This window comes from Pezoporus flaviventris, unplaced genomic scaffold (genome assembly GCF_033815535.1).
Source record: "Pezoporus flaviventris isolate CSIRO_AGI_PZ_B2104156 unplaced genomic scaffold, CSIRO_AGI_Pfla_v1 ptg000022l, whole genome shotgun sequence".
NCBI lineage: Eukaryota > Metazoa > Chordata > Aves > Psittaciformes > Psittacidae > Pezoporus > Pezoporus flaviventris.
In genome coordinates, this window is record NW_026892570.1 from 2,169,918 (window position 1) to 2,242,006 (window position 72,089).

Genomic DNA, 72,089 nt, shown 5'->3' on the forward strand with positions numbered 1-72,089 from the left:
ACAATACTCAGCAATAGCCAAAACATTGATGTGTTGTCAATAATATTTCAGTTACAAATTCAGAACACAAAACCATACAGCCTCCTACTAAAAGAAATTAACTTCACCTGAAATAGACAGAGTACAGTAGGGAAGAAAGGCTAATGAATTAAGGATAACAACACTCTTCTGGTGAACCTTCTTAACTTCAGTAGTTTGCAACTTAAGGACTTCCTCAGATGGTAGCCTTAGGCATTTGATTGGCTAGCTTGTGTTATTATTCAATTTTAACTAGAATTTTAAAAATCCACAAAATAAAACCTACTAATCTCTTTTGAATGTATGTAAAGTACAGGCATACATTCTGTATGACAGTGTTACTGTAACTTCAATTCACACGTTTCATCTCCACTGGAATGGTTCTGTCCAGGGAATTACACATGGAAATAAGATTTCAAGCCACATACTGCATGCCCTGCCACCCCCCCCCCCCCAAAAAAAAAAAGTAAAGAAAAAAAAATTATTTGCACTTCAAAGACAGTCTGCATGCATGCCACCAACTTGGGCTATCACACCTGAGGTTACCAGACCTTTCCAGACCTTTGGAAATCTTGGAGGCGTGGTCAGAATTCTCATATTCTACATAAAAGAGTTCAAGAAAACTCAGAAAAATAAAGCAAGCCCATAAAGCTGGTGAAGCATGCACATTTTCCCAAACACTTGGTAATCGGAACCACGGCTCTTACAACCTTTCTGACCACATGCTTATATCTCCCCCCGTAAATATTTGCATTTCTTTTCCCTTTGATCATTTATCATATTCTGGGAAGCCCATATTTTCTGCATTGATTTTCTCTACCATATTTCTCACTGTTTTGTCTGTCCTCACACATCCTACCAGTTCAGCAAACCTGTGTACTCTGCCTCTTGCACACTCAGCATGAAAACACGTTTCATCAGTGCCCACATGACTTTAGATACCCCTCAAAAAAATCTATACACAGATCAATCCCTTCCTATCACACTATAAAAACTGCATCCACAACAATTTGAATGGAAATTTTGCATAAAACTATCAAATAGTTCCATAAAGCCATTTTGCATATTCTATCTTGGGTATTAGGACAGTAACATATCATGCAAGCGTACGATCTGACATAATTTCAGGCATTTAAAGAAGCAATAATTTTGATATATATTATTCTCTCCCTCTGCAACAACTTGCACTTCAGTTCTAGTAACATTTACTTTCATTTGTATTGCAAGAAAAATGAAGGTTGCATCACATTTGTTAAAATTCAATCCCTTGCTTATAACTTCAGCGAATTTTACTAGTTAAGAGTAAAATTTTCATGCTTTTCTCTCCTTAAGGCTATGTTAAATTTATTTAGATGTATCAGTGGAAACAGCTCAACCATTTCCCAGAAAGAGGTCAGTGAAAAAAAAAAAAAAAAAATTCGTGAAACTACCTACATAAGTAGATGGGGTTTTTAACACTGCTTACCACTTTATGATTTTCATTCTGCAGAGGATGAGCAGGCAATCCAAAAGTTATATCTGATGTCTTGATAAACAGATCTGAAAAAGCATTTGGGAAACAGAGGAATCTTATTTTTCCAAGCTTTAAGTGAGATATGTATTCTAATTCTTTGCAAGGTCTAGCTTTCCTTGACATTCCCTAGTCACTTAAACCATACACTTTGGCAGTCTGTTACTTACTAGCATGCAAGTTGTATGAAAACTACACTTCTATTTACCAAGGATAATACTATCCAGTTTGCAGTATCTTCTGGTACAACCAAAACAGAACTAAGTCGTCTACACACAGAGCTATACCATCCAGGATGAGTAGACCACATCTATATTCGATTGCTCTATCTTCCATGAGTTTCCCAGAAGTGTTATACCTTTATGCCAAAGGTCAATCACAGGAACTTCAGGTATCAGCATGTCCCCAGCTTACACACACTAATGATTCAAGTTCACACTGTATCTCTAGCTACTTATGTTAAGAATGCAAACAGTAAAATGTAGGAATATCTCCTTGTGTAAGGCAAATCCAAGGCTGAGATGTGAACAATGAGTATTACATGGGCTTTAGCCTTTCTCGTTTACCTTGGTCCCCTAAAACTAGTGAAGAGAAATTATTAGCCAAATCAAACTACAAAACCCACATCACTGCTCTGGTAGCCTAAAGGGCTCACAACATGTACTTGCTCTCTGACAATATTAAACTTTCTTTTTTAATTCCCCAGACAGATGGTTGCACAATCAAGGAAGAATTACTATTCAGAAAAAATTATTTTAGGCAATTTATTTGAGACCTCACAATCCTCTATTTTACATATTACTAGTAGATAGGAGAGACCAGCTCCACAACCCACATGCTTCTCCCTTCTCACTGTGGGGATTCAGCTGTCTCTTACTGAAGGTAATTATGCTGTAATTAAGAAACCCTTAGCTGAGCAGATGTTTGATGAAGTTGGTTGTGGTGGACTCAGCCCCAACAACACCTGACTTACTTACCCAGACAGCAGAAAAACAGCTTGGACAAAGATTATCACAAGTGCACAGCCCAGGGTTTTCTCAGAATAAACTTGAGTTATACAATACAGAAGTCATGCTCTATCCTGTACTTAGAAGCATAGTTTATGTTGAATCTGTAAGGTGGGGAGGAGGGGGGAGAAGAGAGGGGAAATGAAAAAATGATCAGATAAAATTAAATTATACATAGAGTTTAGATTTTCTGTATTCCAGTTAATGCTGACTTGCAGCAACTTTCAAAGGGCTAGAAAAGCTGTACCTTATTGCACATGCTTAGAAAAATAATCCTCAAGAACAATGTAGGAAAAATTGTCTCCCAGGTGACAGAACAGGAAGTTCTCTTTAAAAAAAAAAAAAAGGAAAAAGGAAGTTTAAAGTTCTTGCTTTGAAGTCAGATGTAGTTTACCTTCTCATGGTAAATAGGCAACAGATTCATCTCCACAGCTCAAGTAGGTTCTGCATGTACTTCTTGTGGATAATTTCCTGAACCATGAGCAGAATAGGCCTTGAAACAGTGGTCCCAAGATAACCATTAAAAAAGGAATAGCACATATCTGACATCAACATTTCCTGCTACTTAAAAGAGGCTGAAGCAAATATTCAAGCTAGATTTCCAGCCAATTTTTGGCAGACAGCTACATTTTAGATGCTGGACTCTGAATACTCCAGAGATAGTACAACCACCTCAATTTCAAACGTTTCTCCTGAATGTTTTGCCTGACAACTATTTGGTTGCTAGGGAGAAACTCTCCTTAGATACTACTAGCCTATTATTTGCTAAATTTTGAGGAGGTAAACTGAGTGACAATAACAAGCCTGTAGACATTATCTAATAGATCCTACTGACCCCAGTAGTCACAGGCAGTCAATGAGAAGTGAGTTGCCCAAATGTCTGTCACGTCTTCTCTAGGTGTAATCAGTAGCTTTCAAGCCTGGACTGAATTCCAGATTAGTGGTTTAAATTCTTAGGCTTTATATTTATTAAACTCATTTGAAAGGCAACCCTTCTCCGTTGACATGCTTGTGGAATTACTAAGACCACAGTCTGAGCTGGAACTTAGTAATATATGAGTAGACACCGCTGGTAAGACTTTCAGCTTCAAAAAAATCTACTTTCTTACTTGTTCAGAACAACCCTTTATCTGTCTCTGAGGCACACTGAAAGTAACTGCTGAACTGGAGATGCAAGAATGTGGCTGGAGATGCATGTTATTACTGAATTAGTTGGAAATGTGAAGGCTAACCTACTGTATCTAATACTCCTGGATTAACTTCTATCTGATTGAGTTTCACTCATCTTCTCTAGGACAGCCAATTCAACGCAGTGAGATTAATTATTCTGGAAGGCTGATAATGGTTAAACCTGCTCTTGCAGGCTAATCTAGATCAGCATTCCATATGCCCTGTGCAATTATTCCACTATCGTCTTGTAAAGACTCTTTTTAGGTCACGTAAACATTTGCTTACCTGAAACAACTTTCACAATCAATTCCTAAAATACATTATCAATTAGGATTTTGTTCTTTACACAAGGGGGTTAAGATCTCTTCATTTACAAAAAAAACTGTATTTGCCAATAATTCACATTTCAGTTCTACCACAACACACAGCAACATTTATATGAATTATAAACAACTCATTCAGTCATATATTTTAATATATGTTAAAACTTAATTAGCCTCTTATGTCAACCCAATTATGTATTTTTAAATGTCTGCTTTTCTTATTTGCTGTAAGTAAGCTTTTAAACACAAAATATACTAAGCAGCATTTCATCTGAATTGTATCAAAGTTATTGAAGCATGAGGTCTACATAACCAGTGAAGCAGAAGACCATGCTATTACATGGATAAATGCTCCAGAGTTACTGAAGCAACACAAAAACAATCATAGAAACATGCCTTTGAAACCTCATAAGCAACTCATTTTGGAAAAAAAAGTTTCTGTATGTGTACATACACATGAATACACACACACACATAAACACAAGTCATCTGACATCAAAACTCCAAAACGGATATACCTGGCTTTGATTAAAAAAAAAATAAATAAATCCACTCACCTCCTCCCCCAAAACAACAGGAAAGTCAGAAGTCAAAGCTATCTACCTATGAGACTTAAAAAAAAATAAAATTCCTTCCCTATGGTTTATTGTTCTTTTTCACATGTTCAAACAAAGGAGAATGAACAGTTCACAACCCATTTTAACTCAGTAAACGCCGTCACCTCACAGTAGCTTCAGCACCCACCATCTTACAAACTCCTATGGGGCTCCAAGGGGTTTATGCTTGTGACATAATGCAACTCATACTCAGGTGATCTGGGATTAGACCCTACCTCCTGGCCTGCATTCTAGATAGCCAAACATATGCCTATGTATGTAGGGCCTGGGGGCACTTTCTCCTCAGGGTGACTAGAGAGGTACTTCAATCCAGATGCTCCAGCTCCCAACCCTCCAGCAGCTGCAGCCACCACCAAGTCTATAAGGGAGGGGTTCAACGGCAGGGCTGGGGCTTTTCCAGAGAGTGGACATGAACAACTGGCCTTGAACTCCTTCGTTTAAAACAAATAAACAAATGAAACAAAAACAAACAAACAAAAAAAAAAGGCAAAAAGGCCACTGTAAATCTATGTGAGTTTATACAAAGCACTACAGCTGAGTCCTGCAGAGCTGCACCCTGCTCTCCATGCAACGTGTGGGAGCACAAAGCAGCACCAACACCCAGAGCAAGGCAAGGCTGAATACCATAGAGAAGCTGTCAGAACATGAAATTTTAGTCTTCTTCACGCAGCGATGCAGGAGAGCACACTTAGCAGCCTGCAGCCTTGATATCCTCTCAAAAATAGGTGCTGTTATAGGCTGCCCATATAAATAGCACTCTCCCAAGGCCTCCATTTACCTGCTTTGTGCTTTCTGCCCCCATCTTTCCCCAGCCCTCCGAGCTTACTCCACTTCACAAACATGAATTTCCACACCGCCCTCACCATGGGCTTGCTAGCCTGCAGCAGGAAAACATTTGCTCTCTCACCACGGTGTGGGAGGGGTTTGGCTCAAATAAGACACCGCAGGGCCGGGCTGCTTCACCTCACCTACCAGCTCCCAGGGTGTCCCAGCCTTCTCAGCCACAGCTTACCAGCACTGGCTGGTGCCTTGCAGGGCTGGGACTTCATAGGAGGTCGGCAGCAGCTGGTTGGGGCAGGTCCCTTTTCTGCAGTGTTTGTGCAGCACCTGCGAGGTTTTGATTCAAGCCTCTCCCCATGAACCCTGGGGCAGCAAACTCTGCAGCCTAGCCCAGGCCTCAGTGACAGGGGCACTGGCTGTGGGGGTGATGGCAGGCCAGCTCCCACCTCAGCCCCCAGCCTCCACAGTGAAGGCAAAGGCTACCGCAGCACCAGGCCAGTGTCTTTGATCCAGGCTCACCACTTCGTAAGTAGTTTTTTCCCCTGTTTGCAAGTGTTTTCCATGGCATACAGTAAGGCTAGCATGGAGCTCATCTGTTTCCAACTGCAAACATTTGTTCATTACCCCAGGCTGATCAGCAGGATAAAGAACAAACATTTCTGCACTGATGAAGTGGGGCAATGAATAAATACCTTGGGACTAGCCAGTCTTTAACATTTACAGTTGTTTTAGTTAACTGCAGTTAATTGTTAATTTATGTATGCCACTACCCAACCAAAAATTCTAATCAGCATAGTCCCAAAGTGAAAGCCTTCTATTTCTTATATTTTAATTATTTACTTACTAAAATTAACAAATTCAGACTGTCAATATATTTGTCTGAAGAGACTCTTTAGAGAAGTAATCTCTAGGACAAGAAACCATAGCATACATTCGTTAATCTGTGCATGGTTGTCAGAGGAGCTAGAATGGGGGTTTTTTTCCTTCATTCAAAGCCCATAATGAAACACTTTTCATTACAGAAAACTTCCCTAAGCAATTTGTTTTCATAATAACAGAAAAGACAAATGAAAGCAGTCAAAGAATGAAACTAATCCAAGCATTTTTGCGAGGCAGCAACTACCACCCATAGCCAGGGACATACCTGCTGCAGCACTAACGGCAACATGAGAACAGCCAAACCAATGTACCGCAAGAAAAATGCGCTACAAGACAGGGTGGGGCAGCAAGATTTTTGAACGTGAAGTTTAGCCAGGGGGTAATTTTTACAAGCAAGTAATAAAACCGCTCAGGAGGGCTGTTTTACTTAAAACGGTCCTGATTTTAACTAACCTGTTATGAATTTTCTGCTATACTCACCTGCGTTTTGGCTGCATGTATTTCCGACGTGGGGGGTTTTTTGCTTCTTTGCAACTGGAGCCTAACCAGAAGGATTAAGCGAGAAGTGTTTGATCAGACGTTGCTGCCCTCTAGTGACTACACAAAACAGTCTGTTGTAAGAGTATCTGCTGAGAGGTTTCTGTGCTCTCAAGATAAAAGTATGTTGGGTGTCATTAAACTATAATCTAATTTTATGAGAGAAATCTTAGTTAATCTTAGCCTTAAAGTGTCGTTCGAATAAACAGAGAACTTGAATGTAAATAAATAAATATTTCTGTAAATTGAATGTTTAATGCAATAAATGATCACAGATTACAGTGTCCAATATTTTGTGTTGCATTAAAATACTGCATGACAAGTAACTCAGAAAAGTTGTACCTACAAACAGGAAATCTGTATTACATGACAACTAGCTTAGTGAACAAATGGGTCTAATTTATCTAAGAAACATTTTATGTATGTGATAGTGCTGTGGGGTTTTCACATGAAACAGCGTCAGACATTTCAACAGACAACAGGATGAATCATAAATTGCACCACTGTCTTCATTCTTCATTCCATATATTATGCATGTGCAGAGTTGCCTGAAATTTCAGTAGGAGTAAATGAGTAGTGTGAGATTTGTTAAAAATTCAAATGTTTTTTGTTGGGGGGGTCATATAAAATCTGTATTTTACAGTAGACAAGTTTTTTTAGTTCCAGATTTCCAGTGTTTTGTGACTCTGTTTTTTGTTAAAATGATAGATGTTAACTCTCATGGGACCTTGCTCATATAGCAAACTGCTGAAAATCACACCCTTTGATGCATTTTCTTAATGTGCAAATCCCAAATCTCGTTGTTCCACCAGCATAAATACCAGTTAAGTGGACTAAATTATAACAAACTGAAACATCACAGTAAACCAGTGCAAACCTTGGTTTTCATCTTTATTGTAACAAGCTGGTGGAGAACATCTGAATCCTACAGACATAATCTTCCAGTTAGACTTCACAATCATTTGTAACAATATAATCAAATTACCACAGCTAGCAACATAATAATGTGACTAGTGCAGGTTTATTGGTGGGAAAGGGGTTTTGAAAGAGTTAATGCATCATGTAATCAGTCTTGAGAAGCTTAACCATTGGTTTTTAAACGAGAGTATGAGATGGTTGCTTTATGAAATTATTGCTGATTTCTCAAATTAAACATCCTTAAACTCCTATTTCCTCCCAATAAAAAAAAAAGCTATAGCCACTCAAGTATAGTTACAAATTAGAAAAAGGAATACTCTGTTCAAAAATTACTGTTCATGGTGTTGTCATCTGGTTTAAGCCATTACCTAGGCCTACGTTTGATGCTATTAGGACATTAAATTCAGCCTCTGACCAAATGAGATTAGAAGATAAATAGATGGTGTATTTATGTAAACCACAATATTTCCTTTTCCAAGTTCTTAGGCTTTATTTAAGCAGCATGCACAATAGATGGTCCAGGGAAGATTCTTCTGGACCTCACTTCCATTTCCCTTTGCTAAAACCCAAGATGAATGTGCAAAGCAAGTAGGAAAGGAATCAGACATGTTGTGAAGAGTGAACACAATAAGAGCACATACCCAGGCCTAACAGATCAAAGTCAGTCCTGAGTCCATAATGTTGTTTTGGTAGTGCAAACTTCTTTTCTGTAGCTAGCTTCAGTAATATTCTCTTTTGAGCCAGATTAATACTGAAAAGAAAGGTCATCTTGTTCATCCACCTTTACAGTCTTTCCGTTTGCCAGTGCTTGGTTTCTCATGCACTTACGCTCTGACTAGGAGGACACATCCCAGTTTTTGGTTAACCCAAGACTACAGTGCTCCGGGTGAATGTAGCAAAACTGTTTCTTCTGTCATTAAGAACCTTTTATCTCTGTAATGAGCCTGGCAGAATGGAGGGCACTAAATACTGAGCAGCTATCTAACTAATAATCAACCCCTGGGACACATGTGTACTCGTTTAGATCCCTGCACTGCACTTTTCTACTCCACTCCTAAGGTCTTATCTGAAAATAATCAGTGATAAAAACAACTACTCACATTTTCTTGTCAGAAATCAGACAAATGCCAACCACTCTCAAAGTGTCTACCACATGGGCTCTTCTTTATTAAGTTGGCAAAGAAACTATCACATGATTATCTGAGAAACTTCTCCCTGAGACAGAGCAGAAACAGGCCCAGGAGTGTCAGAAGGCAGAGCCCTTGAACACAGTGAGGCAGAAAAGGATGGAAGTTTGCAAAATAATAGCTATGGGTGAAAGAAAAATAGAAGACATGAATAATTGGAAGTAGGTGAATGTGAGGAGTGTAGAAAAGCATGGAAAGAGGATAGTGAGAGAATGGGATGAAGAGGTAGGTAGAGACACAGAACAAAGTTAAAAATAAAAAGACTAAAATAAAAACTAGAAAACTCCATGACCTGGAAGAACAGTAAGCCTGGCCAAAACTGCAGGTCAACGTTTTCCGTTCAAATATTCAGTTAATTTTTTTGGATATATGACTTTACTTCAAAAAAAAAAAAAATTTAAATGTCTTGATATATACTCAGTTGTTTAAATCTCAAATTCAAGATAAGTTAGAAAAAGATGGGGTTTAATAAGATATTATGACTTAACAAAATGTTTACAGAACTTGACAAAAAAGAACAAAACAAAACAAAAAACGAGATTAAACCTGTTTATACCTCTGCTTATACCTCTTTCATTGAAAGTTATGTAGGCACTTACTTGCTTCACTGGTTGGGTTTTAAAACTCCCCATCTAGTTTCAAATGTATTCTTTGGAAGTATAATTTTACCACTTCTATTCAACAGAATCCTACCAGTACCTAATCACCATAGATATTTCATACTCACGTCACCTGTTTGTTCCAGTCACTGAAAGTGTCATATTCTATTTTGAATCAGTTAAAAGCCTGATGTAGGAAAGCCACTATACACAAGCATGCATATCCTCCCCAGTACAACTCTTCCTTTAACATGCAGAAAAGCTCTCTCTCTTTTACACACTCAAAATGATCTATGTATGTCCCCGATTTTGGAAGGACAGATTTTATATCCATCTGTCCTGGGTTCAGCAGTAGCAATCATGTTTTTTTTTTTTTCCTTTGTGTCAGCTGGTGCAGTGCTGTGTTTTGACTTCCAGCCTGAGAACAGTGTTGGTGAAGTCGATGTTTTCAGTTGTTGTTAAGTGATGTTTACCCTGACCAAGGACTTTGTGAGGCTCATGCTCTGCCAGGGAGGAGGGGAAACTGGGAGGAAGCAGAGACCGGGGGCGCCTGACCCGGGCTAGCCGGGGAGGTATTCCATACCACAGCACGTCATGCCCGGGGTGGGGGGTGACTGGGAGTTCCCCGGAAGGACACGGGCTTCCAGGTGGAACTCGTCTTCTTGGCCGGTGGTATCGTATTCTCTTCCCTTGTTATTTTCCCTTATCATTGTTGTAGTTGATAGTTGCGGTGGTGATTTGTGTACATTGGTTGCTGGACTGTTCTTGTCTCAACCCGTGGGAGTTGCACTTTTTTCGATCCTCCTCCCCGTTCCTTCCGGGAGTGGGGAAGGGGAGAACCCCGGTGAGGGGGGGGGGACACGGACCTCGATTGTTGTCAGCTCGGCACCACTCACTGGGAGTGAGTGAACAAGTTACCTGACTGGGTTTAAACCACGACAGTTCTTTTTGGAAAAAATATGGAACGCTTCACGAATTTGCATGTCATCCTTGCGCAGGGGCCATGCTAATCTTCTCTGTATCGTTCCAATTTTAGTATATGTGCTTCACTGCTCCAGTTATTCATGTTCCTCTTCAAAAAGCACAGCTATTCTGTGAGAGCTGTAGCACACAAATGCTCCATGAAGTCTTTAGGAAAGACACCATTTATTCCTTGGGACTACGTTGCAAACTAAATCATTCATGAAAAGTTTGAAAGAGGGTCATTCTGAGGCACTTCTGTACTCAAACGTTGATGCACATTCCCAAGCAGTTACAGAATAGAACGAAAAAAACCTCATAGTACCTTTGGCCGGCGAAGTGGTTGGATCACCATCCCTGGAGATTTTTAAAAGACACGTAGATGTGGTGTTTAGGGATATGATTTAGTGGTGGACTTGGCAGTGTTAGGTTTTTGGTTGGACTCAGTCTTAAAGGTCTCTTCCAAGCTAAATGATTCTATGACTCTATGTACAAGGTAGTCTAAAGCACTTTGCAGTAAAACACAAAAACTACTCTGTGAGTTTTGGAAAAAAAATAGTTGCCAATTAAAAAAAGCGTGATCAGCAGATCAAAGGAGATGATCCTACCCCTCTACTCTGCTTTCATGAGACCTCACTTGAGTATTGTGTACAGTTCTGGTATCCTCAACATTAAAAGGACATGAAACTGTTGGAACAAGTCCAGACGAGGGCCACGATGATGACCAGGGGACTGGAGCACCTCCCGTATGAAGACAGGCTGAGAAAGTTGGGGCTGTTCAGCCTGGAGAAGAGAAGGCTTCATGGAGACCTCATAGCAGCCTTCCAGTATCTGAAGGGGGTCTATAGGGATGCTGGGGATGGACTATTCATTAGAGACTGTAGTAGTGATAGGACAAGGGGTAACATGTGCAAACTTAAACAGGGGAAGTTTAGGTTAGACATAAGGACGAAGTTCTTTACTGTGATGGTGGTGAGGCACTGGAATGGGTTGTCCAAGGAAGTTGTGAATGCTCCATCCCTGGCAGTGTTCAAGGACAGGTTGGATGAAGTCTTGGGTGACACAGTTTAGTGTGAGGTGTCCCTGCCCACGGCAGGGGGGTTGGAACTAGATGATCTTAAGGTCCTTTCCAACCCTAACTATTCTATGATTCCATGATTCTGTATGTGCTTAGCAAGATAGAACCTTGGATTCAGAGGACATTTACACTAATGGGAAAAGATGACAAGAACACTGATGTCACTGCTACCTCTTATGAAACCACTATGAAAGCTCCTGTGATCTGCGATTTTAATTTTTTAAATTTTTAGGTGAAAGACAGCAGTTATTGTTTCATATACATATATGCACGTATAATACATGTAGTTCCATGTGTGTATATAGCAGAAAAATAAAGGTATATATACTCTAATGTGCATGTTTATGTCTATGTAGGCATGTATATGTATATACCTCCCTAAACCTTATTTTCCAGAATTGGAATACTGCTGTGCAAAAAGGGGTTACTCATCAATGCTTAATGTTACACTATCACTCATCTTTGGTTAATTCAGATGACTTCAAAGTAAATGTGGAAAATTGTATGTATTTTTCTGTATTTGCTGAAACTTCTTAGAGTAAAACTTATTTCATCTATACATATTTGTTCAGATTTCCACCACTTTAATCTAGGATACAGGTCAAGAAAGGAAAGAATTACAGAGTTGGCAAGGGCTGTGTATGGTTCAGTTAGGATGTTTGTGGCCACAACTCTGGTTAGAGGCAGGGTTAATGTTACACATAGTTTAAATACAGGACCATCTGCTCTCACAGTCCTGGTTTTAGATTGACATCTTTCACACAGTTGTTCCATTATTTGATCTATTCAATACATAGAGGTTAAGTAAGTTTGTTTAGTGGAATCAATCCAAATCTCAGGCACTTTGACTTATACAATGATAAAGAGAATTTTTCTAATAAATGTACTGCAAAATGCCTGAAGGCTTTCTCTGACACTCCAATAACAGATACCTCTGGCAAGATATATCTGGGACATCAGAATGATTCCCTAAGAACTACAAAAGGAAACACTTTGCAGGAATGGATACAGACTAAAGTGGAAAGCTACTTTTCGAGAATAAAAAAAAAAAAAGAGCCATGAGGCAGGCAGTATTCTGTTCTAAATTTGGCCTTCGCATTTTTTTTTTTTTATTCTGTTTTCCTTTCTCTTAAATGCTTCCATTGCTGTTGTATTCTGGTGCAAACACTTTTTTTTTGGAAATTCACAGCTGAACTAGGGAGCAGAAAATCCAAGCAACTCATAAGGAGGATTTTCCCCATACTTTTAAAAAGTCTGTCTTTGAATTCTTTTTTTCTTTTCCTATTTTTAAATCAGATCAAAAAGAGACCTTTTGCAAAAGGTAAGCAATAGCAAGTTCTTAGAAAGTCAGTTGTTATTTGCACAGTCTTAGAAAAGTGTAAGTAGAACACATCAGGTAAGTATTTTCAGTTGCAAGCAGTAAGATCAACTTATGTTGGTGCACCTCTCATTTTCCTTGGATTACAACACTAGCTTATGAATTAGAATTCCCCACTGACCACAGTATCAGTAAAAAGATATAACTTCTTAATGTAGGACTATAAAAACGGTTTCTGATTATATGCTGATAGTGTCAGATACCAGAAAATTGTTTCAGTTTCAACAACAGTTTATTTTGTGCAAATTATAAATAAGGCCACATGAAGAACAGGTTACAGAAATAGGGAGTAAAATACCTAAAGAGGTAAATTGATTTGAAAATTAAATTTTATGTCTTAATAATTTTGTGTTTTAAAGGAATTCAGGCTTTGAAAAGAGCATTTTTGCAGTGACACACACCCCAACCCCACCCCATCACTCCAGGCTTATTAATCTGTGGCAGAAAGAAGCCTTAGCTCTAGATCTGGTCACTAATGAAGCCAGGTGCAAGCTTAGAACAGGACTTGCTCTCACACAATGACCGCTGTCCCAGACCACACTTTTTCTGTTGCTCTAACTCCAGCTAAATTGGAGGTTTTATGCCTGAGAACATAATGCCTTTATGGACTTCAGAGTAGCTACAAAACCCAGCTAAAGCAAATCTAAAGTTCCTTGAGAACTGTGTAGGAGAAGGTTAAGGTTTCACTCCAAGCATAGAAACAGCAAAAGATGCAGAGTGTACTGCTAGCTAATGTCACTCTGAACTCATCAAGGAGCTCAAGGTATCAAAGCAAGGACAGATGTCAGCAGTACCCAGGAAAGCAGCAGCTGTTCTGGAGCCTAAGAATATACACCACAGCAGTTCTGCCAGTAAATCTAAGGACTTAACTTCAAAATCTATGGTACCTCTTTTCAGGCTGTCCTCAGCTCTTCTTATTAAAAGAGTATATTTAGTATGTTGAGACTACTTCGAATATATTTGTACTTACAAAGAATATATTTGTAGGAAGGTATCAGACAACAAAGTGCTTTTAAAAGTTTCTGTTGGATCAACATGGGTGCCTGGGCTAAAAGAATTGTGAATGGAGTGAGGGCCACAAGTAGTGTTCTTCAGGGCTCAGTTTCAATTACCTGGACAAGGGGATCAAGTGGGCCTTCAGTCAGTTTGCAGACAACACTAGCCTGGGTGTGTTGATCTGCTGGAGAGTAGGAAGGCTTTGTGGGGGATCTGGACAGGCTGGATCAATAGGCTGTGGCCAGTTGCACGAGATTCAACAAGGGAAAGTGCCAGATACACTCTTGGGCCACAACAACCCCATGCAACGCTATAGGCTGCGGGAAGAGTGGCAGGAAAGCTGCCTGGTAGAAAAGGACCTGGGGGTGTTGGTCAACAGCCAGCTGAGTATCAGCCAGCATTTGTTGATTTATGCTGATTCTGTGATTCTACAATAACATTTAAAGTTGCCAATTCTACCTGAAACAGCTTTTAATTTGGATTTGGGGGAAGTTTTTTCTTTGACATATGGACCCCTATATATTTTCAATAGAAAAATGAGGTCTACAGCCTTATGTAGAGCATATTTGCAATAGGCTTACTCCTTTTGGCTGTTTTGGTGAGGTTTTTTTATTTCTTACCTTACCAACATCAGATATTAGTGGTTAGACAGAGTGGATAAAGCATCTCTGTAAACAGATACAGCAGCAGAATTTCAAGACCTATTAAGGACACAGAGTGGGAGACATCTCTCAGTTCAGATGTAAGCTGATGACTGTTCATTAAGCCTAAGAATTTGGAGGCAGTCAGGGATACCAGTGGTTGCACCACTCTTGCATGGCTTTGGCCACAGAAATTTGTGAACCATGATGACATTAAGCTGACAGGTCACAGACACTACGCTGGACTGCTGCTGAGCACTGACAAAAAGAAAATACACTGAAGAAAAATGGCTATTGAAGCATATTTTATTATGTGCATATTATATTTATACGTAATTATAGCAAGTTCTAACACAGAAAATGCGTACTTCTTTTTAAACATATGTATGTAAAAAATTACAGTGAGTACAGTGATCTGTAGTTTTGAGGAGGAATAAACTGCATGAATACCAGTTTTAAACAGTATAAAGTTTCAAAAGTTTTCAAAATTCAGATATTCATACAACATACAGACTTTTATTAAAAGTTGGCACATGAAATTGGCACTGAATTTTTTCAGTATACTAGTATGAAGATACATTTCTATTTTAAATACTTTATATTCAGCGGGAAACCTTCACAGCTTGGGTTTAATTGTTACTCAGCCACGTAATGACTAATTTCTTATAAACCCAGCTATCTATAGCCATTCTTAAAAAGCAGAAAGGCCTTCTTTTTAGAGTAACACATCTGAAGCTACATTCCAAATATCCCCAGCTATCTATAGCCATTCTTAAAAAGCAGAAAGGCCTTCTTTTCACAAACTGAGTAACACATCTGAACCTACATTCCACATATCCAAGTCAAATTTTCTTTTACCACAGGAGCAGTTTTCCCACAAACCATATAAAATTAATGATGATGAACATTGATGCTACTAGTCCTACGGATACCAGTAAAAAGGATTAGGCCTGATAGTAATACAATAGGTGAGAAACACTAAAATAATGGGAGCTGTAAAAAGAATCTCAAAATCATAAGTAAACCAGACAGGGTCAGAGGGAAATCTGGCAGGAGTAACGGTAAAGGGCATTTGAACTGCACATGCGATAATTGGTCCATTTCTTTAATTACCTAATACAGCAAGAAACATCTTGGAAGTAGGTTTCTTTGTTATATAATAAAGTGCCTTGACTATGTGAATATACATCCCCCTTTGGTTTATGAATTAAGGTTCTTTCACTGATTTTTTTTTTCCTAAAAAGTTAGCTACTACCGTTGTACAGCAGTTGATTAGACAAAAAAAAAAAAAAAAAGAAAAAAGAAAGCCTCTTTAAAAGGATCTATATATGAACAGATTGTCTGCAGTAGCATAGAACCTATCAGCTTAATTAGGGATCTGCATGGATGCACATCTACATGATACTCCTGCAGGAGTGGCCCATAGATATTTTCCTTGGAATACATTTTAACAGACCACACAGATTTAAAACTGTAATTTATTTTTCTTAATATAATAGAAAAATTTTTAGTCAATAAAGTTACACAGAAAAATACTTCAACCATGTTAGACCATAGCTATACTTCTAAGAACGATAAACAGAAGCAGCAACTTGTTTTGTTAAGCCACTATTGTATGTTAAACAGGCACAAAGTGGTTACTAGAACTCAGGGGATCAAAACACTTTCCGGGCTTCTCACAGAAATTACTGCCTTAGAATTGTGTACTATGCCACAATTGAAAAGTATCAAAACCAATACAGGGTAAAATAACATTTCTGTGTTAACTGAATAATTTATTTGCAGATCATGTGGAAAAACAAGGCCTCTCCTTTTCAAATAAATACATGTATTAAGGGAACGCATACATTAACTTAAAAAAAAAACCAAAAAACAACTGTGCAATTAAATGCATAGTTGTTACGTACTAGACAAGAAAACATTCAAAGTACAACAGTGCAACCATGTCAGAGCACATAGCTGATGTTTGCCATTTTACATTTTAAGTAGGAGACAAGGTAAACCTCCAAAACAACACAAAACTTTAATTCACTATTCCATGTATAAATAGGTGCTTCAATTTCTTTTTTTTTTTTTCCTCCAAGTTCCTTTGCTTTAACATGAATTCTACACAGTATTATGTGAATATTCAGACTTAATGGAACTGATCATCATAGGATTTCTAAAACCAGTTCCAACACACCTATAACTATATCCCCATTTGGTAGTGCTTTTGTAGTAATTAAGACACTGACCATAAAACTTCACAAATGCAAAACTCTGTTAGCAGTTTCCAGCCTTGAATCTTATTTATAAAAAACAACACTGTTTCAGAATAAAATTGCTTTACATAACACACGAAAACTAGAGAGCTTAAAAAAGGGAGATTCAGTTTATATAATTTGGCCAAATAACATAAAAGAGATTTTGGTCATTAAAATAAATTTAGAAAGTACCCAAAATAGCAATGGCCAAATCCTCCAGAGAGAGAAAAAACAGGTGTGATGACAGGTCCCTGAACTCACATCCTTCAACCAGGCTCTCTACATGCATGGACATTCACATGGCACTCTCTATATGGTAAGAACCTTAGGTATGAAACTGAATTACTGCACACACACACACGCTGCCAATTCTGGGATGTTGGGATGTGCCAATTCTAGATACCCCTAGCAACATCTGCAAGAGGTACCTCACAGCATCACTATGCTGGTGAAGACAAGGCCAAGTAGGATCTAACACCCTACAAATACTGAAAGGGGACTCACCAAAGATCACAGCCAAACCCTTCATGGTAGCAGGAGAAGATATGAGGGGAAATGGCTACAAATTTGTGGCCACTTGGGAAACCAAAATTGGACATGGGGAGAAATTTTTATGCAGAAGTGGAGTGCAAGCATGGGAACAGGCTGCAAGAATGGTGGTAGTCTTTCGGGATTTTCACAGCCTGGCCAGCCGATCCAACAACTAACCTGATCTAAGGCTGGCAACAGTGCCTGGGTGCACTGAACCCAGAAATCCTTCTGGGATTCCAGAAATCCTTCTAACAACTTTACATGATTTTGTGAATTCAGCCAAAATGTTTTACTCATGCAGGTGTGTCAACAAGGTTTAGACTCATATATTTCACCTCATCTACTACAGGCTAAGACCACAGAGCTGTGGTTCAGGGGACACACATAGAATGCTGAGCCTTAGTCTAAACTCCACAAGTTAATCAAAGTTAATGATGAAGAAGCAATATTTCGGAATGCAGATAACAGCTTATAATCACGATCTTTTCCTTCTTTTTTTCTCTGAAAAAATGCAAATGCCTACGTGTAAGCTTACCCTTCAGAAACGAAGTGCTGGATCATCTCCCACTCTACTACTGCATGAAAAACTACCTGCAAATAAAGCTTACATGAATTCTACTCCCATTTCACTCCTGTGAACAGAGAGAGAAGCTTTTACACACAAAAAAAAACCAACAAAAAAACAACCCACAGAAAAGGCCCTTATCAATGCACTCAGTGAAGTGTGTTTTTCTCCTCAGAGAAGCTAATTACGGCTGTAATTTTGTTGCTTAAATAATACAAGGTAAACAACAAAACAAATCAACAAAAGTAAACAACAGATACATGACCAGGCATATTCCTGATACACCTGTGTCTCCTTCAATCTCTGCCACCTGCTCTAAGTAACTCTCAGGATTACAGTGAGGCATCTTGTACTGCTGGGTGGGAGGATGCTACAATCCTAAAGTCTCCTGCATGGAAGAAGGTAGTGTGTAAAGATTTCCTTAGTAATAAGGAATTACCTTAGTAATACAAAAAGGAAAACAAACATGTTTTCTCTTCTAGGGTTGAAGTACAATACAGTGAAATAAAATGCCTTATTCCTTTTGTCATTAGATTTCTCTGTCTTGTTAAGAACAATCTTTCAGCTTGTTACCTGAGGATTAACTGCTCTGATTTAGAGGTTTGAAAGGATGCCTAATTACACTGCTCCTCCTACTTTAAAACTGTTCGGTTGGTTTGTTTTGTTTTTTTTTAATTCTGAACCATCCTGTTTCTGAGAACTCCACATTTTATAAAACTGGTAATGCAGCACAGGCTATACACCATTCAGCTATAGTGCTGATAAAATGCAGTAACAGCTGCTTGTCATATGGGTTTTCAATCACTCCATAAAACTTTATCCAAAGTTTATTTCCCAAGCTAGGTGTCAGCTTGGAGATGTTTTATTAATATACACAATAAAAACAGAAACAACTTACTGGCTCTGAAGGAGCCCTTTCCCAGTCCAACAAAAATTTGTGAAAGATGAGACGAACTGGATCATGATTGTTAACTACAGAGAGACCTACAATTTTTACTACACTACAGGATTGTTGGGAACTGTTATAAGCAATAATAACTTGGCTTTTAGAGCTACTGAGACCTAAAGCTACCACCCACTCGTGAGTTTCTCAGAGTTTTCCTTAAATCAGAAAAAAAGAGTTCTAATTAAGGTAAGTGGTCGCTGTTCATTTCAGGTATTTCTCTTAATGAAGATTTTAAACAGATCTCTGTGCATGTGCAGCAATTCTTTCACCTGCAAGTTTAACACTTAAAAAAATGCATCAAGAATATCCACTAAAAGAGACTCCTCTGTACTACTATGATTTCTCAATTAGGGTCTGAATGGAAGATAGGACAAACAAGGGAAAAATTACAACCCGCATCTCTCTGTAATACTAATAATGATCTAATCTAAACAAACAGGCAGGTGTTGGATAATTAATTCATCTCGGTAATCCTACATATCACAAGTATAATAGTCTCTCTGGAATTTTGAATGGTAATAGACCATGCAAATGTTCCTTTCACTTCTGAGCTGTGTAGGATCAGATGTGAAGTCTACTTCTCAGTTCTGAATCAAACCCCACCTCCCAAATTAAATAAATTCTAACTCACTAGATTTTGCAAAATTTCACCAGAACCCCATGCGCTTGCCACTGTCTCAACCTGACAGAGACCATTCTGCTTCGTGCCCTGAACTTAGGGCTTACCTGGATCTAGACAAACTTTCGATGTTTTGCGGTTTTCCTGGGAAAGGTTTCATCAGCATATAACTTAAGACATCCAAAAAACTACATAAGCAGGCACGAACAAAAAGATTAAAAAAATTGAAGGTGTAATATTTTTCTTTTCCTGTGATATATGATATTACAATATTCTGTGCATAAGAAATCTTGAGCCCTTAGAGAAATAAGCAGGTAAAGATGATAAAATACATTACAATATTATATGCAGTGACAACCATAGCATTGATTTGACTTACGCTACTTAAAAAAAGTGAAACCAAAGCCTATGGGACAAAGCAAGTGCACAGATACGAATGGACAGAAGAGTCTGGATTTTTAACATGACGTACAATTTCTAAATACACAAATGGATAGTCCACAATAAAAAGAATACATTATTGAAATCCTTCATTAACTTTTTTTTTGTTTTTTTAGCATACAAGTTATTTAGGTCAGGAAAAGCATCTATCAGTTAAACATTGCAACAGTTTTTCTTGAGCGCTAATTTTTTGACAGGTGTCACAGCCAGGCTGGTTACTGACTTCGTATCATCTTGATTACCACTTCGTTTTCGCACTTCACTGTAAAGAAACCCCAAAACCAAAAAAATGCATTCAATTAATACATTTTCATTCATGCTCACTGTTCTGTTTCCCCCAGTATATATTACAGAGCTCAACATCATCGATTGCATCGTCAAAACGCTGGGGTTTAGTGCACAGAATCAACATGTCTCCTTGGGAATCATAGCAGTATTTCTATACAAATCATAGCTAGTGCTAGAAATATAGTAATTTCTGATGCAAAATAACTCTCCTTATATTAGTAGAATAAATTCATAAAGTAGCTCTAAGAACACTGTATTATTCAGCATAATGGTAATGAAATGTTAATTTCAAAATGATGTGCTTCTTTCAAAGAATACAGATTCCGAGTACTTAAGAAATTGCAGACCATCATTCCAGACCAAAGTTCTGGGTAATGTCTAAACAATATGAGCATCAATGTGCTTTATGAAGAAAATTTTTATTTTTGAGATCCTGAAGAGAGAGGTGCCAAGTGGCAAAACATTTTTTTATCCTTGAAACAGTTAAACAAAGGTATCATGTTTAAACATTAGAGATACTTTTCCAGCTATGATTAATGTTATAGAACTGTCCTATATATGTTCTCTAATCTTTTAATCCACAGCTGCATTCACGGCCAGGTTCTTTGTAACATGACTTTTAACAAATTGGCCACTAAATTCGCACTGACATTGACAGACAAATAAATTATATTATAATCAAGACTTGTTTGAAAAGGTAGTAGAAGTGTAATGTTTGGCTCACACATTATCACAGAAATACCTGGTTGCTAAATGGATCACAAATGCTATCTTTTACATAATTTAGAGAAAGGGATATCAAAGAATATACATGGGATTAGAATGGTCAGTAATAAAACTGAGTATATATGTGAAAGAATTATGAATTAATTATACATAATTATACGTACTTAATTTAGGAAAGAATTAAGAAAGTAAATTCACTAGGTTTTAAAACTGTGAGCTCCTTAATTGAGCTGTAATTTAAATATTAATTATCAAGACATCTTTGTAACATTTGCAAGCAGAAATGTTACTTGATTAAACTGAGAAAAAATCCTACCTTGTAGTTACCTATAAAGATTAAATATGTTATTAATTTTTAAATTCTGTTTGTTGAATTTTATGTTGGTACAGGTACAATTTTGGATGTACATGTGCAATGTGCATGATGTGTAATTTGATAATAATACACAAATGTAGAGTTCACAATAAAAAGAATACAAAGAAAAATATAAAAAAATACAAAGAATCTTTGTATGTGTATTCACATATCACGTCCATTTCATTAAATATACTCAAGATTTTTTTATTCAAAAATAGAAATATAGCTACTTACCGAGCAAGATGAAGAACTGCTTCTACAACATTAGATCCATCTTTAGCACTTGTTTCACAGAATAGTGCATTATAAGTCTGTAAGTAAAAATAAACGTTGAACTAACTAATCTGAAATGGTTTCCATGTGAATATATATATTCAATTACAAACAGTTTCCTCAACAACACACAAAGAAAGATGACATACATTTAAATGAACAGGACTTTTATCTCACTCTTCATTCTCCAATATGTTCACATTAGTACTGTGAAAAAACCAGTAATTACTTTCTAATTGTATTTTTTTTATATTCAGTATATTCTGAATTAACAAACTGAATAAAAAACACATCATAGGAATAATGTCCAAATTAAATCTTGTCCACAAGACTGCAAAATAGGAAGAGAGTTGCTAAAACAGGTTACTGAATCCAGCTTGTTAGCTACCTATAAACTACAGTATGTGGTATTCTAAGTTAACCAGAAATATCATTCAGACATGACACTTGCCTTTGTATAATCAATCAATTGCTCAACCACTCAGAAATTCAAGACATTAAAACTTCTATATTTTTTTCTGCAAAATAGGTGATATCCGCATCCCTTATCCCCCACATAAATACATGCACAAAACTTGTCCAGACTTCTATTTATAGCAGAGAGTTCCTTATTTCTTTCTGCAGACATCACAGGAATACCAGACAGTCTCTTGAAGATGAAAATATTCCTCTCAAAAGCTGGACAGACACGAGCTAGGTGAAAGCCTTGTATGCTCACTAGTGTGCTTTGTATTTGCACTGGTGATTTCTCTTTGGCAGCAGCAAACATCAGTCTCCTAGTCCATCTACTTTTCACCATAAAGGTTGAGAAAACTATCCCAGGCAAAAATTAAGTGCAGCTCAGTGAAAACTGAGCTGAGATTTAGCCCAGTGAACAAATAGGATAGTTTTCATGAAAAATATCTATGAATCCTAATTACTCCATTTGAACAAACAAGCAGAAAATTACTTCTGTTTACTAGTTTCTCAGATGGTTCTCAGATTCAAGTTTTGAAGACCATTTTATATTAAAGAGGTAGACTTGGACCTTACCATGGCCAGCTTTTCTCCATAATTTACAGAAACACATTTTTGTCCTTGTTCTGTAACAGTTTGACGGAGATCCGCTTTGTTACCCACCATCATAATTGGAATATTCTCATGAGTTGCATCCTGTAAAAGGATTTTATTTCCTTATTGCTAGAACACTCAGAAAACAAAAAAAGTAACTGGCATCATCATGTCATATTGATTTTCTTCCCACAAAAATAATTTTCCTCACTATCACAAAAAATGACAGATAATGAGAGTAATGCTGAGAATCATGAGCTAATTCATATTTAACATCAGCCTGCAAAGATGGGCTTCCCAACAAGACATTTTGTATGTTAAGTTATCCTAATGGAAATGGTTACAATACCCAAATGCTGTATTAACAAAATTACTATGGGGAAAGTGTCAAACTCCTGCAGTATGATTAAAAGAAATGCCTTTCAGAAGACGAATTAAAGATCTTGCTTAATTCTTTCACTCTTCTTAAATGCTTCTGGTATGAGAGAAAAATGCTCTATGTTACATGCAAATTTGTATTCAAATAAACAAACAAGAAGTAATAGTAGAAAGAAATACTCAAAATTTCACTTGAACTATAGCTAATTTACAGAATCTACCACATTGGTTTAAAATGCAAAGACTCCAAGGAATACTCCAGCCATCCACAAGAGAGTATCTGAAGCGGGCTGTCATATTGATTTCAAAAGGAACTGAATGGGAAGAGTGTGATTACATGACACCTTTTTATACAAAAACATGTATCAGTTTTAGCACTAACTGAATATGTCTGGACACATTTAGGACTCCCATGTAGCTTTTATGTCTATGCGTGTTTGCAGTCTGGCTAAATCCAACATCCAGATACTCAAATTTTATAAATAATAAAGATAAAAATGCAGTGAAACATAGCTTGTAACTTGCACATACTTAAGGTTCTTACCTCAATCATATCCACCCATTCTCTCACATTAAGAAAGCTTTTTTCACAAGTTACATCATATAGTAGTAAGACACCATCTGCTCTTCTGAAGTATGACTTAGCAATACTTCGGAATCTTTCAGAAAAAACAAAATCTGCATAAGGCCACATCATCAAAAACTAATTCAATTCAACGTTATTAAGAACACCACATTTCTTTATTACACTACTGAGGAGGATTCCCTCCACACTACAAGATGAGTTTTCTCATAACTTCTTTTGTAAGTAGATCTTGAAAAGTGCTCCTGTAGGCCTATAAATCTGCCATAAGGACCCATAGAATCCTTTCCTAAACATCAATCATAATTTTTTGTATGAAAACAAAAATGTAGTCTACCTTATATCTATAAAATATAATCTGCTTTACAGTGGAATTTTGATTAGGTAACAAGGCTTTTTCACTTACATACAACTTTAGAAATTGAGTGGGTTATTCTGCTACATTTGAAAACCTATGAAACCAGTAATTTGGAATTAATTCATCAGTGACAGTCATCTCAGCCACTATCGTAACACAATCAACTTAACAACCAAGGACAGCAACTAGGTATTTAGAATATATTTTAAAATATTCTTCATCAATTTATTCTGTGGGAGGAGAACAGTTGAGCCTCTGACTACCTACTTCACATAATTACTCCTACAGGCAAAAAAACCCTCAGACAGACCAATACAAATCTTGGTCAATAAACAGATTAAACTGACTTCCAAGGTGTTAGATTAACCTCTTAACAAGCCCAAAAGCTATTAGTAAAGAAGTAATGGCTCTCAAGTAAATTTGTCATAGGATTTTGAGGAAATTCTACACAATAATTTGAAGGACCTTGGGTATACATTCATCAAACTGTATAATTTCACTGTAAGTCTTTTTAAAGTCTTCCAGAAGAAGTTTTCATACCCTTAATGCAATGCAAATCAGGATCGGGACTTTCAAGGAAAGGAGAGGATGGTGAAGGAAAGGGAATCTCTTAAGATAAAGCCTGTGCAGTAATACAGGTCTGTGAGGACAAAGAGGGAAGACACAATGTACATTTACTCCATCTTTTTGTATTGCAAGAGAGGGGCACATGGGTTTAATTAATTAATGCTGTGGTGAACCTCAACTATTTCTCCCTGCAGACAGAAGAGATTACCTAAGGCATCACCATGGCTAACAAATAAATGTTCCACCTGTCACAGGTCTCAGCAGAGCAAAATCACATCTGGTATACACACTTGCATATGGCCAAAATGACTTACTGTAGGGTCATTTAATATTTAGTGTGTATTTGTTTTTACCTAGGTGGAAAAAGACAAACATCTTTTAGAAACAAAACAACTGAAATTATGCAAGTGCAAAGAATCACTAACCTCTCCTGCCCAGCTGTGTCCCACAGTTGTAGCACTGTAGGTTCTCCATCAACAATTAGTCTTTTCATTTGAAAATCCACACCTGAAAAGAACGTGTATAGACAAACAAAAAAAACATCAGTAACCTTAAAAACCCCACAGAAAATGTCAAGTTATGTGCCATATACAAGTTATTTCAAAATTCATCTCTTTTAATAGATTATGAGATTTCAGTCATGAACATAGCCTTGAACTGCAATAATCCCCTGAACGTATTTATCTTTAGAAAAACATTTACAGAAATATTTTACCACATATTTTCCCAGAAACATTAATACAAATGTGTCATTATGACCAGCAAACAAGAACATCTCTATTTCTCTAAGCAGTTTTATGGAAGAAGAGAAAATGTTTTATAAACAGACTATTTCAAATGCCAAGAAGAAGAAAGATAAATTAAAACAAAAATCCTGACTCACAGGCAATAAAACAAATATATAATTATGATTTAATTAGAGGACAAAAATTAAGTATTTGGAATCAGTAAAAAAGTTAGTCAGCTGACAGCTATTATAATACACACAAGTCAGAAATCCCTTCAGCTGCATTTAAACAAAAGCTTCAATAACACTTTGAAGAAACACACACACACAAAAAAATACTATAAAAGACATTAAATGGTAGTATGAAATACTAAGGAAAGAGGAAAGAGCTGAGGACAAGAAAGTAATGAAAAATGTGAAAATGATCATACAGACATTCTAAGTCCATTACACTCAAACTCCCTTTTCTAGTGCTTGATGTTGTTCAGGAACAGGCTTTGTACTTTGCAAAGAGAAACAAAATTACAGCAATTACCTATTATCTACTCCAGCCAGCAGTGAGGCACTTCTAATCTTTAGCACTCAATTAGATCTCACATCCTAAGAAATTACATGTGTATATTCAGGAAACTCTGGCAAGCAACCACAGAGGGTAATCTTTTTACCCACTTCCACAGAACAGCAATGAAATTAACTTTAGAATTTTAAGAACAACTATACCCAGGGTTGCACTTGTGTTGCCTCGAAATTCATTCTTGCAAAGTCTTGTAAGGAAACTGGATTTTCCCACTGCTGCATCTCCAGCAAGAACAATCTTGTAAGCTTTCTCTGAACTGGGGTATTTCAGAGCACATTCGGTTGCATCTGACTGAAAATAAAAAGAACCCCTCTGTTTCAACTCATATTTTCCACATCAAACACTTCTTTTTTTTCCTAAAGAACTGGTTACCTGAGGGGTGAGAGCAGATATGTATCTCCTTGTTGACACAACTGAACTGCTCCGACTTACTGGTCGTGAGGTCTTCCAGTCTAATACCACACTGCTGTTATCAGGACTGTATGCATCTTCATCCCTGATCTCTGGAACCTGAAAATACAAGCTAGTGTGTTAGCTCCAGTAAGAAAAATACTTTTTTTTTGAATGGTACAGCTAAGACTGCTTAAAACATTTGTTCTTGCAGTTTGGATTAAACAGAGATAAATGACCAAATTTTAGTTGAAAAACTGTGATTATTTTGTTCTTATTTACACTTGTTCTTCATTACAGCCTACATTTCGTCCTTAAATGTGTTTGCTGTTTGGTGTACATGCTTTCAGTACAGTATTCAGATAGAAATCTAATTTCCACATGGAAAATTCAGCTTAAAAAAATGATTACAATAAACAAATACTTTATTTCAAAACTTATTTTACAAAAATATTTTCCTACAGGGCATTACTCTCTATCCTACAACAACAGGATAGAGAGTAATAGCTCAAACTAAATTAAATACAGCACAGCTGTAATCACCACTATTCATAGCATTTTTCAACTGCAACAGACTAAATGTCTCTACTAAATGCACAGCAAAGGATCTGCTGTATAAAACCCTGTGTTCTGCTGTGCTTGATGCTAGCCTTGCTACACAGTCATCAGCAAAGCCCCCCATTTTACTAACAATAAAATGGACACAATACACATTCTTACATTTCTAAATTCTCTGAGACTTAATGTAAGTCAATGTATGCACTAACAGTATTCTTTTTCTCATAAATGTTTTTTCATTCAATGCCACAACATAGTAAGAAAAAGTGAACAGAAACCTATTTAACTGCTACAGTATTTGCTTTCCTACCATTAGAAAATGAACTCCTGTCTGCATGCTGTTTGACAATGCTCAAAAAACACATGTACTTCAAAAATGAAGTTATTACTTCAAACATCTATCAAATATGTCAAAAAGAACATTTTATTTTAAAGACGAATAACTATACATTCTCAAAAAAAAAGTCATTAATCTTATCTGAATGCATACAAATACAATATTAACTGGCCTTTGAGGAAATATCCATTTCAAAAACCAGGAAACTAATTTTGTCTCCATCAAGGGTCTTCTTCAGAGAAGGAGTAAGTCTGGCACTTACATCTGTATCAGAAGCATCACCACCAAAGCTTTCTTGCATACACTGTGACCTTGGAAAAGTCCTTTGATGCCTGTATTCCACTTCTGAATCATACTCATTTGAATCTCTCAAGGTAGACAAACCACTGTCAAAACAGCTCTCAGGTAAACTGTCAACTTCACAGTTAATCCTTTGCATAGGATCACAAAGGGCTAAAGAATCATAATCTTCATCCACACAAGAAGGAGATGATCTAATAAAAAATATTGGGGGGAGGGACAATTATTCACAACTGTTTTTTCTAACAAAAACTACGCCATTCTGGAATAGTCAATACTTAGAAATCCTTAGAAATCCTAATATACAGTTTAAGGTGTACGTTAATGCCATTTTTGCCATGCTAAGTAATTTATTTTTCAATCCTAAATATGCTCAGATTAAATTACATAATCTATGTTATTGATGATGATTTACTGGGTCTCTGTAAGAAAGTCTATTTATTCATACACACACACACACAAAAAAAAAAGAAAAAATATTCAGAAAAATTACATACAATGAAGACATCTTAGGCAGAATATGACTGCTGATGGTTTAGCTACTTTTGGCTTATTCTAAGGCACATAAAATGACCTTGATGTACTATATCTAATTCAAATGAATGCATTTGCTCACAGAAGCACACAGGCCAGTAAGTAACAGTTAGAAACACAGAAAAGGAGATAGCCAAGTTCAGGAGAGGAGTAATGGTGGAAGAAGTCACTGAAACATGTTTTATTATAGTTTTAGGCTACACAAAACTTCAGGTTTTACACAGAAGTCCTTTCTTTTCCCTCACCCTTCCTTCAAAGACCTTTCCTTTACTTTTTTCTTTTTTTTCCCTTCCCTTTCTGGATGCTGTAATATATATATAGAAATACTTAAATGGATGCAGCAATGACAGTAGTTATGGCTTATAGAAAATAAAACTAGTTTTTTATCTGTGTAAATGAATCTAGAGAAAAAAAAGATTAATAGAGTCATTCTTAAAGTGGTCAATCTTTCAAAAAGGTTTACTACTGCTACAGTCATTATCCTGCTCCTGCAACAAGACAGGGACAGGCACAAATTAAAGTCAGGTAGAAAAGGTTTCCAAGTCACAGCATAGAAGACAGGACCAGTTTGGGAATGGATGTGAAGCACTAAACTACTAGAACAGGCCAGGTCAGCATCAATCCTTGTAAAGACAGTTTGCTGCAAGAGGGGTTGGAAGCTCCCAGAGCAATGGCACACCACAAAATACAGTGGGGGAAAATCACCTAATTATGAAGCTGTTACTGACTCAGATATAATCCCTCCTTGCAAGTGGCCAAATAGAGGTGACAGAGGCACCAACATCCCATGCACCAACATCCAGAACCATCTAATTTACATCCCTTCAAGCTAATAAATAACCACATCAATGAGAATGATATTTGCTGTGGAATATCACAGCATCCATGCTATTTGTATTCATGCACCTACTAGCCTCTACCAAATCACTGAAATACAGAAGAAGGGTGCATGCTACAACAAACAAGCTTGTCAGGCTTTCCCTGGAATAAAAGGTCTTTAGTAGCCAATTTTTAACTTCACTGAAGCATGAATTCAATGCTGGGAATTTCACACCTGCTTAAAGCAGGTTAGACCAAGATGTATGATAAGTTTAAAAAAGAAAAAAAAAAAAAAGAAGAAAAGAAAATATACCTACTACTGTAAATTGCTCTAAAACATGTTAAGAATGCAAATCAATATCTCTTACTGCTGATCTGATGTCAGGAGACAAAGTACTGACAATGAACATAGTTTGGGACATTCATACATCTGTCTGTCTTTAGATACTAAGTCATACCTGTTGGGAATCAAGTTTTATTCATACCACACGAACCTTCTTTTAAATTAGTATGCACTTCTTACTTTTGTGGCAGTGCAAGCATTGCACCATCTGGCAAATATCTAATAAATATTCACAGAAAAGGACATTAGGCCAACAAACCTTTGTAATAATAATTATTGTTACAAAAGGAAAAAACAGACATACAGTCTGAGGATGTGACCAAAAATGTTAATTTCCTAAACACTGAGTAAGCTAGAGGTTGTCAGTAGATTTTTATAGTTTCTTGGAGACACAGAGGGGAGACTGAGAATCAAACTAGAATCAGGCAGCATTTGCTCTTCTACAACAAGTGAAGCCCTACCCTTTTTAAAATTAATAAAAGTGAACCTAGCTTACCTGTTGTACCGTGAGTTTAGAGGAGACTGTCCACCATTAAATTTAGGACTGCTTCTAGAAATGGTACTCCCCAGTGAGGTGTTTGCTAATCGCTGTGACAGATACATAGCAAATGCATAATAAGTTTGATGAACACAGTATAAGCATCTAGGTATTTCATAAAAAAGTGTGTATCACCAAAATTACTACTGTGTATTTTCATATATATTCAATTATTGATTTTTAATTTTTATATAGGAGTCAAAAGGCCCATTACATACAGCGTTTTAGACGACACTGTTACCTTAATAGTGAAAGTGATAGCCATACCCAACCAAAAAAGACAACTGAAATTCCAAGAGGATGATTTCATTGATTACATCTGAAGACTTTGAAATGCTAAACTTTGAAAAGTAATATTTAAAAAAAAAGGCATATTGACTACTAAAGTGAAATGGCAAATGCCACTAACTGAGCTAGTTTCAGTAGAGGTACCTTCTAGTTCTTGAGTTAGGTAGTTGAGAGAAGGACAGATCTCAAACATGACAGCATATTTCGTACATTCAGCTGTTCCTTTACATGTTCAGTCACTGGAAACATTTTCCTCTGTATTCTCTGTTATCTGCCCCCCTTACATTTCAGCGCATAGCAGAAAGGAAATGGTGTCTTTTGTTGTATCTGCAGTGAACCTCTGGTAGCCTGTATCAGCAAAAGGCACTGGTGTTCACTGGTATTGTAATCTGAAATAAAGCAATGACCCTATTTTCCTCCTTCCTGTCCAGTACCGTCTCTGTGGGCCCATTATACTAGCCCCATCCTTCTAAAACAGCTGCTTTCCTGATGATGTAAAGGCTGCCCAATTATTATTTCAGGAGTTTGATTTCCCAATATTGCAAAATGGTACATTTTTTGTCATTTTCACGCCTTCCTTTCTCTGGTTTGGAGGGTTCAGAGTTACATCCATTGCAACAGATCCCCATACAGTTGTCCCCATATAGTCCCCATATAGACCAAAAAGGGTCTGACTGAGGTCCTTATTATCAGCAGTCCCTGCTATTCCATTTTCCCAGTGACTTGCCTGGACAAAAGTTTAAATTAGGTTAAGACCTTGCTACTGAAAAAAACCAGTTTTCTGAAAAAGTGTGTTTTCAATTGTAGGGCACTTCCATATACACAATACAAACATACTCCCTTTTGTTGTGGTTTAAGCCCAGCCAGTAACTCAGAACCACACAGCCACTCGCTCACTCCCCTGGCAGGATGGAGAGGAGAATCGAAAAGATGTAAAGTCCACAGGTTGAAATAAGAATATTCCAATACCTAAAGTATAATACAAAACTACTACTACTACCACTAATAGTAATAATGAGGGAAATAAAATGGGGAGAGAATATAAAACTAAAAGGGGAAAACAATAAACACAAGTGATGCACAATAAAATTGCTCACCACCCACTGACCAATACCCAGCCCAACTCAAGCAGTGATCTGTCCTTCCAGGTGACTCCCCCCAGTTTATATACTAGGCATGTTGTGCTGTGGTATGGAATCACTCTTTGGCTAGTTTGGGTCAGGTGTCCTGTCTCTGCTTCCTCCCAGCTTTTTGTGTCCCTCCTCTCTGGCAGAGCTTGAGACACTGAAAAGTCCTTGATCAGGGTAAGCACTACTTAGCAACAACTGAAAACATCGGTGTGTTATCAGCTTTGTTCTCAGACTGAAGCCAAAACACAGCATGGCACCAGATACTAAGAAGAAGAAAAATAACTTACAGCTCAACCCAGGACACCTTTAGTGCAAGATAAACTGATGTTTTATTCACCTCATCAGATACATTTGGTCAGCACATTAAAAAAATCACTGCTTTCCAAAGCACCTCAGAAAGTAGCTGTGTTCTAACAAAAGTCCATTATTTCACAAAATGTAAGTAAAATCTAACTAAATTCAACTACACAATTGTATTCTCAGAGTGAATCCACTGAATAAAACTATTTTTTTCTGAGAACCCACTGAAGTACAGACCAATCTGCATTCGGTGTGTTAATTCTTAAACATTCTAGTATAATAGAATTAAAAATACATACCAATGACCTGTTGTACTTGCTGAAGCTGTTTTCAAGTGCACTTCTTAAACCATCATTGCTGTCATGTAGCTTTCTATTAGCTGTTCTAACAAGGAAATATAGTTTAACTTGCAAGAGTAAGGTAAACAGAACATTATGTAATTTATCACAAAGAAAAATTAAAAAAAAAAACTAAAAGAACCCTTTTGCTTTTCTTTACATTGAAGAGTAATGTTGAGCTAAAAATGGGTGTTTTACACTCAAACAAATGATTTTACATAAAAAAGCACTGTGAAGTTTAGCCTACAGTAACAGTCTACAAAACCCTGTCTCTCTTCTTCCACCGTGGTCTGTGGTCAGCTGAGGGGAAAAAAGACACTGTAGGAATGGCCTCAGAGAACACAGCTATGGGGTAGTAGACTGGTACAGTCATTTCTGAAATACAGAATTGCTAAGCTTTAGGTACTGCTGAGGTGACTCGAAGAACTGCTGTGATTCAGCTGCTTGAAAGAGAGTATGTTCAGGATAAAGCATTTAACTAAAGATAACAAGAAAACCTACTCATTGTGACCCTCCTTGAAAGCTAAGTCCGTGCACCATTTGTATAACTGCATGCACTTAGTACTTTCCAGATAATAATCAGACAGGGAATTACTGGAGCAGCAAAGTCAATAAAACATAGGAGCCAAGTAATATAGCATGGAAAGATTCAAATCTGATTAAGCTTATCATGAAGAAATGAAAATCAGTGAGGCTAGGAAAAGAAAGAAAAAACAATGAAGAGTTAGTGGCTCAGTAACACAGTAGAGTTAGCAGCATGGTACCTTCTATGAAAGTTGAGCACAGTACCTTCTACGAAAATTGAGGTCATTTTAGTATTTTTATTTCAGACTTTTTCTGAGGTTTCTGCATACAAAAATATGTACTCCCGAATAGGTTGGGACATATGTAAAGTTTGTCAAAAAAAATATGAATCACTAAGAACTTACTGAAGTATTTCAATTTGCCTTTCCAAATTATCTCTGTCTTCAGTATACTCTCGGATAATTTCTAGGTCTCTGAAGGAAAAAAAAAAATATATATATCTCCAATAATTTTTACTTTACAGGATATATTTTTTTACTTTTATAATACTGCTTTTGGCAGATGACAAAATTTAACAGTCAACATTTATAAGAGGTGATAAATATACAGTGGGGAAAAGATACCATTTCAAAATATTCATGAATATAGGGGGTTTTGTTCATATTTTTCCTGAAATACATAAAAATCACTTGATAACTTCACTGATCTCTGCCATTAGACTGTGAATGAAAAATAAAAAAATCTATCAAATAGCTGTAGGAACTGTCGCTTCTCCCCTTGAAATATCTTTTTTGTTATTGGAAGATAGCCACATAATGAAACTGTCATTTACACTCCTCTAAATTAGTACCTAGAAGCAGCTTCCATTCACTTCAGAAAAAACTGAGACTGATGTGTGCGGTTTCCAAAACTATTCTCCCTAATATTCACACAGATATTCATCTGAGTGCAAATAATGGAGGAAAAAACTGTCTGATGGTAACTTTGAATCCTAACTGAAATCCCAGTAAAATCAATGGGCTTCCCTGCAAGATTCTGAGAGTTTGCATCATAAACAGAACTTTCTCTGTCTGAAACCTGACAAGAAAAGTGAACAGTAGTCATGACATACTTTGCAAGTTATCAAATGTGTCCTCTCATTGATGGTAAATTTACAAAATAACAGTTACCAACTGCATACATAATAACTACTACATCAAACAACAGATATTTTTCCCTTGGTGAAAATATTATCATGTAGAAGTACCTTACCTCTCAGTGTTCAAAGTCTGATCAGCATACTCCGTTTTCAAACTATCTAATTCACTCTGTAGAAAAGCTATATTTGTCTGTGCTTCTATGAGATCTTTCTTAAGTTTCTGATTTTCCTTAAAAAAAAAAAAGAAAGAAAGATATTAGACATTAGCTGTCATAGTCACCTGCATAAGCATGTTGACATAATGGTAAAACAAAACATTATCAAAATTAAATTGAAATGCTCCATCCCTGGTGGTGTTCAAGGCCAGGTTGGACAGAGCCTTGGGTGACATGGTTTAGTGTGAGGTGTCCCTGCCCATGGCAGGGGGGGTTGGAACTTCATGAGCTTGAGGTCCTTTCCAACTCTAACTATTCTATGATTCTATGATACAATAGAAAATCTGAGCATAAAGGGGGAAAGAAAATGGAAGAACTCTAAATCAAGTCAGTAAGTTAGCATCCAAGAATCACTGAATTTTTATTTTTCCATTTCTGTTACACAAAAATGGGACTATATCATCTCATGCCATTTGTAACTGTCATACCTAGAATGTGTATGCATTCATGCAGAACAAGTTTTTTTCCAAGTTAAAGGTCCTCATATACTTACCAACAACTTTAGAGTTTTATTTTGTAGCTTACCAGCACTAAATGCAAAAAAAAAAAAACAAAAACCCTCTATTGCAGAGACTAAAATGGAGATTAAGTTACTATGTTAACGATAATCATCTCTTACCAGCAACATATCATGTATTCTTTTTTTCAATTCAACCACATCTTGCCTGTGATTTACATTCTTGGACTGCTCCTCCAGCTAGAAGGGTAAGGAAAAAAAAAGCACAATTAATGTAAGCTGTTCATTGTTCTGATTCAAAGTACATTAAAAGTAATATAAATAATAATAAATAACCCCTAAAGCTTCTTAAAGCTATTAAAAGTTTTTAAAACCAAGGATTTTCTCAGCTACGAGTAGGCAGTATGAGTATGTGAGAAATTTCCATTTCTATCAATGCTCTTTTAAGTTCAGTCATATGAAGAAACAAAAATATATCCTCATTGGATGATATAACACTAGTAAAACTTATAGCAAAAAAATAATGTCAAAATTAAACCCAAATTACAAAATAACCCTAACCAACATTCATATCCAAGATTTCAGTTTACCTTAAGCTTAGGTATGAAATTAAAAGATCAGGTTGGAGTTAGGTTCAGGCTAGTACTAAGTAGTTACACTAGTAATTTCAGTTTAATATTAAGAACTTAAACCCACTTCTACAGTCAAGTTTGAGAGAAATAACTACGTGCTCTATGGCACTATATTACTGTAAATTACTATACTTGAGTTGCCAATTTCATCTAAATCTATAAATTACAAATATTTGTTGGCAACATATTAGACTATTTCTAATACATTACAAATTTATACAATAATATTTATAATATATTACAAATATGTTACAAATACAAGACTAGGTAACTGCAGTGTTAACAACTTGATGAACCTAGAAAAATATTCAGCCACAGAATTTGGCTAGGAGTTGGTTCCTTTCATAAATATTTCCATAAATTACACAGGATGAATGCAAGAGCACAGAATGACAACACAACCTAGAAGATTATTTACAGCTGCCGTTTACTAATACACATCAAATTAAAAAGCTACAATTTAAAAAGCTACAATTATGATTATCCACCTTGGGGAAGGCATTTTGTAAGGTCTGCATCTCATAACACACTTTAAAAACACTTGCCATGACTTCAACTTACCATTTTAAGTTTTTTTATTGTCACCTGAAGATCCCCAACTTCAGTATCATACTGGCGCCTCAGCTCATTTAGTGCTTCTTCAGCTTTTCGCTTCTCCTGCAATATTTTTTAATCTTATTAAACGTTGAGAAATGTTTCAAATGTTATAAAAAAGAAAAAAAAAAAATAAAAAATGCATTCATCAGTTTGGAAACCACACACTTTCCCCTTAATGTGTGTAGTCTTGTCTTTCCATTGAGTAAACCTGCCCCTTCCTTAAGATCCACAGATTCTGATTCTGTAACTCCAGTCCACTTCTAAAATATTCATAGAAATAGAATGGTAAGATGGAACCAAATTTGTGGCCCAATTCAGCATTTGTTGCTTATGTCATAGTCTCCTGCGCTTAGCTTTCTCAATTTCTTAAGGAAAAAAAAATAAAGAGAAATGTTCATATTTTATTGTACATGAATTTAGGTGTGCATTGCATATGGAGATGTAAACATGCACATCTGTTTTTCAAACCAGTCTTCTACGGCTCTGCATGTGTTGTACTAACAATAGCATTACTGTGCCACCATCAGTTACTTATTTCTGGCTTTCTTTTACATTTTTTTCACTTAGAAGTGCTGGAAAGTTATAAGCTTTTCAGTAAAAGGTCTGCTGATGACAGTATCTTTAGTTTTATATAGTACTTGGTCTGAATATCAAACCAAGAACAATATTCTAAGTTTCATTTTAATCAACACAGAGATTTTGAAAGGAAGTTACATCAAGCACAATGAAAAAAATGGTATGGTTTGCATGCTATAGATGACTACGTGTTTAACTCACTCCAGTCATTCCCCAGGGACTTCAATGCACAGTTTCACAACACAAGAAACTGGAATACAGCAGCGATAACATAGACAATGAGACAGGCTGAGTTTTTATATGGAAAAGATAGTCATGGACTTAATTCAAAATTCAGTCCTGAATTTCAGGTGACGCTGACATCTGTGTGTTAAATTGTAATAGCGTGTTAAAACAATTATCAAAGTAATCAGATTAAATTGGATTCTCTTACTGTTGGCACCTATACAGGACTCCTAAGTAGTGTTTGGTAACTATTTCATTCCCTTGAAGAAACAAAATACAGGATAGGCTCAATCTGCAAATACTATCATGCAAAGGCAAGTGTCACTGCTGCGTGGCATGAGTGAGATCATTCTGACAAATAATTCCCTTGAGTACAAGCATTAAGATTAATGGCTTAGTACAATCCCACAAAGTAAATACCTTACATTTACTCTCAGGGCGTTTTAGTAGGTGGAGTATGTGGAGCTAGGAGCTAAAGGGAACACCAAGAAGTGAAAATGAAAAGAGAGCTGTAAGAAACAAGTTACAGCCCATCTTTCATTATCTGTAGCTAGGTGTGAACAGTGAAATAGCAATCCATGCAACTCAATGACAATTTGAGGACTTTTCAGCATGAGAAACACAGGCTAGATGTGGATAATACGTAGCAGATGGTTTTTTTACATGATGATGGTACGTAACTGTGGATGTTCTCAGAGTGAGTGAATACTCACACCTCCCAGTCATCTTTTTACAGCAGTGAAAGAGTCTTCAGGGCTTTTCTCAGTGATTTACCACTTCTGCAGAACAAAAATTTTCCAGAGCAAATGTATTTTCTGAACATAAATGCTTAGTCTCTGGAAATGGAAAGTTTCTCTCTACTGAGAGTGCATTATCATTAGTTAAATATATAATGATATGCTTTTTTTTTTTTTTCTGGGGTGATAAATTTAACAGTATATTTTGTTTCTAGGAAAAAAGTGATTTTTATGGTTTGGTAGGTTTCCTCATCTAGAAAAACATGCCATTTTCTTCAAATCTTTCAGAATACCATTTACCTTCACAGATCAGATACTGTGAACTATTTAAAATCACCAAGTTGGCAGACTTTTACTTCCAATTCTGCAAATGCTTTGGTGAAAGAACCTGGACCAAGTATATAGACATTCAGTATATTGTCTGTCCTACAAAGCAATAATTATGCCCTTAGTATATGTTTTTAATTAATGCATTTCTTACATCCACAATTTCACAAACTGCTATTCTTATGCACATTACCTCCAATCTTTTTCTAGTACTGGTTTCAGAAATAAATCTCTCTAGGTCACCATATTCTCACAAAAGAAAAAGACTTCTTTTCTTGGTTTATTACACCTGAGCAGCCATTCCTCTTTGGGAAAGCATTGAGAGAAAACGTGTTCGATCTCTTGGATAGCTTATTTTCGTCCAGGCCCAGCCTTCGGCAGCTTTGAGTCAGCCCATCAGGATCAAAACACACATCAAAAATGAATCCTGCTTAATGCCACTGGGAGTTTATGAAATAATTATGAAATTCCATAAATATAAAATACTCACTTCCTTTTTGACTTTATGCTCTGCAGCCTGTATCCGTTGTTCCATCTCTTCCTCCAGCTCACTGAGCTGAACTGCCGCTTTATCCTGAGCTCTAAAATTTAAAAGTAAATACTCTCTTAGCAATTGCCCTCTGGCTTGACAGAAACACTGTGTGAAACACATATGCCTACCTCAGCTGAAACAAATTAGAGATAGACATGGAAAGAGATTAAGACTGCCTAGACCTTGAAACTGGTATGGTTGGGAACCAAAAATCACAAACTAATTTGAAGATACAGGCAAATTAGATTCTAAATAACAGCTGACAGCTGATGATTAGTATGAAATACATCACATCTGCATTTTGAAAATTAAGTTACAGAGATAAAAGGCCCCTCCAGTTATTCACTGAAGAGACTTCAAAAGGATAACTACAGCAGCTTGCATCACCCATATATACAAGATTGTCCTGCTCAGTTTTGACAGTAATGATGTGTATCATCAGTAAATGATGAGTATCTACAACAGGTAAATACTCCCTTTGAAGCTGAAGAAGCAAAAATATGTTTTCTAAAATGAAAGTATAATGGGTATGGTATGCTAAAACTCAAAGTTACAGCCAAGGAAGAGGAGTCAAAATGTTTTAAGCCATTAAACGTAAAAACAGAGTCAGTAAAACTTTTGTCCAGGACTTATCTAAATTATGAACATTTGCAAGCTGCTATATGTGCTTATGCACATGTGTGTGCACATAAGCTAACCTTTGAACTCAGTTTATGGAAATACTCTGTATGACGTATTTTGGCATTAATTCCCAGTAGTTTAAACAAAAAAAGTGTGACAGAATAAAAAGTAACTGCATAACTGACCTAGAAACACAACTTGATATACCTTTTTACTGCAATGGCCAAAGTTTCCATCTCTGTGCTTTGAAGTTTGATCTCTCGGATGAAGTTCTTAATGACATGTTCGTACGGCTGTATTAATCTTGGTTCCACTATGTGTATGTTCTGATACAGAACACTGACCTGCTCTTGTCTGAAAAAGAGAGATACCATTTTAACTTACTTACTGGGAACAGTGTTCTAGATAGGTTTGAAAACTGTAGTAAAAATTAAGATATTCCCCTTTGGCGTGGTTACCCCCCACCCCGATAAATCCTGCTGAAAGCTGGTTTTGCCATAAAACGGAGTAAGGTCAAGGGACCTGCACAGGAGATTCAATTTTGGGGAACAAAATGGCAAGATGGACGTAGACAGATCCCCACAGATGTGATCAACAAGATAACAGCAATGTCTCCACCAACTAATAAGAAAGAAACGCAAGCTTTCTTGGGTGCTGTGGGGTTCTGGAGAATGCACATCCCAAATTACAGTTCGATTGTAAGCCCTCTTTATCATGTGACCCGGAAGAAGAATGATTTTAAATGGGGCCCTGAGCAATAACAAGCCTTTGAGCAAATTAAACGCGAGATAGTTCATGCAGTAGCCCTTGGACCAGTCCGGACCGGGCCAGATGTAAAAAATGTACTGTACACTGCAGCTGGGGAGAACGGTCCTACCTGGAGCCTCTGGCAGAAAGCTCCAGGGGAGACTCGAGGTTGACCCCCTGGCTTTTGGAGTCGGGGATACAAAGGATCTGAGGCCAGCTATACCCCAACTGAGAAAGAGATACGGGCAGCCTATGAAGGGGTTTGAGCTGCTTCGGAAGTGATAGGCACTGAAGCACAGCTCCTCCTGGCACCCTGGCTGCCCGTGCTGGGCTGGATGTTCAAAGGCAGGGTCTCCTCTACACATCATGCAACTGATGCTACATGGAGTAAATGGGCTGCACTAATTACACAACGAACTCAAATAGGAAATCTCAGTTGTCCAGGCATTCTAGAAGTCATCATGGACTGGCCAGAGGGCAAAGATTCCAGAATGTCACCAGAGGAGGAGGCGGTGCGTGCTGAAGAGGCCCCACCATATAATAAACTGTCAGAAAGTGAAAAGCAGTATGCCTTGTTTACTGATGGGTCTTGCCGTATTGTGGGAAAGCATCGGAGATGGAAGGCAGCTGTATGGAGTCCTGGACGACAAGTTGCAGAAACTGCTGAAGGAGAGGGTGAATCGAGTCAGTTTGCCGAGGTGAAAGCCATCCAGCTGGCCCTGGACATTGCTGAACGAGAAAAGTGGCCAGTACTTTATCTCTATACTGACTCATGGATGGTGGCAAATGCCCTGTGGGGGTGGTTGAAGCAATGGAAGAAGAGCAACTGGCAACGCAGAGGTAAATCCATCTGGGCTGCTGCACTGTGGCAAGATATCGCTGCTCAGGTGCAGAACCTGGTGGTGAAGGTACGCCATGTAGATGCCCATGTGCCCAAGAGTCGGGCCACTGAGGAACACCAGAACAACCAACAAGTGGATAAAGGGGCTAAGATTGAAGTGGCTCAGATGGACTTAGATTGGCAACATAAAGGTGAATTATTTTTGGCCCGGTGGGCCCATGACACTTCAGGCCATCAGGGCAGAGATGCAACATATAGATGGGCCCGTGATCAAGGGGTGGACTTAACAATGGACACTATTGCCCAGGTTATTCATGAGTGTGAAACATGTGCTGCAATTAAACAAGCCAAGCAGTTAAAGCCGCTTTGGTATGGAGGACGATGGTTGAAGTATAAATACGGGGAGGCCTGGCAGATTGACTATATCACACTGCCACCAACCCGCCAAGGCAAGCGCCATGTGCTTACCATGGTGGAAGCAACCACCGGGTGGCTGGAAACATACGCTGTGCCCCATGCCACTGCCCGGAACACCATCCTGGGCCTTGAGAAACAGATTTTGTGGCGACACGGCACCCCAGAGAGAATTGAGTCAGACAATGGGACTCATTTCCGGAATAACCTTATAGATATTTGGGCCAAAGAGCATGGCATTGAGCGGGTATATCACATCCCCTACCATGCACCAGCCTCTGGGAAAATCGAACGGTACAATGGGCTGTTAAAAACTACACTGAGAGCAATGGGTGGGGGAACTTTCAAGCATTGGGATACACACTTACCAAAGGCCACCTGGTTGGTCAACACCAGAGGATCTGCCAACAGGGCTGGCCCAGCCCAGTCCCAACTTTTACATATTGTAGAGGGGGACAAAGTTCCCGTAGTGCATACAAAGAATTTGCTGGGGAAGACAGTCTGGGTTATTCCTGGTTCAGGTAAAGACAAACCCACTCGTGGGATTGCTTTTGCTCAGGGACCTGGATATACTTGGTGGGTAATGTGGGAAGATGGGGAAGTCCGATGTATACCTCAAGGGGATTTGATTTTAGGGGAAAACAGCCAATGAACTTAATTGTATGCTGTTGCCTGCTGTGTAATACTTTTATAGCCCACCAACTAGATGTCTTTAGGTCACCAATGACTGGCCCTGACTTCCCTCCAACCATCATCCCAACAGAGAATGAACTTTGATAGAACCGGATGAGTTCTGCAGTAAAGGAACAACCAGCATCAGCAGTCAACAATCCAATACTGCACACAGCCTTTCCTGCCCTGAAAGATTGTTACAAGAGATGGAACCTGACATCATGGACCGAATGGACTCAGCAGCATTATAGGGATTGGTCCATGCACTAAGAAAATGATATTTTTCTCTTGGTCTGTGTGTATATGGATGTATATATGTGGGAGAGTGATGGTGTATTGAAAATGTGGGATCTGTGCATGACGTGAATGGTATGGAATAAGGGGTGGATAATGTCCTGGGTTCAGCAGTAACAGTCATGTTTCTCCTTCGTGGTAGCTGGTGCAGTGCTGTGTTTTGACTTCCAGCCTGGGAACAGTGTTGGTGAAGCCGATGTTTTTGGTTGTTGCTAAGTGATGTTTACCGTGACCAAGGACTTTGTGAGGCTCATGCTCTGCCAGGGAGGAGGGGAAGCCGTGAGGAAGCAGAGACAGGGTGCCTGACCCAGCCTAGCCAGGGAGGTATTCCATACCACCGCACGTCATGCCCGGGGTGGGGGGTAACTGGGAGTTACCCAGAAGGACACGGGCTTCTGGGGGGGGGGGTGAGCCCTCGATTGTTGTCAGCCCGGCACCACTCACTGGGAGTGAGTGAACAAGTTGCCTGACTGGGTTTAAACTACTACACCCTTTTTGTATATTTCTAAAATTTCGCAAGTTAGATATGGACTTTGAACATTCATCAGCATGTCTGAATTCTTCTAAATTATGTTTCCCCTTCCTGCTTCTCTACTTTAATATAGTTACTGTAGCAAAAAAAAACTTTCAAGTATTTTTTTCTGTACTTGCATTCATGGTATATTGAAGAGTGTGCTACCGGAATAAGCCATGTTGTCTATCAAATTTGTTGCTGGATCTAATGTTAATCATAATCCATGAAGAATTTTATGGCTCTAGGAGTCTGCTCAAGAAATAAAAATGGATATGAACACCAACCACCTATGCTAAAATGGATGTTTAAAGAGGGGAGAGGGAGGTGATCATATCTCCTTCAAGGAAAAAAGTTTGATGTTCCCTCAGCTGTTTGACTTCTAATATTTACATTTCTTCTATCGGTGCATGTCAGGGGTGCGGCAGCGGCAGGGGAAATGCGTACCCAGCTCTTTGGTTTAAAACAAACTGCTCTGGTCCAGCCAACTGCACTCCTCATATGGCAATATAGTAGACAAAATGCTGTAACAGCATATTGAACTTCCAAGGAAAACTGAAGCCAGTTGCCATGCAGATACACTGGAACCTGAAGAGGTATTCAAGAACTTAAAAGGAAAAGGGAAGATCAGGTCTAGAAACATGGAGGAAGCATGCCAGTGGCAGAATGAAAACAAAAATAATGTTTTTCAAGTTCTACTCTAACACAGTATCTAATATATCATGAACACATGACCTCTTTTTGTTGTTAAAGGAAAGCCTAGACTCTGAATTAATGATCCTCCTTGTTAGACAGCTTTTGTTTTCCTTTCTTTTATGGAGCTAGTGCCATTTAGTACCTTCATCATGCAAATTTTATCAATAGTGTATATTCTCTACATTTTTCCCCCACATTAAGCAATTCCACAGAGTTACTAACAGTGCAGCAGTCTGCTTCTTCTATGATTGATGTGATTTCCCCACTGATGATTTAACTTTTTGTATTATAAAAGTACCATAATTGGTACTATAGCTCAGACTTCAATTTTAAACAACTGAAGTATTTCAGGACACCCGCTGTAAAATCTGCTTCCAGCTGAAATGCTGACGTTCATTTCAATATACAGAAACGTAACATCAGCGCAAAGAAATACAGATTCACTGATGCCAGGGGCATTTCTGCATACATGTTTCTGCCTTGCAAAGGGTTTCCTTTATACAGCCTAATGATTTAGCTGGATTCAGTATTTCTAGAAGTTAAGCTCAGTGTAGTGCTCCAAATAACTTCTAACATATGCACATAATTTCTTTTTCAAAATATATTTTAAAAAGAGTTATGTCAAAGTTCAAAAACAGTCAAAACAATGCCCAGATTTATCTGAACATCAGATTCTACAAACTGTGTAAATCATATATCAATAAAGAACTCTCCAAATTTAGATTTACTCAATTAATAATTCTCACTTAGAAACACAGTTAAGGACATTTTCTTTAGCAACACCTTTGCACTAAAACAACACTGACATTATCAGCACCATCAGAAATAGTAAAACTAGGAAAAAAATTGCAGACTTAAAATCTGCCCTACTTTCAGTCAATGCTATTACAACATACAGACAAGTGTGATATTTCTGCACTAACAGGTTTACTGCAAAAGAGTGTTTTGGAACAGTTATGATAATGTGTATCACAAAACAAGTCAGAGGCTTGTGTTCACCAGATCTCAATTAAATTTCAAGCGTGCACCAGATCTGTAGCATTTAGAAACGGATTTCCAAGTAGATGCAGCTGTGTTCAGTGTCTCAAGGTATCAACATTTACAGAATTCCTAATGCCTTCCCATTAGGTTGGGCAGGCTTGAAGCTGGAACCTGGCTGTACTTCACACATTACAAAACATATACTTTCTGTAGTGTCTTCATTTGAAATTCCATTTATTTTTTATATTTGGAATGAGAGCTAGCAACGAATACTTTATTTCATAAATTCCTAGCATTGCAGCAGCTGTCGTTCAGACCTGCAAATCACTCACCAAAACAGCCAATAAACTATACCAGAATAGTTTCAAATTTTAGACAGAAGCAGACATACACATATCCAGAATTAGCTGCTGAGGAACATCACTTCTTCAAACACTGTGAAAATACACAGCATTCTTTAAATGAATCACATGTAAAATAGAAATGGCACTAGCCACAATGAGATGGATAGTTTATGCATCTTCCAAGGCAGATAAATTTGGCACAATGTAGGTCAACACATGATTTTTAGAAATACGAAATACAAACATTAAATCTGTGTTCTGAAATTTTCTTTTTTCTTTTGAATTTCCTTTGAATTTCACCCATGAGATTGCTTGTTTCCTAACCTTGCTAATAACCTTGTTTCCTAGAAAGCAAGCAAGCAGTAGGAAAATTACTTGTTTCTTGACCATAACAGAAAATATTCATTACTAGACCAAACGTTTTCTTGATTCTCTTCCAAACCACAGGTCACTGAAATAGGGTTGCATCCTTAGGGACCTACATTACTTTTTTCAGAAGATTACAGGGTCATTTTGATACTCCCTATTTCTCACCCCATCTTCTGCAGGATTAATCAGCTAGTGCCTTTAAATCAAATAAAACTATGTGCATAAAACTACACTGTACCTCAAACTGTACTACAAATCCTATGTTCAAAAATAGCACATGCATAATGGTAATACCAGTGGCTTCCTAACATACAGAGTATTAATGGAGTAGCAAAAATTGAAGGTACAGTGTCTTATGCTGATGGGAACAGAGAATCAAACAATTGGTCTGGCCTTTGCTTATTGTATTTTGTACCAGAAGCAGAAGACATTTGTAGTGGAATACTTTGTATATCTGTAGTGGAAAGTTGCAGCAGCTTTCATTCTCTTTACAAGAATGCCATGGCCACTCCCTCTTGCAGCTTCTTTTCAAAGTGTATGCAAATACACATACCAGAACTGAAGACAGTAATCAGTAAGTCCCTGCTGCCGAGGGACCATACAGCAAATCTGCTTTACAACGCAGAAGCACAGTCGTTATTATGAGAATTTACTGTCCCTCTGTGATATAAAAATCTCTTTGTATTTATTATTCCTCCTTAGCCCAGTGACCAGCTACCATTCAGATGGATTCAAGATATGTCAGTGACCCAGTTTTATGAGGCAGTAGTTAGGTGTAAGAAGCAAAACAAAACAATACCCATACAACCACAACTATGCAGGATCCTGGAAAGGGCTGGAAGGCTCTTTTAGATTAAAACTGGCCACTAAAATTCTCAGTGACATTTACATGAGTGCTTCTATGGCAACTTTGTGGGAAGTCTTTATTAAAAGCATGGCTCAATAACTACTGCAGAGGAGGAATTACAGTCATGCAACAAAATCAATGAGACTCTGCTTAATCACTTATGCCTTCAGCACAAAGTAATACATTTTCATCAATTGGGAAGACTGCTATTGATTTAATCACTCCAAGTTATGTGATGAATTAGCAGCAAGCTCACTGTGATAGTATTTTATAGACATGCAAGATTTGAGAAGGATGAAGCAATACACCCCCCACATCAACATGCAATAGGTACTTGATGATTATGAGAGGAATTGCCTCTTCCTGTATTTTCAGTCATTCCTCTGTTTTCACATGCTTTGGTGACACCAGGATAGATTAGTTGGACTGAATATTGCCCAACTTGTTTGTTTCCAGTTCCCTTTGAATAAATGGTATTTCTTTCTGCAAATTCATTAGTTACTCAAAATTATTTATCATGGAAGATTTCGCAGATTCCACCAAGCTGACTCCTGAACTCTGAATAGTCTATCCTTCTGCTGGACAAAAAGGCAACTAGAATACTCTTACTTCAGTTTCAGCAAAATTCCGTCAGAAATGCTCAGGTTTGCACTTTAAAAATGGTCTTTCTTGAAATCTTGAAATCATTTAAGTGGATTTAGCTGCACCCCTTTAAGTTGTACACTAATACTAATACTGTGCATTAGGATTCAAGAATATTAATACAAAGAGGTTTTTTTGTATATGGCATGAAAGAAACTGTCCAATTGGACCATCGGGCACCATGCGTACACCACCTACCATGCATGATTTTCTACTGCCTCTACAGACACAAAACACTAATACAAAAAAGTAAAGTAGGCTGGTCAAGAGCTGCTCTGGCTTTACCTTACCTCATTGCAAAGGTTTTATAATGTAAGCTGTCTGTAAAGTTACCTATTGGTGAGAGTAATTACCCAATATTTGCATAACTTGACGACTTAAGCTAAGTTACACTATTCACATGGTTTCAGACTTCCTGAGAGAATTACAGAAAGAAAATAAAACTGCCCTGATGATAATGCAATTTATAATACGATAGATTTTACATACCATGGTAGAATACAGAAAGAGCAGAAGAAAGAAAAAAATAATAAAAACAACCCTGCAAATCACAGATATCAAATACTTAGATTATATTAAGTGGCATAATTTCATTTAACCCAAAGAGTTATGCTAATTCCTATCAATTCCTGTATTATTTTGGTTTTCTGAATGTACAGTGACCATTTGCCTAATGATCCACTCTGGCTACCCTGGATTTGGAGAAGGCTGAGGTTCTCAATGACTTCTTTGCCTCCGTCTTCACTGGCAAATGCTCTGACCACACCACCCAAGTCTTGGAAGGCAGATGCAGGGACTGTGAGAATGAAGACCCTAGTCCCTCTGTAGGAGAGGATCTGCTTTGAGACCATCTTAAAAACCTGAAAGTGCACAAGTACATGGGACCTGATGAAATCCATCTGTGGTCCTGAAGGAGCGGGTGGATGAAGTTGCTAAGCCACTGTCCATCATATTTGAAAAATCATGGCACTCAGGTGAACTTCCCAATGACTTGAAAAAGGGAAATATAACCCCCATTTTCAAGAAGGCGAAAAGGGATGACCCAGGGAATTACAGACCAGTCAGTCCCACCTCTGTGCATTACAAAACCTTGGAGCAGAGCCTCCTGGAAGTCATGCTAAGGCACATGAAAAACAACAAGGTGCTTGGTGACAGCCACTATGGCTTCACTAAGGGGAAATCCTGCCTGACCAATTTGGTGGCCTTCTATGATGGGGCTACAGAACTGATGGACAGGGGCAGAGCAGTTGACATCATCTACCTGGACTTGTGCAAAGCACTTGACACTGTCCCACACGACATCCTTGTCTCTAAATTGGAGAGACATTTGATAGGTGGACTGCTTGGTGGATAAAGAACTGGCTGGATAGCTGCAAACAAAGAGTTGTGGCCAATGGCTCAGTGTCCAGCTGGAGACCAGTAACGAGTGGTGTCCCCCAGGGATCAGTGTTAGGGGCGGTCCTGTTCAACATCTTTGTCGCTAACATGGACAGTGGGATTGAGTGCGCCTTCAGCAAGTTTGCCGATGACACCAAGCTGTGTGGTTCAGTTGATACCCTGGAGGGAAGGAATGCCATCCAGAGGGACCCTGACATGCTTGCGAGGTGGGCTGATGCCAACCTCATGAAGTTTAACCATGCCAAGTGCAAGATCCTACGCCTGGGTTGGAGCAATCCCAGGCACAGCTACAGGTTGGGCAAAGAAGAGATTGAGAGCAGCCCTGCAGAGAAGGACTTGGAGGTGTTGGTTGATGAGAAAATGAACATGAGCTGGCTTCAGTGTGCGCTTGCAGCCCAGAAAGCCAACCATATCCTGGGCTGTATCAAAAGGAGAGTGACCAGCAGATCGAAGGAGGTGATCCTGCCCCTCTACTCTGCTCTCATGGGACCTCACTTGCGGTATTGTGTGCAGTTCTGGTGTCCTCAACATAAAAAGGACATGGAACTGTTGGAACAAGTCCAGAGGAGGGCCACGAGGATGATCAGGGGACTGGAGCACCTCCTGTAGGCTGAGGAAGTTGGCTGAGTAAGTTGGGGCTGCTCAGCCTGGAGAAGAGAAGGCTGTGTAGAGACCTCATAGCAGCCTTCCAGTATCTGAAGGGGGCCTATAAGGATGCTGGGGAGGGACTATTCATTAGGGACTGTAGCGACAGGACAAGGGGTAACATGTGCAAACTTAAACAGAGGAAGTTTAGGTTAGACATAAGGAAGAAGTTCTTTCCTGTGAGGGTGGTGAGGCACTGGGATGGATTGTCCAAGGAAGTGGTGAACGCTCCATCCCTGGCAGTGTTCAAGGACAGGTTGGATGGAGCCTTGGGTGGCATGCGTTAGTGTGAGGTGTCCCTGCCCATGGCAGGGGGGCTGGAACTTGATAATCTTAAGGTCCTTTCCAACGCTAACAACTCTATGATTCTATGAATGCAGCTCAGAGGGAGTTGATGGTATTTATCAAAGAGTGACTCCACAGTTGCTCAGTATCTTACATGTCTTCCCTATGTACTTGCCAGAGCGAGTATGCTATGTTACATGGGCCTCTTGGTCTGACCTCAAGGGCAGTATTTTCAACATAGTTTTCCACCAAAGATGTACAAAGTGCAACAAGCTAGCAGAAAACTGGAAGAAATCAAATACATGCCAATGATGTTATAATACCACCTTCCCTTATTCATATGGTAAGAGTTCACTGTTTCTTTCACTGCTATTTGCATATGTTGTCCTGGGTCTGCTTTAGGAAGGTGGAGACTGATGAGCTGACCAGCACAATTTCAGGGCCTCTTTGTGCAGGGCACTGTGAGGAGCACAAAGCAGCAAAACAAGGCAAGAGCTAACTCAGGTGGGAGCTGCCTGTGGGTTGTCAGGCTTAGCTGGCAAAGGTTGTATTGAAAGATAGGAAGACTAGACCACAGCATTCCTCAGCAGGACTGTTACTGCAGACCCTTCTGTGTACATCTGTATCTTTCTCAACATCATCCCTTGTCAGTTACTGGCCTCTGTCTTCTTTCTTATCCATATTCCTACTTGCAGACTTAAGGTCCCCAAACATTTTCTCTTTGTTTTCTTGACCCAGACATCTTTCAAGCACTAGGAAAATGTAGTTTCTATTTTTGTAGGTGCATGTAAAAGAGAAGATCATCACCACTACACTTAAAACTTTATTTCATGCTAATTAAGTGCTCCTGTTCCTAAACTCTAATGGTCTCTTCCCAGTGAGAAGGTCAGCTTGTAAAATTACTCTTATCATTTGCAGCAACTCTGTTCTGGTATGAGCATGAAGGGATAAAACATACGGTGGTCTGAGACGGGTGGTTGGAACAAAAGAAAGATCAATCATTGCACATCTGATGATTGTCCTTACACTTGAGACCAATAACCTATGGGTGCTACCAAGAGATGGAGAAATACCTTTTTCTGAAAAGCAGACACATTGGACATGCAACCAGAAAAGCTCAACCAAACCAGAAAAGCAAAACCATTTCAAATTGAGAAGGATATATTTTTGTCACGGCTAAGTACCTAACACCTTCTCCTAGATTAAGTGCCACGAGGAAAAAAATAATTACATGAAATGTTAACACAGTGTAAAATTCAAGGTATTTCTCAACCTGAAGCACTATGGGGTTTTTTAATGCTGTCTTGTCTTTTTCTGTATCTGCTGCTTCAGAAACAGGCTGCCTTAAAAGACGACTTAACAGATCTGCAATACCCAGATGGGAGAGCCTGCCAAGGGCTCATTCCCAGAGAGGGGATTTTCAGTGTTTTCAGGGAACAAATACTGTTGCCTTCCTAAAGACAGAGGAGTGATTTGCAGCCAATGGAACAGGAATGAAAAAAACTGTGAGACAGGGAGGAAAGATGAAGTCTGTGGAAAAGGAGAATGCTCTAAAGGATATGGTTGTGATGAACAACCATGCGACAGGAAAATACCAGAAAACAAATGCTACAGTGCTAAAGTTATTTGGCACAGATGCTGTTCTGATTAAAGCAAAGAACAGAGGAGGAGTAAAACCTTAAGGTAGCTCAGAAAGTCTTCTAGCACACACACAGGGCATCCATCACACTTTCAACAGGGCACATTTGTCAAACCTCTGTCATGAGATGTATTACAAGACATCTTAGAGATCCTGTCTCCCGCACTGTGACAAAGGGGGACACAGCATCTGGTTCTCCTCAGGATTTGCCTTTATCCAACTTTCCAGGGAACACACTTCAACCTGCAAGGAAATCTCTCTAGTGTGTATATCATGGCTCATCATCTCTTGGAAGTAAACACAAATTGCTGATAAGTTTTTAACGCTGCGCTCTCTGTTGATTTTGGCAAAAATCCATCCTAGCCCATGATGGCAAAAGCACAACAGTTTTTGCACAGCTTTTTATGCAGCAGAGCCCCTCTCCTTTATTGTCACACAGCAGTACTTGCCATGAGCATTGCCTGCTTTCACAGTTCCAGTACCACATGATTAAAAAACCACTCTTTTCTTATCATGTCCTCCAGGTCCACATTTTCTCTACAGCTCCAGATGACATGACTGGTGGCAAACTGTTATCATAATCACATTAGGACACTTAGGAATTGTATGATGCATAAAATCTCACAGTCTGGCATCACTGAAATCAGAGTCCAATGAATAGTCAGCTTGACCCAAATTACAAGGCACACAAGTAAAACAGGCCTCAAAACTAAAAAGTAAACCAACAAAATATGAGGGCTTTCAGAAGCAGAAGACTCTAACTTGAAATCAGGGTACAAACTTCCTTCACAGTATCACAGTATGTTAGAGATTGGAAGGGACCTCGAAAGATCATCTAGTCCAATCCCCCTGCCGGAGCAGGAACACCTAGATAATGTTACACAGGAATGCGTCCAGGCGGGTTTTGAATGTCTCCAGGGAAGGAGACTCCACAACCTCCCTGGGCAGCCTGTTCCAGTGTTCCGTCACCCTCACTGAGAAGAAGTTTCTTCTCAAGTTTAAGTGGAACCTCTTGTGTTCCAGTTTGTACCCATTACCCCTTGTCCTATCATTGTTTGCCACCGAGTAGAGCCTGGCTCCGTCCTCGTGACACTCCCCCTTTATATATTTATAGACACTGATAAGGTCACCCCTCAGTCTCCTCTTCTCCAAACTATAGAGACCCAGCTCCCTCAGTCTTTCCTCATAAGGGAGATGCTCCACTCCCTTAATCATCTTAGTTGCCCTGCGCTGGACTCTCTCCAGCAGCTCCCTGTCCTTCTTGAACTGAGGGGCCCAGAACTGGACACAATACTCCAGATGCGGTCTCACCAGGGCAGAGTAGAGGGGAAGGAGGACCTCTCTCGACCTACTAACCACCGCCCTTCTAATACACCCCAGGATGCCATTGGCCTTCTTAGCCACAAGGGCACAGTGTTGGCTCATGGTCATCCTGTTGTCCACTAGGACCCCCAGGTCCCTCTCCCCTACACTGCTCTCTAACAGGTCATTCCCCAACCTATACTGGAACCTGGGGTTGTTCCTGCCCAGATGCAGGACTCTACACTTTCCCTTGTTATATTTCATCAAGTTACTCCCTGCCCAACTCTCCAGCCTATCCAGGTCTCGCTGGATGGCAGCACAGCCTTCTGGCGTGTCAGCCACTCCTCCCAGCTTAGTGTCATCAGCAAACTTGCTGATAGTACACTCAATTCCCTCATCTAAATCATTGATGAATATATTAAATAATACCGGTCCCAGTACTGACCCTTGAGGCACTCCACTAGTCACAGGCCTCCAACTAGACTCAGCCCCATAGACTACAACTCTCTGGCTTCTCTCCTTCAGCCAGTTCGCAGTCCACCTCACTACCTGATCATCCAGTCCACACTTCCTCATTTTAGCCGTGAGGATGCTGTGGGAGACTGTGTCAAATGCTTTGCTGAAGTCAAGGTAGACCACATCCACCGCTCTGCCATCATCCATCCACTGTGTTATTTCCTCATAAAAGGCTAAGAGATTGGTCAAACATGATTTCCCCCTGGTGAAGCCATGTTGACTGCCCCTCATAACCTTCTTATCCTTGATATGCCTTAAGATGGTACCAAGGATAAGGTGTTCCATCACTTTCCCAGGGATGGAGGTGAGGCTGACCGGCCTATAGTTACCCGGGTCCTCCTTCTTGCCCTTTTTGAAGACTGGAGTGACATTTGCTTTCCTCCAGTCCTCAGGCACCTCTCCCGTTTCCCAAGACTTGGTAAAGATGATGGAGAGTGGTCTAGCAATGACTTCCGCCAGTTCCCTCAGCACCCGCGGGTGCATCCCATCTGGACCCATGGATTTATGGATGTCCAGATTGCTCAACTGGTCTCTAACCCATTCCTCATCGACTAAGGCAAACCGCTCCGTCGACCTGACTTCATCTAAGGTCTCAGGGGTACAGGGCTCTTCAGGACTGCCCGCAGCAGAGTAGACAGAGACAAAGAAGGCATTCAGTAACTCTGCCATCTCTTTATCTTCTGTCACCAGGGCACCCATCCCGTTCATCAGTGGGCCTACATTGCCTCTGGTGTTAGTTTTGTCTGCCATGTATTTTAAAAAGCTCTTTTTGCTGTCCTTGACCCTTCTTGCCAGGTTTAATTCTAAGGATGCCTTAGTCCTCCTAGCTGCCTTCCTACATCCTCTAGCAGCAGCCTTATATTCCTCCCAAGTGGCCAGCCCCTCCTTCCATGACCTGTAAACTCTCCTCTTCCACTTGAGCATACCCAGCAATTCCCTATTTAGCCACGCAGGTCTCTTGGCCCTCTTCCTTGACTTCCTACGTGTCGGGATGCTCCGATCTTGAGCACGGAAAAAGTAGTCCTTGAATGTCAACCAACTATCTTGGGCCCCTTTACCTTCAAGCAGCCCTGCCCATGGGATTTCCCCTAGCAATTGCTTGAAAAGGCCAAAGTTTGCCCTGCTAAAGTCCAGGGTTGCAATTCTACTTGGTATTCTACTAGTCCTGCCACACAAGATCCTGAACTCCACCATCTCGTGGTCGCTGCAACCAAGGCAGCCCTCAACCCTTACTGCTTCAACCAGATCCTCCTTGTTAGTGAGGATGAGATCCAGCAGCGCTCCTCTCCTGGTCGGCTCATCCACCATTTGCAGGAGGAAGTTATCATCCATACACTGGAGGAACCTCCTGGACTGCGGCTGGGTTGCCGAGTGGTCCTTCCAGCAAACATCAGGGAAGTTAAAATCCCCCACGACGACCACGGCCTGTGACTGTGAGGCCGCTCTCAGCTGCCTGTAGAAGGCCTCGTCAACTTCCTCACCCTGATCCGGTGGTCTGTAACAGACACCTACAACAGTATCCCCCCTGCCAGCCTGCCCCTTAATTCTCACCCACAGACTCTCAACTTGCTCATCATCTGTCCCTGGACAGAACTCGGTGCACTGTAGTTCCTCCCGCACATAAAGAGCAACCCCACCACCCCGCCTGGCTGGCCTGTCTTTCCTGAAAAGGACATAGCCTTCCATGACTATATTCCAGTCATGTGAGCTGTCCCACCACGTCTCTGTAATTGCCACCAGATCATAATCTCCTGACTTAACACAGGTTTCCAACTCCTCCTGCTTATTTCCCATGCTGCGCGCATTGGTGTACAGGCATTTCAGGGAGCGAGCTGAGCACACCGATTTCACCCTAGGATTGTAGGAGGCCTCCCAGTCTTCATTAATTCTGGAGCGCTGCCCCACTGGGGCAAGCCCAGCTACAACCCCATCCCCCTTCGAATCTAGTTTAAAGCTCTCCAAATGAGCCCTGCTAATTCGTGCCCCAGCATCCTTTTCCCTCTGTGAGACAAACCTTTCTCACTTGTCATTGTCCAGACTGGTGCCCTATAAAACCAGCCGTTATCAAAGAATCCAAAGCCCTGCCTGTAGCACCAGTCTCGAAGCCAATTGTTCATGAACTGAATCTTCCCATTCCTTCCCACATCATCAGTGGAAGATGGAAGGAGAGAGGAGAAGATCACTTGAGCCCCAGACTCTTTCACCATCCGCCCCAAGGCCCTGTAGTCTTTCTTCATCCCCCTCAGATTGCGGGAAGCAGCTTCCTCCCCACCTGTCTGGAAGACCAGCAGCGGGTAATAGTCTGTCGGGTGCACCAGGTTGGGGAGCGCCCTGGTGATATCCCTGATCCGGGCTCCAGGCAGACTACACACTTCCCTATGATGAGGGTCAACTCTGCATATCGGGCCCTCTGTTCCTCTCAGAAGGGAATCCCCTACTACAATGACCCTTCTTTCTTTCTTAACAGAGGCAGTCTTGAGGTGCAAAGTCGACTCCCTTTTCCTATGTGGCCTTGTGGGCTGGCCTTGCCCCACATTCTCACCTACCTCTCCTTCAAGATCCAGGGCCTCGAACCTATTATGGAGGGACACCTGGGGAAGCAGGGCAGGAAGGGGGGAGGGTTTCCCACGACGTCGACCCGGAACTAGCTTCCAACCCTCGTCGTCTTTTTGGTCCCCTACCTCTGCGCAACAGCTACAGGGCAGGGGCTGCCTCAGGCCATCCCCCTCTGTGTGAGAAGGCAGGGGGTCCTTCCCCTTTTGGGGGGTATCTCCCTGGAACCGTTTCGACTGGCCCGCCAGGGAGTTACTCCACCAGTCGATCTCCCTTTCACACTCCCTGATGGTCCTCAGCGTCTCAACCTCCTCCTTAAGTCTTGCCACCAGGCTAAGCAGATCTTCTACCTGCTCACACCTCCCGCAGGTGGAATGCTGTCCTCCCTCCCCCGGCAGCAGCAGGCTCTGGCACTCCCTGCACCCAGAGACCTGAACAGCCACGGTCTGGGACGGGGTCTCTGTCTGAGTTGCTGTAGTCACCTTACTGCAAGCTCTCTTTCTGGAAGCAACCATATTGGTGCGCAGTCTGGGACACCAGCAACACGACCTGCTTGTTCCTCCCTGTGCCCGGTCGCTGCCCTCTCAAAGGCTTTTTCAAGGGAAGCAGCAGGGGAGTGGTCGCCGTCACCGTGGGAACGCCCCCCTCCACGTCAGCCTCTCTCTCGCAAGGGCTGCTGGGGCTTCGGGGATCGGGAGATGTCGGGAATCGCGATGTCTCTGCGCTATCCCCTCTGATTTTCCTAATCTCCGTTGACCCTCGCGTCGCTGAAGCGTGCCGGCTGTGGCTCTAGCTAGGCTAGCTCCGATCAGCTGACTGATCCAGATTGAGTCACCCATTCATGTTCATATTAATTTAGTTAATTTTCCAGACTCTCCAATTTGCCAAATATCACAGAAAATTCACCTGATAGGGCTTAAAGGGATTCAGTTTATCCCAGAGTGATCCCATAATACAGAAGAATCATAGAATCAACGAGGTTGGAAAAGACCTTTAAGATCATCAGGTCCAACCATTACCCCAGGACTGCCAAACCCACTACTAAACCGTATCACTAAGGGCCTCATCTACATGGTTTGTGAACACTTCCAGGGACAGTAAGACCACTGCTGCCTGTACAGCATGCTCCAATGTCTAACCACCCTCTCTGTCAAATTTTTCCTAATATCCAATCTAAACCTCCCCTGGCACAGCTCGAGGCTATTACCTCTTGTTCTATTGCTTGATACTTGGGAGAAGAGACCAACCACCACCTCACTACAACCTCCTCTCAGGTAGTTGTAGGGGGTTATATGGTGCCCCCTGAGCCTTCTCCAGACTAAACAACCTCAGTTCCCTCAGCTGCTCCTCCATTACACTTGTGCTCCAGACCCTTCACCAGCTTCCTTGTCCTCCTCTGGCCCCACTCCAACACCTCAATGTCTCTCTTGTACTGAGGGGCCCAGAACTGAACACAGGATTCGAGGAGCAGCCTTGAGTACAGAGAGAAAATGCACACAGCACACACAGTCCCAAATCTTTGTTTTTTTTCGATTTAAGGTCTTTGACATTAAAATTTAAAATCTATTTTCTGGAAAGTTTTTGACTGTAATTTACAGGCCGGTATTTACACAAATAACTGTTGTAGCATTCATAAGCGCAGGTTTTCTCTTGAAGTGCCAGTGGATGCTGGATCACTCTTTGCTCAGGCAAGGAATGGAAAAGCATTGCTGCAGGAGACTTTCACACATGCTTAAAGGAACACATGCCTATAGTTAGAACACATATAGAACATATTCCTTTAGCAGCATGGAGGGAACCTTTCAATCTTTTCAATATCAAGCCAGTGAGGTTGGCCACTGATTAAAAAAGAATGCAAGTGCCCAGTAATACGGTGAAGGGCTAAACCCTTCCAGTGCACACAGTACACTGGACCACTCGCTGCCTGGTGCGTCAGATAGATTTCTTACCTTTTTTTGTCTACTTCTGTACCATTGCAAATACTCATGAGAGGACAAACTAATTAACATGCCAAACTCTCAATAAAACAGATCTCCTATGGCTCGCAAAGGTATGCTCCATGTGTCAATTCACTACATAAAAACCAAAGGCACTGCAAACTTCTGTGTTTAGTTACTCATTATACCTGATATATATTCACTAAAATCTGACCTCACAGATTTTATTAAGTCATCAGTCTGTAAGACTTTAGACTTTCCACTTTTTTTGTGCTACAAACACAACTGCCCACTAAGCATATGTAAAGAGGAAGACAATACTTTGACTCACAGTGAGCCACTTTACCAAGAAATTTAACTGAACTTAATCCCAAAAAATCTGTTCATATGGGAAGGGAAGGAGCAAGGCTGAGAAGGTTCTCTTTGATGTTACACTTCCTATTTAACTGTAACTGATACAACCACAGCTCCAGTACAAACCTGGACGTTTTAAAGTATAAGCTAACAGAACTGTACAACTGATACACCAAACTACAGAGAGGCAGGATCTATCCCATAATAAAACTATCTTTTTTTTTTAAAAATTAGCTAAATTCAAACTATGCTTATTGATTTTAGTACCTGGAACAAGGCAATACCTGGCAGTAAGCAATGCTGCATCTAATGTCTGCTACTACACTAAGTACTGGGTCAGGATATTGATCTGTCACTGGGTTTGACACATCATTATGGAGCTTATTTACAGCTTTTAAAAGCTCAGTTGCAGAAAGAGAGGCTGAACCATGTGTATTGGTATCAGTGAAAAATTTCCCCTTGATGTCCATGGGCACTCAGTCAAGCTCAGGAATGGTAAAGACCACAGATGTTTACTGCGTCATTTTCTCCTGGCTTCAGACCTGATTTTATCTCGCTACTTCGATCTGCTGTGCCTTGTTTCTCTCTATATAAACCACAATAGCACTAAAGCACATATCCCAGTGTTTTGCTAGACTAGGGCCAGAAGGCACAGCATTTTGAGGGACTGAACCCTAAAATGATTGAGATTGAAACCACACATGAACAAGATAAAAATTATGGACAACAGTTTGGGCAGTTTCTTCTTTTTAATTACTTTTCTCATGGTTTTCAATGTCAATATTACAGCAAATATATGAAGACGTATGTGTGCCCACAATGTGAGGACACCAACTGGTTTATAGTATTGAACATAAAGGTGTGTTCCAAGCAAGGTCTGTACTGCCTCTCCCTAAAAAATAGCAACAAACAGATAAACGCAATAAATATGCAAGATAAATAACTTCCAAAGTACCCTTTTGTACTTTACATGATTCTGTTACTTTCTGTTGCTTAAAATGAATCGTATGCCCAGACTCCTCCAACAACTACGGTACCTTCATGACCTGCGTTAAGTGGTCCTGGTGATTTTAGTGGGACTACTTACATGAAAAAAAAAAAATTATACATATGTTTGAACAAAAAAAGTTGCAAGCCACAAATGGAAAAAAGTTGGGCCGTAACACAGATCAGCTCCTACTACTTCAGGACAGGACGGAGAAGGAACAGGGAAACAAAGGGCACACTGTTCTCCAGCTGATGTTTACACACACACACACACACCTAATAAATGCAGCCAACTACCAAGGATGTTCAAAGCTATTTACAAAGCTGAACATGAATAGGAAGCATTTACATCAAATTACCGCCTGATACACATGTATTTAACTATCAAAATCTAGTTATGTTTGCAATTCTGATGTATAAGAATCATAACACATATGACATTATTCTATGATTCTATGATTTCTGTGATGAATTTAACAAAACTTAAGGACATGTCAGCACAGTAAAGCCAACAAAAGCTATTCCCCTTCCCTCCTACCATCCTCTTAGACAAACAACTGGACTATATTGAAACTGTTGTGGCAAAGATAGTAACCTAGATACTGAGATAGTCTTACTAATCGAAAGGAGAGAGATGTTTTCACATGCCATCACTGTTCATGAGTCAGATTTTTTCCATCTATTGAGATTCTGTCTGGGTTTAGGTTACGTCACAAAGTGCTTCTGCAAACTTTCAAGTGGACCTTTCTTTTATTGTTTTCTTTCTGCAGAAAGCAAATTACGGAGCAAAGACAGCATCATGAACTGGGTAAGTAAAGACCATATGAAATTACTGATCCGTCTGTAAGACTAACCGTTGTTATTTATTCTTCCAGTCCAAAAAGAACAGTTCACTCAGGCTGTGATCATGAGTAGCAGGTTAAGTATCTGAAAAAGTTTCTGAATAAATGTTTAATCTCACAATCCAAACACATTTTTAAAAGTCCCTAGAAACAAATTATTGGGGTAGATGAGAATTTAAGGTGCACTTTATGGAGACTGCTATGATAAAAATTTGCCACTGATTTGTTACAAGTTCCTGTAAAAAAAAGAAAAAAAAAAAGAAAGAAAAAAAACAACAAAAAAACCACAAAAAAGCACCACACACAAAAAATTAAAAAAAAAAAACTTTAAAAAAACCCAAATCTGCACATCCAATTCGATTGCTACAAAAGTTACACAGAAATCAACACACTTTTTGTTAGCTTCCCTGTACCTCACAACCAGGACCCACTACCACTACAGTTTGACACAGTCTCTTTAGATATACCCATGTAGTATTTTTAACTGCCCCTTAATCAGCTGCCAAGACCTCGAACTCAGATTGCTGGTTTTCCATCTTAAATTACAATTTTAAAATGAAGCAGAATCACTCTACTTTTTATGGCTGGCATTTGTATATTAATTTTGAGCACCTCAGGTTTCAGACAGATTACTGCAAATCACAAAAATGTGCTTCTGTAAACTGGAACCAGCTTGGTACAGAGAGGCCCCCGGTAACCTGGTTTAACCCCAAACCTAACTACCGTCAATTGTCTTCATTTCACTGACACTGAAGGCAAGGGCTCTCACGGACTTCAGTGAGCTCCCCAGACCGAGAGCCGTACTTGGAGACAGGGGTGGTGTTGGTCTGCCTTTTAAAGGAGACGGAAGACAGGGGTGCAACAAAGATGCTGGGCCCGTCAGGGGGCATCTGGGGAAGAAAGTTTCGTTTGCGGAGCTGGCAGCACCTTATATCCCCAGCGCTCCACCGGCTGGGTTTTCCCACGTGGGGCGCTGGTAGAGCAGCAGAGAGGAAGCAAGCAAGCGGCTGCACGCTGATAAATGAGCTGGAAACCCTCAAAGCCGAAGTACAGACGTGGGGAGGGCTAGTGTACGCCTGCAAGCACGGCGGGTGGGAAGTCAGCCTCAACTCTGATACGGCCGACCCCCAGCTGGGCAATTGCAACAACACCGGCGCAAGCTGCTGCCCGACATACCGCTCCCCCTCCGGAGGGCGGCACAGGCAGCTTGCCGCCAGACCCCCAGGGAAGGGTCAGCCCTGGCACCCTGGGGTCCCGGCCCCACGCCCACCGGGGCGGCTGTGCCTGTGCCGCCTCGGACGTGACCGGACATTACCTGGGGATGTACCTCGCCTCCTCCCCGAGCCGCACCTCGAAGTCCCTCCAGGGCTGCTCCAGCCCCACGGCGGGGCACGCCGCCTCCTCCTCGCCCTCCAGCTCTTCGCCGCCGGGCCGCCAGCGGGTGGCGCCGCGGAAGCCGCGGGCGAACTCGGGAAAGGTGATGGCCCCGTCGCGGTCACTGTCGAGGCGCTGGAAGATGGCCTCGGCCTCGGCCGGCCGCACCCGCAGCTCGGCGCACAGAGCCGCGAAGTCTTCCCGTTCTATGCGACCCGAGCCGCTGGCGTCGCAGGCCAGGAAGAGGGCTCGCAGGCGGGACAGCTCGTCCCCCGTCGCCTCGGGGTCCATCAGCCGGGAATACTCTGAGCGGGACGAGGCGGACCGGGACAGGGTAAACAGCGGACTCTCGAGCTGGCAGCACCCCTCTGCCGTCGGCGCAGCAGGGCGGGCCGGTACCTGCTCCGCCCCGGTACCCTGCGGGGCCGGGCGTGGCCGGGAGGCGGAGGCCGGGCCGCAGGTGGCGGAGTGTGGCTGCGGCAGGTACGGGGCAAGGCCGCGGGCGCCTCCGGGCGGCCCCAAGCCGAAGACCTGCAGGTGCCAGACCTCCTCGCCGCTATCCCGCCGGTGGTGCCGGGAAGGGCGCTGGTTCTCTTGCGCGCCGCTCTGCTCAGCACTGCCAAAAGCGCAGGTACTGTTCACAAGCACCATAGGTTAAAACCACGTCCCACCTCCTCGCAGCAGCAAAGGGGAGTCCTAGTGCTGTGCTGTCACTGTACGGTGTTAAATCTCATTGTCTTTTGCCAGCAGAATAAAAGCACTTCTGCTCATGGACGATGAAGAACCCAGGAAGTTCTTCAAAAACCCAAAGTCTCCCTATGTCTTGGTGACTATGAGTAGTCCTGGAGTTATGCGTTGCTGAGTACGTGCTCACTCCTATCCCATCACCAGTAAGTTTGAAATGTGCACTCTTAAAATACCAGCTTAAACTGAAAATGCAAATGCTACGTTCAGATCAGTAAACCAAAGGAGCAGATTTTCCGTGCTCTGTGTAGAAGAACTAGCGTCTGTCTTTTTTGGCAGAAAGACTTCTCACTTTCTTGAAGCCAGACTCAGATTTCATTGCCGGCAATTAAATTTGAACTGAGATTCCCTTCCTTCCCCGCACACTCACTCTTGTTTGTGTCTATCCGCAAGTGTAAATTGTGTATACCAAAGTTGTGATGGAGTTAAACAGAATACAAATCCAGCCATCAAAACAGTGTTTTCTTATTGACAGAAACATAGCCCAAGGCTAACTAGCTGATCCAGGAAAGCACAAAGAGTCCAACTGACCTTCCATTAAAATAAATCACATAAAAAATCTAAAGTTCCCCTCTGCCTAAGAAGTAGGGAATGCTGTCATTGAAAATTATTATATTGATAGTTTTTGATTACTATTTTGTCAGGCTTAGACAGACTCAGCCTAAAATCCTGCCAACAATTTATCCCTAGTCAGTACAATGTGTTGTGAAATGTTCCCTGAAATTCAGAGAAATACAGCTGTCAAGTAATTTGGAAAAGAAATTTTAGCTAAAAAATGTCAGCTACCTGAAGGACTTCAGTTTGTAATTTGATGCATATTTGCCACTATATTTCCATTATTCAGTTGTAGGACTAGTAAGAGTAGGAAAGTGGTATCATCTCGATTCTGAGTCTAGCAAAATCTAATATTTTAGTAAAGCAAGAATTAATTTAACAAAAGTGTTCCTTCTGTTCTATGATTGCTCATCTGGCCATTAAATTTTTGTACCCAAAGAGTGTCATGAGCCCTTGTGAGTCTGATGAAGGTTTGTTCAGCTATCCAAAGAGACAAACGTATGTTGCTTACACACACCAGTCAGGACATTCGGCTTTCAATGCAAACACACTCCTGAGCTAAGCTGGAACAGCCTTATCCAGAGCTGAATGTGTCTCACTAGACAGACAGGGACTTCCTGCTCAAATTAATGCACTCACCTTCTTGTTTGCTTTTGTGGCTGCAGGTGTATGAATTGACGTTTTCAGTAATCCTTATCCTGCTCATTCACTTATTCACTCTTTTGTATCTCTTGTGGTATTAACTACCATGTACTGCTAAGTAGAGGGCATAGGCTTTGGATACATAGCTTCTGTATTTATTTATTTTTTCCCCTCTGAGATTGAACATCATCTTTTCCCCAACTTTTCTATATAACCCTACTTTTCTATGACTTGCGATTTGACCCTTCCACTACAAAGATCTGCATCTTTGTTTCATTTGAAAGCTTTATATTTCTTCCTATGTAATACAAGCAAATAATAAGGAACATTGAAAACAAATTGAAATCTTCATATTAACATTCTGGTTTAAAGCAAGCCATACAAAAATCTTGCAATATTGCCAATGCAATGCCTACATGGGCCAGATTTCTGCCTTCATGTGCAGGTAATCCCTTGTGTATTCAGTGGCTGTCATTGTCTTTGGCATCTCCCTTGTTTCCACTGTTACAGAAGTCACACAAATCTCAGACACTGGCATGAAGTGCAGTGTGTCATTTAACACTGCCATGGCATATATCCTGTAAAACAGATGATGCAAGCAGTGTTACACAATGCCACGCAATCAGTGCTTGCTTGGCAGGCCATGGCTCAGTGAAACGGTCCTAACAACAGCACAGAGATAACAAATAAAATATAATTTGAATGAGTGCTGAGGGCAGGATTCCCAGCAGACAATGGTAAAACAGTGCTTTGTTCTGAAATTATGTGCCTATTTCAAAATGATCTGTCCCTTCAAATCCAGCTCTAAATTAAATAAATATGCAAAACCAAAGCCCTTTTTCCATGGACTAATGGTTGTGGATATGCTGGAGGAGAAGTTTTAAATTCATAAGTAAGAAACCAAAGCCACAAATACAAATATATCCCATGTGCCATTTTCAGTACTATCTGGTTTATTTCTCTGTGCCATGAAACACACTAGCTAGCTGGAGGATCTTTTCAGCTGAAGAACAGAACATGAAATCATGCTCAGGAATTTCAGGTTTGCCTAAGAAAGATGTGAACAAGAAGAGATTCATTGCATCACTACCAAAGTGTCCTATTATTCTGAGTTGGAGAAGGTGCTCTTTGACAATGTTACACAGAGGTTAAATGAGCAGATTAGAAGAGACAGAGGAACCAGGAACAGGAGGCATGGTACACCACATGACATCAAAACCTAGCATCACCTCAGCAAACAAAAATGCAGAGGAGTGAGCTGATCAGGGAGATAAGCTACAGAACTCTTAAATGCTGTTTAAATACATGTGATCTCTGAAAGTAATTTTGTAGAACTGTGCAGAAGCCCAGTAAAGCTGGAGTACTGTGCTTCAGGAAGATCCCACACTTGAAATAGCAGCACTCTTCTGATCCCTCCATACATATTATTTTTGGAACTCACATGTATAATAAAGGAAGATTTTTGCCTGGACTACCAAGCATTTCAAAATCACGAAATAGAACATATGTATATTTCAATCACACTATTCTGACTATCTCTGAAGACAGAGTATTTCTTTTCTATAGTTCTTGTATATATTAACTAATCTTTCCAATATTATAGATGGTTAAAAGAGTGAATGGATCCCCTTATGGTTTCTATAACTTTCTTATTCACCTTTGTCTGTTTTCCATTTGGACTGTTTAAGCAGTTTAGCACAAACTTAAGAAAGCACAGCAGAAGTAAAATAGAATCGATTAATAAGAAGCATCTAATTGAAACAGTATTACACACAGGTATCATACTTAGCCACAGCACCATGAAAACTAATTGCCTAAGCCTACTCCAATTTCGCCACTCATTTCACTCACAAACATTACCACCTCTGCAACCCACAGTATATCTCAAAGCATCATAATTCCAGTTTGGAGCTCCATCTTTCCCTTTTCCACCCATACGTGTGTTGAACCTCCTCCTCATTCTCTCCCTACCATCAGGAAGAGAAGCACAGGCAGCTGAAGTGCATGGTGAGAAGGTGATGTGCAGTGAAAGCCTGTGAGAGGTCTCCAGCAAACAGGCAGTGGCAGTGACTCTCCCCCCTGCCCGTTTCCCTTCTCTGCCTTTCTGCTGCTGCATCTCCATTTGGACTTTTTTATGACTTTGATGTAATTTCCAGCTGTTTACCCAACTGTATTCAAGCATGCACCTCATATGAAGCATACATACTTGAATGCCAAATTTGAGCAGATTATAGGCCACTGCTACATACTCTTAATCCCTGCTGTATAATTTTTAGTACTACTGAATGTGACTCATTCCTCTCAGTTAAAAACTAAGGGTAATGTATTTATTAACAGGCATAACATAGATTGTACTTCTTAAGTACATTGCATCATTATAACCTCTGAAGTAGAAAAGGCACAATCTGTACCTTAAAAAACTTAGTCCAAGGGAAAGAAATTAAGAAACTTGCATAATATTGCAAAAAAACCCCACAATTTTATGCTTCAACTTTATCAAAAACTGAGATACAAAGTGGCATGATAGCTCTCTGTAAACCAGTGGTACATTTAAAAGCTAAAAATGTCTCTCAGGATATATAAAATTTTTCATTTGACTGAAGTGTTAGCAGTTGGGACAGTGAGGTTATTAAAGACTCACATTTTTATTGATTTCTTTAATGGACTCCAGACCATGTCTGAAGCAGAAGCCACACAGATGAAGTATCTTCAGCCTGAAAGAGAGAAAATAGACCATTAATAAAACAATAGTGAAGTACCCAAGGTACTTTTGCAAAAATTAAGTATTAGAAGCAACGGAGACAGCCTTTTTAAAAGCTTGTCTGTACAATCAACTGAATAGCCAGTCTGATGCTGAAATGACCAATAATGACTGCTGGCCTATTTTGGAGGTGTTAGCAGTTATCCTCATGCTGCTCTAACAAGAGTACTCCAACCCCGGAAATAACAGAAAAAGATTGCTCTAAAGACATGCTGTGATGTTGCCAATTTTCAAACTCTGTAATAGTTTTGAATAACATAGGCAGCCAGAAATAAATACTTCATCTGAATGAAATTCAGAAATCCATGAAATTAATTTCATCTTTTACAAGAATGCTTTCATGATAATTTTCATTATACCTTGATTATTTTTTTTATTCTGTCCTACTTTTAAGCTGTTAGGAATCCTGACAAATACCTGGCTTTTAACAAACAAGAATAGAAATGCCAAATTGAGTGAAATGCAAAAGGAGTCACCAAATCCCATTTTCAGGTATGAAAGTAGCACTTCCTCAGAAACAAAGGGGCAAACTAAACTAACATGGACAGATCCACAGGCTTCCTTAGAAAATCCAGGCTTTTATTCCATTGTCTTTTCAGTCCTACTAGGCTCAAAGAAAGCAAAGCTGCTAGATCCATTCTGCCATTATTTTCTTGTGATAAAGCTGGATTGCTACAACAAGCAGTAATTAAATTGCTCTGTGAAGAGAAAATTCAACCCCTGGTAAATTTTTAACTATTTCTTTCTGCTTAGCAGTAAAAGAAATTAAAGTAAAATTCTCTGAGTCCATTCACAGCAAAAAAATGAAAAGTTATTCTGTGCACAGAGCAATAACATGTCAATGGAAAACTCATATATTACATTAGATTATTACATGCTGCTTATTATTAAGAATTTGAATTTCACCATGGACTAAATATTCTTTTGTGCATGGTCACAGATGGTGAAATCCATACTGGTCAGTCTTCGAAGTTTCCTACAGCAGCCATTAAAAGTGTCACAGGTAACTCTGTAATGGACAGAATAAAGTAAGGAGATAAGCAAAATAAGCTTTCTAGGCTTTTTTAACTGAAATACATACAAGCTTTCAGATACTTAAGCCTTTATTGTGTTTGAAATTCTACATACTTTTACTCATTCTAGCAGTCAAAAAATTACTGATAAAACTTCTCTGGTCCTAAAATAATGGCAATCTCAAAATGCAACTACCTGTGTGCAAATCTCATGTGCAATGAGCAATACTGAATACAGAGGATACATGTGTCCTTTTCAGGATAAAAATCAACAGTTTTAGGTCAAACAGACATTTTTCCATCCAGTTTGGATTAGCTTTGACCTCTTTCCACAGAGTGGTGCCAAAGTTCTTTCAAAAGCACAACAAGGTCCATGTTTTCCTTGCAAACAGAAAGGTCATGGTTCCACCATCTTTCTACCTCCCTTTTTTTGCTCAGTGTGTTGGAACATTTCCCTGGATGTAGAACAATCACATTTAATGCACTGGTCTGTGTGAAACAAATTAAAGTTACCTTTTCCCTAATGCAAGTGCCCTAACCACAGAGCTACAGGGGACAGCGATGGAGTTGAGAAGCATCCAGCTGATCAAAGCTAATGCTCCAAGTATCTGTGTTTTACAGTGCATTATAACAAGATAAAAATTTCTCTGGACCAGGTGCTTGATGCCCGTTTTCCCTGTGCCAGTGGATCACTGATCTGTCCTTAACTTCTCTCTGTCCAATTAGAAAACCATATTATTTTCACAGATTTCAGGTAAATGGTACATATTCAATCATCTGAGCAACTGTAAGACAGCCTAAAGAACAGGGTTGCTTATATGGAGCAGGAAATATCTGAATCTGTTCAGACAGAGAAGACTGAACTCATCTCCAAAGCTTCTGTGTAATGCACTTGCCTTCAGCTTGCTCTATAAACTGACACGATTAGTACTTCTCCCTACTTTTTCTTGGGCAAAAGAGACATTCACTGTTTCATTGTGTGAAACTTTCTCATGTTCATGTTAGGCAAACTCCGTGTATTGACATCAGAGAAAGCCCCCAAAGAATGAAGGAAGAATGTCTCATTTCTGCATCCAAAGGGGATTTTGGCTCTTCAGCTGCTCAGTGCCCAGGGGGCTATTGGACATGCCCAAAACTTCAGGCTTCTGGGCAATTTTGTTGGGGAAAACAGAACTGGCATATGCCCCATTGCAAGTAGCATTGGATGGTGTCTCTCAGTCACTTTGACTGCAACTGATAATTTCAATAGTGCCAGAACTCAGGCAAAGGCACAGAAGCTCAGCCTCCTACATTGTTAAATTGTTTAGAACAATCCCCCAGCATTGGATGCAGGACAACTAGCATCTCCCAAATTATTTCTCTGCCCTAATGAACACTGTCTGGGAGATAGGATACACCAGTTTTAATGTGGTCACCCTGTTTTGGAAGGTAAGCCCAGTTTAATAATAATGAAGTGGACACTGCTGTGCACACTCACCTCAGTGTCAGAGAACAGTTCTGGTGGTTTTAACTTATGAGGGTAGAAAAATATCCTGTGTAGGCCCTTTTATTTATGAAAGGTCAGAATAACATTTGAGCTTGTAATCCTATTAGAATTTATTTCCTGAATATATAGGACTTTGAAAATTGTTTCATTTAAAAGCTAAATAAATGTGAACACAACTAATTTGACTTTTTGTCCCCTAAGCAGGGTCAATTCCGTATCATGTGAGAAATAAAATAAGTCCATTCAAAAACATCAATAACTATTTATTACAATGTGTGACAAACAGTATTACAATAAAAGACTGGAGAGCTGAACAAGAAGAAAGGTGTAGTAAAGCATCCCTCAAGGATCTTCTAAATAGGAAAGTGTTAAAGAAAGTTAATGGGGTTTTTAAACCAAAGGAAACTAAAGGTTACATGACTCAGAGATGAAAAGTAAATCAAATAATAAAAGAATCACAAAGTTGTAAAGTCACACTAATTCTTCTGGAATGTAAGATAAAATACAATGCTTGTTAATCTTGAGGAGGAGTGAGATTTCACCATAGCCTCACAAAAAAGACTTGGAAAAACATATGCCAGAGTTGCTATCAATTTAAAAGATCCTGTTTTCTAATCACACAAATTACAGAAAAGATAATTCATCTCAGCAACATACTATAAAATCAGTAAGGGGAAAAAAAATCTATTAGCTATTTCTTCCTTTAAAAAGTAACTAAAACTAGATTCACTCTCCTCTTCCTCCAAAGCATAAAAGAAAAGAATTATGTTCTTATTAGCCCAAATCATTAGCAGGCTTAATACACCCTTTTCATATGTGTATTATCTTGCAGACCTTCAAGAGTTACGCAACTGTGGAAGACTACAAAAGTAACTATTTCCAATGTGTTATTTTTCTACAGGTGAAATTTCTTCCACAAATTGTATTATAGCAGCCTTTGCTTAGAAATCTTTTACAGTGTGTATACTCATGTTCTTGTACTTAATACTCAAGAACAGCTATGAAAAGTTTATTCTATGTGTGTAAAATAGTTGCTTTCCGTGGTAGGCTGACTCTCCTCCTAAAGCACCTGACTTCTGAAATACAAAGATAACAGTAGCAACTGCTGCTAACTTGGCTTCATTAAGTTATGCTTTAGCTGTGATGAGATCTAAGTGCTTTAGTTAACTATGCTACAGGGCTAAAAGCTGTTGGGTACATCCATATTGTATTTCATACCACTTTACATTTATGTAACATCACATAATGTGCTCTGCTGACTGATGGAGTTTTTTTAAAGCAGAAATAGACCCCATCTGGTGAGGGAGGAAAAATATATTGTACGACACTGATTTCAGCAGAAATGAACACCTATAATTTCAAATACTCATCACGAACCGATAACTTTCTATATAAAACTAAGGATGATCCAGTGGGTAATTTTGAATAAATGGGTTTAAAAAAAAAAAAAAAGAGAGATTATTCATGAGCAATCTAGAGCACCATATAAAGTTTTGCTCTTAATTAAAAACTATTTGTTAAATGGTGAATTGCAACAGTGTCAAATGCATATAATAATTCTTACTTTCACGATAAACTTTTAAAAAAAACATGGCTTTTAAATAAAATGCAATCTTTTGTAAACAAACTTACCCTTAACGAGTTTCTGTACTATACAGTTATTAAAGATACTCCTTAAAATAGCTACATGATTGTGCTGTAAAATATTCTGTCCTCGAGAGGTGTAATTTTGAAAAAGTGATGTACAGCCTATTAAAGTATGCACTTTAACAACAGACACTCTGAATTACTATGACATGGTTATAACACACTGTAGTGCAGTCAAATACCTGGAAGTGTAACAAAAAATAGGTTGAAATTTAAAAGCTAACTGTGAATGGCTTAAAAATACATTTTGCATTTAATGATAGTAATAATAATAATAATGTTTTCATATTTGCTATTAAATTATCAGGATCTGACAGGAAGTGCTGCAACTGTAGCTAAATTCTGAAGGATGATTTTTTCTGGAAAGTTAGACACTTACCTTTTCCAGTTACTACAGTTTTTTAATTGCATCCAGTGACATCTCTGCAGAAACTGAGCTTCATATATTCCAGACTGACCTAGCAAAGCTGGCCAACAAGAACGACTTGAGACCCACAAACAACAACCAAGTTAACCCTATATTCTTCCAGATATGTTTAAGAATACCTTCATGGTTTCCTTAGGAACAGAGACCTACACATCACATCATTGAAAGGTCTGAGTCAGCTTTACCTTTGAAAAACCATAAATAAGTAATCAATGCAGAATCCTAGTAATGTTGAAGAAGTTTGGATTTCACTTTCCATGCTTTAGAATTTTAATGTATAACTTTGAAGGTCAGGAAGAGGCACTTTGTCCACTTGGTAAAGAATTCCACAGAAAATATAAATGTAAAATTCTAAATACTAGCAACTGAGAAGTTAAATTATGATGGCTACACTCATTTTAATTCTTTCAATTGACAGAATGTGACTATTAATTGGATGAACTCTGACATATATGTTGTGATTAAATTATCTCTGAAAGGTGCTCACTGTTAGCAGCAAGAGTTGATGAAGAAATAAATTGTGGTTTCCAGATCAATACAGACACCTGTATGTAAAATTTTTAAAATTAAATTAACTGACAAAATCTGAAAAGGGTGTTTTGATAGGCAGCTGAAGGAAGCAATAGGGCAACATTTCATTCTGGCTATGTGTTAGTTCCTAATAGCTAGCTCAAGACTACATGTTTCTATTTTCTCTCTCATTTGTGGGTGGAAACAAACAAAAAAAAAAGATTTAAAAGTACTTGGTTTTGAAAAAGACAGTGTGTATTACTTTGTTGAGGGACATAAACCTTTGACTGTATTGGTTAGGCTGCAGAGAACTGGGATACTTTCTACATCCTGCTATTTAATAAAAAAAAAGGGCAGAAAAGATGTTTCCTCTTTGGAATAGTTATTCTTTATACCTAAAATGAAAGAGGAAGCATGCAAAAGCATAAGGCAGTCCTTTGTGATCAAGATGCTACACACTTGGAGAACTACCACTTCTGCTATGGTAATATCACTGTAACTCAAGAGAAGTAATGCTAACAGGAAAAGGTGCAGGTCTCTGCCTTGTGGTTCCACTGCAGCTTAAAAAAAAATGCAAGTATTCCACAGAGTTCACAATTATACATGCTAACTTCAGAACAAACTGTAAATATACACTGGGAACATGTGGCACTTGGCATTTCTTAGTAACTTGTTCTTCACATTCAGAGGGAATAAAAGTAATTTTCTCAATACTGACAGAAATCTTACCAAAAAGTGGAATGTATCTAAGAATCTGACTTACAGAAACAAGTTCCAGCTACTTGCTCACAGCACTACTGAACACGTAACTGCAAATAAGAGCAAATGACAGCAGAAAATGAGATACAAGTAAGAAACTAAGGTGAGGCCATGAAAAAAAAAAACTGTAGTGCATGTGCTGAATAAATAGGGCCACATAAAGAAATTACAAAAAATAAAATTACAAGATATTAAGGACAACCCTTGGATTAATACTGAGCTCTAGAAGTCCAAATATGAAAAATCAATGGCCTAGCTGCAATAAAAACATCATAGCAGCTTAAGGCTGAGAACTGCCTTAGTGACTTCCACAGAAGAGCAAGAGGGATGCAGGGAAGGAGGATTTGGGAGGGAAGGTCCACTCCTTCACATGGGTAGGGATAATTGCCTTTCTTCAGCATCTGATGAAGTGAAGGCACAGAAGGCTGGAGCACATGGGAGAGCAAGGAGAAAATCCCAGCTTTCCAGTATTTGAGCTCTTGTCAAATGCAAATGCAATGCAGGTACATTCCACCCTCAGTTCTAGATATGTGGTCACATAAAAATCCAGCTCCTAAAATAATACTATTTGTATGAGAAGATCACACATAAGCATCTTCTTTTTTTTTTCTAAATCTGTCTAATGGTTAGAACTATTGCTTGATAAAATTTAGGGAAATCACTTTTCTCCTATATTTAAGATGCATAGTAACATTTTTTCTTTCCTTCTCTTTAAATGTCAAACTAAGCCAGTCTATCCTTGCAAAATAAATTGGTGTAGTTATTTTAGATTAAAGTATTTATGCACACATACTACTTTATAAGTGATACAGAATGAATGGAAACACCTTTGCTCTGATTCTTTTAAATACAGACAGCTGCCCTTGGAGTCAGAAAAGTAGAAGGCATTAACAGACATGAAGGCACCTTAAAATGATCCCAATAATTTGCTATGCACAACAAGATAAATATAATTTAAAAAAAAAAGAAAAAAAACCACCATATAGTTAACACAAATACACTGTAATTCATTTTCATCACAGAAAAAAAATACTGAGTTCAGGATCAATTGAAAATTTTACATTATATTACATATAAATGGATAATATCAAATAGAAATAAGATTATTATTCTATCAGCACTAAACTCTATTAAAGAAGCATAAAAGATATAAAAAAACAGATATATATTACTACAGCTACTTACAAAATACAGTCTGGAATCTTAATAGATTGTGATTCAGCATAGGAAAAAGGAAATATAGTGAAAAAGCCCTTTCACACTTTTACTTATTTTGCTTGCTGTATTTTAGTTAGTAAGTGGTTAGACTTTTAAGAGATGGAAGCATGATGGAAAGAGATTATATTCATTATACCTGCCAGTAACAATTCTCTCAGCATGAAGCTCTGAAACCCATGACGCACATCAACTCCATCAGAGAAGATAATCTTTTAAAATGAAAATAATTCTCTCATCAAAAATACATTTAACTTGTTACAATAAGAATGCTGAGATCCACAACTGTAAGCAATTGGACTGATAATAAGTAAAATGCTACTTTTTTGTCTCCAAATCTATAAACAGGTAGCTTTTTACTCCTGAAAAATAGCAACTTCAAGTCCTGTATGAGCTGCATGTTTTCTATCTCTTGAGAAATGGAACTGCCATGATGGTATAAATAATTATATGCAAACAATTATTTTCCTAGACTTGCTAAATAAGAATACAGTTGCAAGAAATTTAATCAAAAGTCATGTGGAGAAAGGCATTTTCCTCTTAATGACTGAGGGAACTAGCTGTGGACGAGCCTGGGATGAATAGATAGCATGAAATTATTGTTAACTATTGAAACTATTGTAACTATTGAAACTATTGTTACATAGTTGAAACAAATCTAGAGAGTATTTTTCTAGAGCTTAAAGTCAAATCTGAGATTTGTCATAGGTAATATCAGAATTTCTGATAACATTTCTGGAGTTAGGAAATTTTTTATTAAACTTGTAGTTGAATACTAGCTGAAAAGAGATACAAGCAAGTGTAATAGCAGGCTTAGGTTAAAAAATACTTGGGAAAATTGAAGAAAAAAACAGG

The 72,089-nt window shown here is 39.3% G+C and overlaps 1 protein-coding gene and 1 non-coding gene across 2 annotated transcripts; both read right to left on the minus strand.

Annotated features, from left to right (window-relative positions):
- Positions 1–10,498: 10,498 nt before the first annotated feature.
- LOC133270834 (U6 spliceosomal RNA) lies at positions 10,499–10,600 on the minus strand. Its single transcript, XR_009743932.1, has one exon. It is a non-coding gene; the product is annotated as a U6 spliceosomal RNA (small nuclear RNA).
- A 7,428-nt stretch (positions 10,601–18,028) lies between these two features.
- On the minus strand, positions 18,029–59,797 carry RASEF (RAS and EF-hand domain containing). Its single transcript, XM_061456254.1, has 17 exons — positions 59,417–59,797; positions 38,493–38,639; positions 37,623–37,713; positions 35,232–35,327; positions 34,201–34,278; positions 33,480–33,595; positions 32,633–32,701; positions 31,665–31,749; positions 29,606–29,697; positions 27,376–27,607; positions 26,201–26,338; positions 25,972–26,119; positions 24,950–25,031; positions 23,561–23,675; positions 22,621–22,740; positions 21,550–21,626; positions 18,029–20,205 (listed from the first exon to the last, which is right to left on the minus strand). The coding sequence occupies exons 1-17, from the start codon at positions 59,764–59,766 to the stop codon at positions 20,097–20,099; spliced, it is 2,145 nt and encodes a 714-aa protein (XP_061312238.1). The 5' UTR covers positions 59,767–59,797; the 3' UTR covers positions 18,029–20,096.
- Positions 59,798–72,089: the final 12,292 nt, after the last annotated feature.

What these genes read in the sequence shown, in the direction of transcription:
- RASEF (XM_061456254.1), bottom strand. Translation starts at nt 59,766, where the DNA reads ATGGACCCCGAGGCGACGGGGGACGAGCTGTCCCGCCTGCGAGCCCTC. An exon ending in CAATAAAAAAACTTAAAATG is followed by an intron (nt 34,279 to 35,231) that starts GTAAGTTGAAGT and finishes TTACCCTTCTAG; the next exon opens with CTGGAGGAGCAGTCCAAGAA. An exon ending in AATGGGTGGATATGATTGAG is followed by an intron (nt 22,741 to 23,560) that starts GTAAGAACCTTA and finishes ATCCTTTTACAG; the next exon opens with GATGCAACTCATGAGAATAT.